The sequence below is a fragment of the Ascaphus truei genome, chromosome 8 (assembly GCF_040206685.1).
Source record: "Ascaphus truei isolate aAscTru1 chromosome 8, aAscTru1.hap1, whole genome shotgun sequence".
NCBI classification, from domain to species: Eukaryota; Metazoa; Chordata; class Amphibia; order Anura; family Ascaphidae; genus Ascaphus; species Ascaphus truei.
This window is the reverse complement of record NC_134490.1, coordinates 10,503,843-10,575,931: the sequence shown is the minus strand read 5'-3', so window position 1 is coordinate 10,575,931 and position 72,089 is coordinate 10,503,843. Positions and strand designations below refer to the sequence as shown.

The window sequence follows — 72,089 nt, the reverse complement described above, 5'->3', positions numbered from 1 at the left end:
CTAATCTCACCCGTGCAACTGCTGATTACAGCTGATCAGTGACACTTCCGCATCTGAGCACACAGACGGAGTGAGCGGTTCCTGAGATTATCAGCCCCTTTGATGCAGCGATCTGAAAGCAATTTACTGATATGCCTGTTATTTCTGCTACATTGTAAGTAGCCTCTGTTACGTGCGCAATAATTTTATTCATAAACGTACTTCACCATATTGGTATCTTTTTCATGTATTGGTACATCTTGTTGTGGAATTCGAATATGGGACTTGTTCACGTATTTATCCTTCAGGTGTTGTATATCCATGCACCTGTGTCTCTGATTTGCGCCTTTTGTGTTTTATTGTTCTTTGTATTTTCTTTGGGGTGGTTTGCACCAATTACATTGTGGCAGCACTCATAGACATCATTGCAACACTATTTTAAATCAGTTTTGCGCACCTTATACTTTTCCTTTTATATATATATATATATATATATATATATATATATATATATATATATATATATATATATATATATATATACATGTAGAGGTATCAGTACCGTGTTAGCCGAGCTTCAACATATCAAAAATAAATAGATGATATCATTCTGTGGCTAACGAAATGCTTTTATTTGTGCGAGCTTTCGAGATACACTGATCTCTTCTTCCGGCGATGTTACATTGAATGAAGCAAGCAAAAGGTATACTATAAACAGTGTCTCTTGGAATGTTATCTGTGCTGGTCCTTTCCCCGGTGTGGATGTGTTTTATGGCTAGAGGTGTCAAAAGGTTCCTGAAAGCAAGTGATGAAAGAGTGTGTATGTGTATCAGTGTGAATAAAAATGAATGGAGAGCCCACAGTATATAAAGTGCTTTACAAAAGGTGTGTGTGGAGTGGGAGTGGAGATAAATGGTGTGAGTGGGTGTGGAAATGTGAGAGTTTGTAGCAGTATATGTATATATATACACATTTCAAAATGTAATAAAGAACTCCACACCCACTTTAGTCATTGTAAATATACCTAATTTTAGAGTGGCAATTTTTTGTACTGTAGGTCGAAAGGGAACTAAGCACAGTGGCATGTTTAATAGGTTAAACATAGCGGACACAATAAAAAAATAGTATAGTTAAATCATTTATTACACTTCCCTTTCAGCCCCATTTCTCCCTCCTGCCTTTTGCCTCCAACCTCCTTGAACGTCTCGTATTCTCTCGATTGCTACACTTTCTCAACACCTATTCTCTCCTAGACCCTCTACAATCTGGCTTCCGCACTGCTGCCATCCGCCGACTGAAACTTAACATGGCAAAAACAGAGCTCCTTATACTTCCTCCCAAACCTGGCCCTACTTCCTCCTTCCACATTGCTATTGGAAATACGATCATTCACCCAGTAGCCCAAGCACGCTGCCTAGGGGTTACACTTGATTCCTCTCTCTCATTCTCCTCTCATATTCAAAACGTTTCTAAAACTTGTCGCTTTTTCCTCCGCAATATCACAAAGATACGCCCTTTCCTCTGTTACTCAACTGCTAAAACTTTGACTCAGGCCCTCATTCTCTCACGTCTCGATTACTGTAACCTCCTGCTGTCCGGCCTTCCTACCTCTCACCTGTCTCCCCTACAATCTATCCTAAACGCTGCTGCCAGAATCACTCTACTTTTTCCTAAATCTGTCTCCGCATCTCCCCTCCTGAAATCCCTCTCCTGGCTTCCGATTAAATCACGTATCTCACACTCAATTCTCCTGCTCACTTTTAAAGCTTTACATTCTTCTGCCCCTCCTTACATCTCAGCCTTAATTTCTCGCTATGCACCATCCCGACTCTTGCGTTCTTCTCAAGGATGTCTTCTTTCTGCCCCCTTTGTATCTAAAGCTCTCTCCCGCCTTAAACCTTTCTCACTTTCTGCCCCACACCTCTGGAATGCCCTTCCCCTCAATACCCGACTAGCCCCCTCGCTATCCACCTTTAAGACTCACCTGAAGACACATCTGCTTAAAGAAGCATATGAGTAGCACTGGATAATCATGGACACATGACACATAAAGCTTGGCCCCTGCAGACGCAATTACTAGTATTCCCTCCTACTGTCTCTGTACGTTCTCCCTACCTACCAATTAGATTGTAAGCTCCTCGGAGCAGGGACTCCTTCCTTAATGTTACTTTTACAGTATGTCTGAAGCACTTATTCCCATGATCTGTTATTTATATTATTTGTTATTTATATGATATGTATTACTACTGTGAAGCGCTATGTACATTTATGGCGCTATATAAATAAAGACATACAATACAATACAATTTAATCTGTTGAACAAGACACTTTCCTTGTAGGGACAGCACATTTAAGTGTTAATTTATGCCCAAACAAGAAGTGATCTGAAACGGATTTAGGGCTTGGCTATAACCTTAAGGAATGTAGGTTAGTATGACAGCAGATCGGTAAAATATACCAGTGATTTGGCTCTTTGTTACATTTTTAGGGCCAATGTTGGTCCCAGGAGCTAGAGGTATATGTGCACTTCACTTCTATGCAGACTACTTTATCACATCATTGTATCCATTCATATACTTTTATTTCACTTTGTTAGTGTGTTTACCTGTACTTTATTTATAACAATAAGCATAAGAATGATACCAGCTGAATTGTTCTATGGGAAATCCTGTTCTACATCAGGGTCATTGAGACCACTGATGATAAACATGAATAACACACAAGCAAAAATAAAAGAAGCCCAAAAGCTCTCGTAACATAAAACCTTTACATATAAATTCAGATAAAAACAAATTATTTGACATTTAAAAAATATATTTGATCTGTTCTGCTTTCAGGCCCATGTTTGTACAATTAACTGCTGCTCTCCGTGTTATGTTATAGCTATTGACCTCACATTTAATCCTGATTGGCCATTACTTTTAGGATTGTTGGTTTTTGCCCACTCTTTGTTTCCTCTTTTTCCATTATATACTGTATGAGACACATACGTCTTGTTTCAGGGAATCTGTATGTGTTGGGGTGAAGGTTGTGTTTGGAAGGAGGGATGTTATGTGTTACAGGCATGTGTGTGAATTGATTAATGTTAACATGCTTTCTCTAAAATCCTTCACTGCCAAATGAGCAGCAACATGCTGTATTGTTTTGCAAAACATTGCTGTCCGCTCAAGCTCTTACTGTTATGAATATAGACTTTACCTAACTCCAAAAAGGCCAAGTTAAAAACCACATTTCTTGTTAGTGCTTATTATATTTTACTTGAGTTCGATGTGAATTTGGACTCCTCATGTAGAAATCTTTTGTTTGGTGAATGCATTTTCATTCCTACAACTCACATGAAAACATTTAATGATTTGGTCTGAAAAGATTTATATGTTCATCAGATCTGTATATAACAGAGAGCCCTCTGTTGTAATCTTGTAGTAACGTAGCATTCTCTGCAGTGCTACTGGCTCTACTGTACCTTTCCTTTAAATCAGTGGAAATACATTTGAAAAAATGTACAGCACAAATCAGACAGTAATTGGTTTAATAAGTTTATTTTAATATGTGTAATCAGACATTTTAAAAGAGTTTGTAATTGCTGATCTCTTAAGAAGTAATGTAAAGAGAGTTAACAGAATGTTTAGTCCTTTCAGTCAACACACAAGATGGATTCTGATGGTTTACTTCTTGTCTCCACCTCCACCTCCGTGACCTCCACCTCCACCACTGCTTTGACAGCCGTGACCTCCACTACTTTGACCTCCACCTCCACCTCCGTGACCTCCACCTCCATGACCTCCACTGCTTTGACCTCCACCTCCACCTCCGTGACCACCACTGCTTTGACAGCCGTGACCTCCACTGCTTTGACCTCCACCTCCGTGACCTCCACCTCCACCTCCGTGACCTCCACTGCTTTCACCTCCACCTCCACCTCCGTGACCTCCACTGCTTTGACCTCCACCTCCACCTCCATGACCTCCACCTCCATGACCTCCACCGCCGCTACCCCCATGACCTTGATGGCAAGGTTCTGATGAGAAATAGAAGTATAATTTGAAGGAATGGCTGAGATACTTGACTACTTCTAAATGATGGAAATGTCAGTAAAAATCATATCGTACAAAGGCAGCTTATTTAATACAGAAACGCCAAACATTGAGGGACTTTTATTAATTCTACACTAAAAGAAGGGACACAGAAGCGCACAGAAAATATTCAACTCCCATGTACTGGAATATTGGTAATCCATAAATGAAGATACAGGTGACCCTACAGATCTGACAGGTCTCATTTATTCAAAATTAGTCTCATTTGAAGTCGGTCTCACTGATTTTTAGTATCAGGAGACCCATAAACTTCCAATGAGTTTCACCGATGTAAATCTGTATTATTCCTTTAAAATTCCCTTCTGATCCTAAACTCCCCATATTTTAAAGACCACAATCTATGGAATTTTACATCATTGAACATATTTTCCATGTATTTCCATGTTAACAGTATGATAATAATCCAGGCCAATCTTTCTACAGATCTTACTCTGATTTCAGACACCCAGTTTTGCCCATCTCTTTCTAACAAAATCATGAAAAAGTTTTAGAACAAAAACAAAACACCAGTGAGGGTGCCCACCCTTATTGTATACAAGTTATTATTCCAGTTTTTGTTTTAAAAAGATGAATTTTTGGGAAAAGGCAAAACCCTCTCATACAATTACAGACAAGGAGAAGGCAGTGATGTGCAGGAGATTGCTGGTTCAAATGAGCAGTGTTTAACTTAATCAACTTTATACATAAAAAGCATCATCATGGTCTCTACAGCCATTCTTTCCTTTCCGTTGTATGCTCCAGGTTTAAATGACTGTTGTTCCCCATATAGTAATAAGTGTATTGATGCATTGTTTAATACTTTATTGGGAGTACAGGAAAGAGAAAAAACACAAACAGTGTGACTGTGCATATTGCTGCATAATGAATTACAGGCCCTCCCGTAAATAACAGGATTAAGATCTGATTGACCGTGCAGATTTTCTTACCTGGGCATTTTGGGGCAGGGCATGCGTCCTTGCATGATTTAGCTGGTGCACATGCTGAAATGAGAGAGAATGAATATCACTGAGACAGATAAGTGCAAATCTTGAATGGTTTTTATGGACCTCGTAAATACAACATGAATGTGTGATAGCTAATGGCCAATCATGCAAAAACTTTGAAAACCTACAGTAGATGAATTGGGTTCAACAAGTGCATTTTTTGCCAATAGGTTAACAATAGAAATGGTCATGCATTCATGTATCAGGGTGAGTGCATATCAGTGAGGGAGTTGAGGAGAGTAAAAGAAGCTACTTTTCACAATTCAGTGTTTTTTCCCCTCATGTTTTTCCCTTTTCCTTACTTCCAATCATCCTGCAGGTCTGAGTTGCATTAACATTTCAATATTTTAACAATCTGCTTCAAATGTAGGCACAATACCTTGGTTTACATGTTTCATATACTGTATGTGATGCACTTACAGTTTCTATTTCAGGAAAAAATATCTCTTTATGAGGATACATTTGGAACAGTTTAATTGACTTTCAAATGAACTTTATGTATCCCCCTGCTAAATAGAACAGCAGCGCCATAAAGAACTATGCACACATTAAAACTATCCTCTTTCCACTGTTGTTTAAGTTCCAATAGAACACATATATTTGCAATAACTATATACAGCTAAGAACATCTCTTTGTCATTCAGTCCAGCCTTTTGCATGTATAATAGAGGAACCAACTAGTAAATTCCATGTAACACTATTCACTATCATAAAGAACTACTTACGGTCAGAATCTTTGCATCCACCACCCTTTGATCCAGGCATGATTGTTCTTCTAGTTAAAATCTGCTGTAGGGATGGAGATCTAAGATGGTTCAGGTCTACCAGCAATGCCTGATGGTGCTGCTTTTATGCACAAAGTAAAACCATTCAATTATTGACAAGTGCTTTCAGGAACCAATGGGATCACTGTCCAAACATCTATAATTAAGTATTTAGGATTCAATGCATTTTTATTAAATTGTTTGCTTTAATCAAGGGCAGGGTGTTTCTCAATTTTGTATTTTTCTTTTACTCCAATAAAATAATAGGATTGCTGGTGTGTTTCATTGCTAGTCACTGTTGTGAGTATTTCCAGCATAATACGAGCATTATGAGCTGACTGGGATACTTAGGATATGTTCCCATACATGAGCATGAATGACAGCATAACTCCCTTCTTCAGGTTGACACATTGGAATTGCTTTGCAATGCATTGCTGGCAGCCAGGGGGTTAACTTGTTTTGTGGCATGACGCACCTGTATTCCTGTAATACCTGCACCTTCTTATTTAATAATCTACATTAAAAAATATATATATTAATATATATATATATACAAAACAGACAAATTGAATTGCGCCTCCCCCCACATCGCCACTATACAGCTACTGCAGTAGTTCCTCCGGGCCATAGGAATTTCCTACAGAAAGGTTTAATGCTTTGCCTGTAAACTGAGAAATTCCACTTCCTGGTTAATGACACGCACGGCTGCAGCGTTCCACTTCACACGCATGCACATAGGACACAAGGCCTGCATTGGGGATTATAATGCCTTCACTAATAATGGGACATTGAACTTGTAAAATCAAAGGTACAAACAAACAAGAGCCAGCACCACCTAGGCAAAAAAAAAACTCTATCAAACATTGAATTAGGTGAGGGTAACACCAAGGGTCCCTGTAAACCCTAAATATAGTCACAGTATTTAAATAAAGGTGACCCACACACAAACAACAAAACTACCTACAAAGCACTGTCTCTAATTCAATTTGTATATATCAGTAGAAAACAGCATATAAGGTAAACATCTACTGTCACAGTCCTGAAAGTTTACAAACAGTTACACGGAAATACTAGGTGACAATAAATCACTAACACACATAAAAGAGAGATATATACATGAAAAAAGCACCATGGAGTAATGAGTGAATAGGATACACAACACCTAATACCTAATATCAAGAAGGAGCAATACTTGTAAAAAGGGGGCTTATAAGAAGGGGGGGCAATGTTTCAAGTCCTATTGTCCTTTCTTCTGGTCCACTCCCACGCATCTAAACATAGTATTTCCCTTGTGTGTCCCTCCTTTTTGCAATTACCCTCTTTTTCAATTAGGCTATGTTTTCCCTTTTTGTACACCTTTTTGCATGATATTAAGTATTACGTGTTGTGTATTCTTTTCACTCATTACTCCACGGCGCTATCTTCATTTATACACTATATCTCTCTTTTATGTGTGTTAGTGATTTATTGTCACCCTGTATTTCCATGTAATTCTTTGTTACCTATCATGACTGTGACAGTAGTTTTTTTATACCTTATATACGATTTTCTATTGACATATAAAAATTGAAGTATAGACAGTACTTTGTCAGTAGTTTTCTTGTTTCTGTGCAGGTCACGTTAATTTAAATATTGTGACTTTATTTAAATATTGTAAACTAAAAGGGTTTTATTTTTTTTATTTTTTTTTGTAATATGGAGAGAATACATTACGGGGCTTAGAGAAAACATAATGTGATTAATATTTGTCATATTTAACCACATTTAAAATTGTAAAACTTAGTCAATAAAATTGCATACCTTTATTGCAGTCTACTGTGTCTTTGCATTATTTTTAATACTTGATTTTTTGGTTTTCTATTCAATAGTAACTTTATTAACCTTAGGTTTGCTTGGTGTACATACTGTATACAAAAATATTCCACACACACACACGGTCTCAGGCAGTGATAACTTTATTAACTTTTCAAACAGTTTTAACATATGACAACAAGACAACATTTCAAACTCAGTAAACGCATTTAAATACTGTACACTTTTAATTCCATGGGACTTTGCTGAATTACAGGGTGCCAACAACTGCAATGCTGTTCAAGTGTATTGTCTTTTTCTTGTGTTTTCTTGCGTTGAGTTTTTCTTCTAGTAGTGATCTTATATCTGATTCACTATTGGGCACTTTCTGTGATATCCTCCCACCATAATTTGAAACAATAACTTATATCACGATTAGTGTTAGTGATTTGCCAGCCTTCTACCTGTTAGTTTTAAGAACATTGAATTATTTTAGAGTTAGTATTAATGTTAGTGTCACCATCGTTTACTTTAGAGATTTATTGTATTATGTATGCTTATTATTTATTTGTTATTTATTAGTTAATAATTTTTTAGCTCTGCATACTCTATATTTCTGTATTTTTCTTTTTCCAATAGTATTATTAACATGTATTTATATTTATCCTCCGTTTTTATTTGTATATTGGTTTCTTTTGTTATTGTGTTTTTGTATATTATTAGTTCTTGTTTGTTGTTTCTTATAATGTTTATCCATTCTATTGGTATTAATACTATCCATTGCGGTTTTAATAGGCAGACTTCTCTCTGCAGTCTGCCCCAGAAGAAGTCTAAACTCAGACGAAACTAGTAGGGTGAGGGTTTCTTAGTAGATCTCCATATTTTGTGTTATATTCAGGATTTTGAACTGTCATTCTATTTGCTGCAAAGACTTATTTAAAGGCTATTGGGACTGTTATATCAATCTCGGAATTCAGCACTGTGGCTAATCTCACCGAGTGAACGGATCCTGCGGTATTCCTGTTTAGGGGAGTGACGTCACCATGGGAGGACCCACGCAACTGCTGATTACAGCTGAGCAGTGACGCTTCCGCTTCTGATCACACAGACGGAGTGAGCGGTTCCTGAGATTATCAGCCCCTTTCATGCAGCGATCTGAAAGCAATTTACTGATATGCCTGTTATTTCTGCTACATTGTAAGTATCCTCTGTTACGTGCGCAATAATTTTATTCATAAACGTACTTCACCATATCGGTATCTTTTTCATGTATTGGTACATCTTGTTGTGGAATTCGAATATGGGACTTGTTCACGTATTTATCCTTCAGGTGTTGTATATCCATGCACCTGTGTCTCTGATTTGCACCTTTTGTGTTTTATTGTTCTTTGTATTTTCTTTGGGGTGGTGTGCACCAATTACATTGTGGCAGCACTCATAGAGATCATTGCAACACTATTTTAAATCAGTTTTGCGCACATATACTTTTCCTTTTATATATATATATATATATATATATATATATATATATACATGTAGAGGTATCAGTACCGTGTTAGCCGAGCTTCAATATATCAAAAAATAAATAGATGATACCGTTCTGTGGCTAACGAAATGCTTTTATTTGTGCAAGCTTTCGAGATACACTGATCTCTTCTTCCGGCGATGTTACAATGAATGAAGCAAGCAAAAGGTATACTATAAACAGTGTCTCTTGGAATGTTATCTGTGCTGGTCCTTTCCCCGGTGTGGATGTGTTTATGGCTAGAGGTGTCAAAAGGTTCCTGAAAGCAAGTGTTGAAAGAGTGTGTATGTGTATCAGTGTGAATAAAAATGAATGGAGAGCCCACAGTATATACAGTGCTTTACAAAAGGTGTGTGTGGAGTGGGAGTGGATATAAATGGTGTGGGTGGGTGTGGAAATGTGAGAGTTTGTAGCACTATATGTATATATATATACACATTTCAAAATGTAATAAAGAACTCCACACCTACTTTAGTCATTGTAAATATACCTAATTTTAGAGTGGCAATTTTTTGTACTGTAGGTCGAAAGGGAACTAAGCACAGTGGCATGTTTAATAGGTTAAACATAGCGGACACAATAAAAAAATAGTATAGTTAAATCATTTATTACATTTCCCTTTCAGCCCCATTTAATCTGTTGAACAAGACACTTTCCTTGAAGGGACAGCACATTTAAGTGTTAATTTATGCCCAAACAAGTAGTGATCTGAAACTGATTTAGGGGTTGGCTATAACCTATAGGAATGCAGGTTTGTATGACAGCAGATCGGTAAAATATACCAGTGATTTGGCTCTTTGTTACATTTTTAGGGCTAATGTTGGTCCCAGGAGCTAGAGGTATATGTGCACTTCACTTCTATGCAGACTACTTTATCACATCACTGTATCCATTCATATACTTTTATTTCACTTTGTTCTTGTGTTTACCTGTACTTTATTTATAACAATAAGCATAAGAATGATACCAGCTGAATTGTTCTATGGGAAATCCTATTCTACATCAGGGTCATTGAGACCACTGATGATAAACATGAATAACACACAAGCAAAAACAAAAGAAGCCCAAGGCTCCGTAACATAAAACCCTTAAATATAAATTCAGATAAAAATAAATAATTGGACATTTAAAAAATATATTTGATCAGTTCTGCTTTCAGGCCCATGTTTGTACAATTAACTCCTGCTCTCCGTGTTATGTTATAGCTATTGACCTCACATTTAATCCTGATTGGCCATTACTTTTAGGATTGTTGGTTTTTGCCCACTCTTTGTTTCCTCTTTTTCCATTATATACTGTATGAGACACATACGTCTTGTTTCAGGGAATCTGTATGTGTTGGGGTGAAGGTTGTGTTTGGAAGGAGGGATGTTATGTGTTACAGGCATGTGTGTGAATTGATTAATGTTAACATGCTTTCTCTAAAATCCTTCACTGCCAAATGAGCAGCAACATGCTGTATTGTTTTGCAAAACATTGCTGTCCGCTCAAGCTCTTACTGTTATGAATATACAGTAGACTTTACCTAACTCCAAAAAGGCCAAGTTTAAAACCACCTTTCTTGTTAGTGCTTATTATATTTTACTTGAGTTCGATGTGAATTTGGACTCATCATGTAGAAATCTTTTGTTTGGCGAATGCATTTTCATTCCTACAACTCACATGAAAACATTTAATGACTTGGTCTGAAAAGATTTATATGTTCATCAGATCTGTATATAACAGAGAGCCCTCTGTTGTAATCTTGTAGTAACGTAGCATTCTCTGCAGTGCTACTGGCTCTACTGTACCTTTCCTTTAAATCAGTGGAAATACACTTAAAAAAATGTACAGCACAAATCAGACAGTAAATGGTTTAATAAGTTTATTTTAATATGTGTAAACAGACATTTTAAAAGAGTTTGTAATTGCTGATCTCTTAAGAAGTAATGTAAAGAGAGTTAACAGAATGTTTAGTCCTTTCAGTCAACACACAAGATGGATTCTGATGGTTTACTTCTTGTCTCCACCTCCACCTCCACCTCCGTGACCTCCACCTCCACCACTGCTTTGACAGCCGTGACCTCCACTACTTTGACCTCCACCTCCACCTCCGTGACCTCCACCTCCGTGACCTCCACTGCTTTGACCTCCACCTCCACCTCCGTGACCTCCACTGCTTTGACAGCCGTGACCTCCACTGCTTTGACCTCCACCTCCGTGACCTCCACCTCCACCTCCGTGACCTCCACTGCTTTGACCTCCACCTCCACCTCCGTGACCTCCACTGCTTTGACCTCCACCTCCACCTCCATGACCTCCACCGCCGCTACCCCCATGACCTTGATGGCAAGGTTCTGATGAGAAATAGAAGTATAATTTGAAGGAATGAGTGAGATACATGACTACTTCTAAATGATGGAAATGTCAGTAAAAATCATATCGTACAAAGGCAGCTTATTTAAAACAGAAACGCCAAACATTGAGGGACTTTTATTAATTCTACACTAAAAGAAGGGACACAGAAGCGCACAGAAAATATTCAACTCCCATGTACTGGAATATTGGTAATCCATAAATGAAGATACAGGTGACCCTACAGATCGGTCAGGTCTCATTTATTCAAAATCAGTCTCATTTGAAGTCGGTCTCACTGATTTTTAGTATCAAGAGACCCATAAACTTCCAATGAGTTTCACCGATGTAAATCTGTATTATTCCTTTAAAATTCCCTTCTGATCCTAAACTCCCCATATTTTAAAGACCACAATCTGTGGAATTTTACATCATTGAACATATTTTCCATGTATTTCCATCTTAACAGTATGATAATAATCTAGGCCAATCTTTCTACAGATCTTACTCTGATTTCAGACACCCAGTTTTGCCCATCTCTTTCTAACAAAAACATGAAAAAGTTTTAGAACAAAAACAAAACACCAGTGAGGGTGCCCACCCTTATTGTATACAAGTTATTATTTCAGTTTTTGTTTTAAAAAGACCAATTTTTGGGAAAAGGCAAAACCCTCTCATACAATTACAGACAAGGAGAAGGCAGTGATGTGTAGGAGATTGCTGGTTCAAATGAGCAGTGTTTAACTTAATCAACTTTATACATAACAAGCATCATCATGGTCTCTACAGTCATTCTTTCCTTTCCATTGTATGTTCCAGGTTTAAATGACTGTTGTTCCCCCTATAGTAATAAGTGTATTGATGCATTGTTTTATACTTTATTGGGAGTACAGGAAAGAGAAAAAACACAAACAGTGTGACTGTGCATATTGCTGCATAATGAATTACAGGCCCTCTCGTAAACAACAGGATTAAGATATGATTGACCGTGCAGATTTTCTTACCTGGGCATTTTGGGGCAGGGCATGCGTCCTTGCATGATTTAGCTGGTGCACATGCTGAAATGAGAGAGAATGAATATCACTGAGACAGATAAGTGCAAATCTTGAATGGTTTTTATGGACCTCGTAAATACAACATGAATGTGTGATAGCTAATGGCCAATCATGCAAAAGCGTTGAAAACCTACAGTAGATGAATTGGGTTCAACAAGTGCATTTTTTGCCAATAGGTTAACAATAGAAAAGGTCATGCATCCATGTATCAGGGTGAGTGCATATCAGTGAGGGAGTTGAGGAGAGTAAAAGAAGCTACTTTTCACAATTCAGTGTTTTTTCCCCTCATGGTTTTCCCTTTTCCTTACTTCCAATCACCCTGCAGATCTGAGTTGCATTAACATTTCAATATTTTAACAATCTGCTTCAAATGTAGGCACAGTACCTTGGTTTACATGTTTCATATACTGTATGTGATGCACTTACAGTTTCTATTTCAGGAAAAAATATCTCTTTATGAGGATACATTTGGAACAGTTTAATTGACTTTCAAATGACCTTTATGTATCTCTCTGCTAAATAGAACAGCAGCACCATAAAGAACTATGCACACATTAAAACTATCCTCTTTCCACTGTTGTTTAAGTTCCAATAGAATACATATATTTGCAATAACTATATACAGCTAATAACATCTCTGTGTCATTCAGTCCAGACTTTTGCATGTATAATAGAGGAACCAACTAGTAAATTCTATGTAACACTATTCGCTATCATAAGGAACTACTTACGGTCAGAATCTTTGCATCCACCACCCTTTGATCCAGGCATGATTGTTCTTCTAGTTATAATCTGCTGTAGGGATGGAGATCTAGGATGGTACACGTCTACCAGCAATGCCTGATGGTGCTGCTTTTATACACAAAGTGAAACCATTCAATCAATGACAAGTGCTTTCAGGAGCCAATGGGATCCCTGTCCAAACATCTACAGTATAATTAAGTATTTAGGATTCAATGCATTTTTATTCAATTGTTTGCTTTAATCAAAGGCAGGGTGTTTCTCAATTTTGTATTTTTCTTTTACTCCAATAAAATAATAGGATTGCTGGTGTGTTTATTGCTAGTCACTGTTGTGAGTATTTCCAGCATAATACGAGCATTATTAGCTGACTGGGATACTTAGGATATGTTCCCATACATGAGCTTGAATGACAGCATAACTCCCTTCTTCAGGTTTACATATTGGAATTGCTTTGCAATGCATTGCTGGCAGCCAGGGGGTTAACTTGTTTTGTGGCATGACGCACCTGTATTCCTGTATTACCTGCACCTTCTTATTTACTAATCTACTTTAAATAATATATAAATTAATATTTATATATATACAAAACAGACAAATTGAATTGCGCCTCCCCCCACATCGCCACTATACAGCTACTGCAGTAGCTCCTCCGGGCCATAGGAATTTCCCACAGAAAGGTTTAATGCTTTGCCTGTAAACTGAGAAATTCCACTTCCTGGTTAATGACACGCACGGCTGCAGCGTTCCACTTCACACGCATGCACATAGGACACAAGGCCTGCATTGGGGATTATAATGCCTTCACTAATAATGGGACATTGAACGTGTAAAATCAAAGGTACAAACAAACAAGAGCCAGCACCACCTAGGCAAAAAAAAAACTCTATCAAACATTGAATTAGGTGAGGGTAACACCAAGGGTCCCTGTAAACCCTAAATATAGTCACAGTATTTAAATAAAGGTGACCCACACACAAACAACAAAACTACCTACAAAGCACTGTCTCTAATTCAATTTGTATATATCAGTAGAAAACAGCATATAAGGTAAACACCTACTGTCACAGTCCTGAAAGTTAACAAACAGTTACACGGAAATACTAGGTGACAATAAATCACTAACACACATAAAAGAGAGATATATACATGAAAAAAGCACCATGGAGTAATGAGTGAATAGGATACACAACACCTAATACCTAATATCAAGAAGGAGCAATACTTCTAAAAAGGGGGCTTATAAGAAGGGGGGGCAATGTTTCAAGTCCTATTGTCCTTTCTTCTGGCCCACTCCCACGCATCTAAACATAGTATTTCCCTTGTGTGTCCCTCCTTTTTGCAATTACCCTCTTTTTCAATTAGGCTATGTTTGCACTTTTTGTACATCTTTTTGCATGATATTAAGTTTTACGTGTTGTGTATCCTATTCACTCATTACTCCACGGCGCTATCTTCATGTATACACTGTATCTCTCTTTTATGTGTGTTAGTGATTTATTGTCACCCTGTATTTCCATGTAATTCTTTGTTACCTATCATGACTGTGACAGTAGTTTTTTTATACCTTATATACGATTTTCTATTGACATATAAAAATTGAAGTATAGACAGTACTTTGTCAGTAGTTTTCTTGTTTGTGTGCAGGTCACGTTAATTTAAATATTGTGACTTTATTTAAATATTGTAAACTAAAAGGGTTTTATTTATTTTTATTTTTTTTGTAATATGGAGAGAATACATTACGGGGCTTAGAGAAAACATAATGTGATTAATATTTGTCATATTTAACCACATTTAAAATTGTAAAACTTAGTCAATAAAATTGCATACCTTTATTGCAGTCTACTGTGTCTTTGCATTATTTTTAATACTTGATTTTTTGGTTTTCTATTCAATAGTAACTTTATTAACCTTAGGTTTGCTTGGTGTACATACTGTATACAAAAATATTCCACACACACACACGGTCTCAGGCAGTGATAACTTTATTAACTTTTCAAACAGTTTTAACATATGACAACAAGACAACATTTCAAACTCAGTAAATGCTTTTTAAATACTGTACACTTTTAATTCCATGGGACTTTGCTGAATTACAGGGTGCCAACGACTGCAATGCTGTTCAAGTGTATTGTCTTTTTCTTGTGTTTTCTTGCGTTGTGTTTTTCTTCTAGTAGTGATCTTATATCTGATTCACTATTGGGCACTTTCTGTGATATCCTCCCACCATAATTTGAAACAATAACTTATATCACAATTAGTGTTAGTGATTTGCCAGCCTTCTACCTGTTAGTTTTAAGAACATTGAATTATTTTAGAGTTAGTATTAATGTTAGTGTCACCATCGTTTACTTTAGAGATTTTTTGTATTATGTATGCTTATTATTTATTTGTTATTTATTAGTTAATAATTTTTTAACTCTGCATACTCTATATTTCTGTATTTTTCTTTTTCCAATAGTATTATTAGCATGTATTTATATTTATCCTCCGTTTTTATTTGTATATTGGTTTCTTTTGTTATTGTGTTTTTGTATATTATTAGTTCTTGTTTGTTGTTTCTTATAATCTTTATCCATTCTATTGGTATTAATACTATCCATTGTGGTTTTAATAGGCAGACTTCTCTCTGCAGTCTGCCCCAGAAGAAGTCTAAACTCAGACGAAACTAGTAGGGTGAGGGTTTCTTAGTAGATCTCCCTATTTTGTGTTATATTCAGGATTTTGAACTGTCATTCTATTTGCTGCAAAGACTTATTTAAAGGCTATTGGGACTGTTATATCAATCTCGGAATTCAGCCCTGTGGCTAATCTCACCGAGTGAACGGAGCCAGTGGTATTCCTGTTTAGGGGAGTGACGTCACCATGGGAGGACCCGCGCAACTGCTGATTACAGCTGAGCAGTGACGCTTCCGCTTCTGATCACACAGACGGAGTGAGCGGTTCCTGAGATTATCAGCCCCTTTCATGCAGCGATCTGAAAGCAATTTACTGATATGCCTGTTATTTCTGCTACATTGTAAGTAGCCTCTGTTACGTGCGCAATAATTTTATTCATAAACGTACTTCACCATATTGGTATCTTTTTCATGTATTGGTACATTTGTTGTGGAATTCGAATATGGGACTTGTTCATGTATTTATCCTTCAGGTGTTGTATATCCATGCACCTGTGTCTCTGATTTGCGCCTTTTGTGTTTTATTGTTCTTTGTATTTTCTTTGGGGTGGTGTGCACCAATTACATTGTGGCAGCACTCATAGACATCATTGCAACACTATTTTAAATCAGTTTTGCGCACCATATACTTTTCCTTTTAAAAATATATCAAAAAATAAATAGATGATACCGTTCTGTGGCTAACTAAATGCTTTTATTTGTGCGAGCTTTCGAGATACACTGATCTCTTCTTCCGGCGATGTTACAATGAATGAAGCAAGCAAAAGGTATACTATAAACAGTGTCTCTTGGAATGTTATCTGTGCTGGTCCTTTCCCCGGTGTGGATGTGTTTTATGGCTAGAGGTGTCAAAAGGTTCCTTAAAGCAAGTGATGAAAGAGTGTGTATGTGTATCAGTGTGAATAAAAATGAATGGAGAGCCCACAGTATATACAGTGCTTTACAAAAGGTGTGTGTGGAGTGGGAGTGGATATAAATGGTGTGGGTGGGAGTGGAAATGTGAGAGTTTGTAGCACTATATGTATATATATATATACACATTTCAAAATGTAATAAAGAACTCCACACCTACTTTAGTCATTGTAAATATACCTAATTTTAGAGTGGCAATTTTTTGTACTGTAGGTCGAAAGGGAACTAAGCACAGTGGCATGTTTAATAGGTTAAACATAGCGGACACAATAAAAAAATAGTATAGTTAAATCATTTATTACATTTCCCTTTCAGCCACATTTAATCTGTTGAACAAGACACTTTCCTTGAAGGGACAGCACATTTAAGTGTTAATTTATGCCCAAACAAGTAGTGATCTGAAACGGATTTAGGGGTTGGCTATAACCTATAGGAATGCAGGTTTGTATGACAGCAGATCGGTAAAATATACCAGTGATTTGGCTCTTTGTTATATTTTTAGGGCTAATGTTGGTCCCAGGAGCTAGAGGTATATGTGCACTTCACTTCTATGCAGACTACTTTATCACATCACTGTATCCATTCATATACTTTTATTTCACTTTTTTAGTGTGTTTACCTGTACTTTATTTATAACAATAAGCATAAGAATGATACCAGCTGAATTGTTCTATGGGAAATCCTGTTCTACATCAGGGTCATTGAGACCACTGATGATAAACATGAATAACACACAAGCAAAAACAAAAGAAGCCCAAGGCTCCGTAACATAAAACCCTTAAATATAAATTCAGATAAAAATAAATAATTGGACATTTAAAAAATATATTTGATCAGTTCTGCTTTCAGGCCCATGTTTGTACAATTAACTCCTGCTCTCCGTGTTATGTTATAGCTATTGACCTCACATTTAATCCTGATTGGCCATTACTTTTAGGATTGTTGGTTTTTGCCCACTCTTTGTTTCCTCTTTTTCCATTATATACTGTATGAGACACATACGTCTTGTTTCAGGGAATCTGTATGTGTTGGGGTGAAGGTTGTGTTTGGAAGGAGGGATGTTATGTGTTACAGGCATGTGTGTGAATTGATTAATGTTAACATGCTTTCTCTAAAATCCTTCACTGCCAAATGAGCAGCAACATGCTGTATTGTTTTGCAAAACATTGCTGTCCGCTCAAGCTCTTACTGTTATGAATATACAGTAGACTTTACCTAACTCCAAAAAGGCCAAGTTTAAAACCACCTTTCTTGTTAGTGCTTATTATATTTTACTTGAGTTCGATGTGAATTTGGACTCATCATGTAGAAATCTTTTGTTTGGCGAATGCATTTTCATTCCTACAACTCACATGAAAACATTTAATGACTTGGTCTGAAAAGATTTATATGTTCATCAGATCTGTATATAACAGAGAGCCCTCTGTTGTAATCTTGTAGTAACGTAGCATTCTCTGCAGTGCTACTGGCTCTACTGTACCTTTCCTTTAAATCAGTGGAAATACACTTAAAAAAATGTACAGCACAAATCAGACAGTAAATGGTTTAATAAGTTTATTTTAATATGTGTAAACAGACATTTTAAAAGAGTTTGTAATTGCTGATCTCTTAAGAAGTAATGTAAAGAGAGTTAACAGAATGTTTAGTCCTTTCAGTCAACACACAAGATGGATTCTGATGGTTTACTTCTTGTCTCCACCTCCACCTCCACCTCCGTGACCTCCACCTCCACCACTGCTTTGACAGCCGTGACCTCCACTACTTTGACCTCCACCTCCACCTCCGTGACCTCCACCTCCGTGACCTCCACTGCTTTGACCTCCACCTCCACCTCCGTGACCTCCACTGCTTTGACAGCCGTGACCTCCACTGCTTTGACCTCCACCTCCGTGACCTCCACCTCCACCTCCGTGACCTCCACTGCTTTGACCTCCACCTCCACCTCCGTGACCTCCACTGCTTTGACCTCCACCTCCACCTCCATGACCTCCACCGCCGCTACCCCCATGACCTTGATGGCAAGGTTCTGATGAGAAATAGAAGTATAATTTGAAGGAATGAGTGAGATACATGACTACTTCTAAATGATGGAAATGTCAGTAAAAATCATATCGTACAAAGGCAGCTTATTTAAAACAGAAACGCCAAACATTGAGGGACTTTTATTAATTCTACACTAAAAGAAGGGACACAGAAGCGCACAGAAAATATTCAACTCCCATGTACTGGAATATTGGTAATCCATAAATGAAGATACAGGTGACCCTACAGATCGGTCAGGTCTCATTTATTCAAAATCAGTCTCATTTGAAGTCGGTCTCACTGATTTTTAGTATCAAGAGACCCATAAACTTCCAATGAGTTTCACCGATGTAAATCTGTATTATTCCTTTAAAATTCCCTTCTGATCCTAAACTCCCCATATTTTAAAGACCACAATCTGTGGAATTTTACATCATTGAACATATTTTCCATGTATTTCCATCTTAACAGTATGATAATAATCTAGGCCAATCTTTCTACAGATCTTACTCTGATTTCAGACACCCAGTTTTGCCCATCTCTTTCTAACAAAAACATGAAAAAGTTTTAGAACAAAAACAAAACACCAGTGAGGGTGCCCACCCTTATTGTATACAAGTTATTATTTCAGTTTTTGTTTTAAAAAGACCAATTTTTGGGAAAAGGCAAAACCCTCTCATACAATTACAGACAAGGAGAAGGCAGTGATGTGTAGGAGATTGCTGGTTCAAATGAGCAGTGTTTAACTTAATCAACTTTATACATAACAAGCATCATCATGGTCTCTACAGTCATTCTTTCCTTTCCATTGTATGTTCCAGGTTTAAATGACTGTTGTTCCCCCTATAGTAATAAGTGTATTGATGCATTGTTTTATACTTTATTGGGAGTACAGGAAAGAGAAAAAACACAAACAGTGTGACTGTGCATATTGCTGCATAATGAATTACAGGCCCTCTCGTAAACAACAGGATTAAGATATGATTGACCGTGCAGATTTTCTTACCTGGGCATTTTGGGGCAGGGCATGCGTCCTTGCATGATTTAGCTGGTGCACATGCTGAAATGAGAGAGAATGAATATCACTGAGACAGATAAGTGCAAATCTTGAATGGTTTTTATGGACCTCGTAAATACAACATGAATGTGTGATAGCTAATGGCCAATCATGCAAAAGCGTTGAAAACCTACAGTAGATGAATTGGGTTCAACAAGTGCATTTTTTGCCAATAGGTTAACAATAGAAAAGGTCATGCATCCATGTATCAGGGTGAGTGCATATCAGTGAGGGAGTTGAGGAGAGTAAAAGAAGCTACTTTTCACAATTCAGTGTTTTTTCCCCTCATGGTTTTCCCTTTTCCTTACTTCCAATCACCCTGCAGATCTGAGTTGCATTAACATTTCAATATTTTAACAATCTGCTTCAAATGTAGGCACAGTACCTTGGTTTACATGTTTCATATACTGTATGTGATGCACTTACAGTTTCTATTTCAGGAAAAAATATCTCTTTATGAGGATACATTTGGAACAGTTTAATTGACTTTCAAATGACCTTTATGTATCTCTCTGCTAAATAGAACAGCAGCACCATAAAGAACTATGCACACATTAAAACTATCCTCTTTCCACTGTTGTTTAAGTTCCAATAGAATACATATATTTGCAATAACTATATACAGCTAATAACATCTCTGTGTCATTCAGTCCAGACTTTTGCATGTATAATAGAGGAACCAACTAGTAAATTCTATGTAACACTATTCGCTATCATAAGGAACTACTTACGGTCAGAATCTTTGCATCCACCACCCTTTGATCCAGGCATGATTGTTCTTCTAGTTATAATCTGCTGTAGGGATGGAGATCTAGGATGGTACACGTCTACCAGCAATGCCTGATGGTGCTGCTTTTATACACAAAGTGAAACCATTCAATCAATGACAAGTGCTTTCAGGAGCCAATGGGATCCCTGTCCAAACATCTACAGTATAATTAAGTATTTAGGATTCAATGCATTTTTATTCAATTGTTTGCTTTAATCAAAGGCAGGGTGTTTCTCAATTTTGTATTTTTCTTTTACTCCAATAAAATAATAGGATTGCTGGTGTGTTTATTGCTAGTCACTGTTGTGAGTATTTCCAGCATAATACGAGCATTATTAGCTGACTGGGATACTTAGGATATGTTCCCATACATGAGCTTGAATGACAGCATAACTCCCTTCTTCAGGTTTACATATTGGAATTGCTTTGCAATGCATTGCTGGCAGCCAGGGGGTTAACTTGTTTTGTGGCATGACGCACCTGTATTCCTGTATTACCTGCACCTTCTTATTTACTAATCTACTTTAAATAATATATAAATTAATATTTATATATATACAAAACAGACAAATTGAATTGCGCCTCCCCCCACATCGCCACTATACAGCTACTGCAGTAGCTCCTCCGGGCCATAGGAATTTCCCACAGAAAGGTTTAATGCTTTGCCTGTAAACTGAGAAATTCCACTTCCTGGTTAATGACACGCACGGCTGCAGCGTTCCACTTCACACGCATGCACATAGGACACAAGGCCTGCATTGGGGATTATAATGCCTTCACTAATAATGGGACATTGAACGTGTAAAATCAAAGGTACAAACAAACAAGAGCCAGCACCACCTAGGCAAAAAAAAAACTCTATCAAACATTGAATTAGGTGAGGGTAACACCAAGGGTCCCTGTAAACCCTAAATATAGTCACAGTATTTAAATAAAGGTGACCCACACACAAACAACAAAACTACCTACAAAGCACTGTCTCTAATTCAATTTGTATATATCAGTAGAAAACAGCATATAAGGTAAACACCTACTGTCACAGTCCTGAAAGTTAACAAACAGTTACACGGAAATACTAGGTGACAATAAATCACTAACACACATAAAAGAGAGATATATACATGAAAAAAGCACCATGGAGTAATGAGTGAATAGGATACACAACACCTAATACCTAATATCAAGAAGGAGCAATACTTCTAAAAAGGGGGCTTATAAGAAGGGGGGGCAATGTTTCAAGTCCTATTGTCCTTTCTTCTGGCCCACTCCCACGCATCTAAACATAGTATTTCCCTTGTGTGTCCCTCCTTTTTGCAATTACCCTCTTTTTCAATTAGGCTATGTTTGCACTTTTTGTACATCTTTTTGCATGATATTAAGTTTTACGTGTTGTGTATCCTATTCACTCATTACTCCACGGCGCTATCTTCATGTATACACTGTATCTCTCTTTTATGTGTGTTAGTGATTTATTGTCACCCTGTATTTCCATGTAATTCTTTGTTACCTATCATGACTGTGACAGTAGTTTTTTTATACCTTATATACGATTTTCTATTGACATATAAAAATTGAAGTATAGACAGTACTTTGTCAGTAGTTTTCTTGTTTGTGTGCAGGTCACGTTAATTTAAATATTGTGACTTTATTTAAATATTGTAAACTAAAAGGGTTTTATTTATTTTTATTTTTTTTGTAATATGGAGAGAATACATTACGGGGCTTAGAGAAAACATAATGTGATTAATATTTGTCATATTTAACCACATTTAAAATTGTAAAACTTAGTCAATAAAATTGCATACCTTTATTGCAGTCTACTGTGTCTTTGCATTATTTTTAATACTTGATTTTTTGGTTTTCTATTCAATAGTAACTTTATTAACCTTAGGTTTGCTTGGTGTACATACTGTATACAAAAATATTCCACACACACACACGGTCTCAGGCAGTGATAACTTTATTAACTTTTCAAACAGTTTTAACATATGACAACAAGACAACATTTCAAACTCAGTAAATGCTTTTTAAATACTGTACACTTTTAATTCCATGGGACTTTGCTGAATTACAGGGTGCCAACGACTGCAATGCTGTTCAAGTGTATTGTCTTTTTCTTGTGTTTTCTTGCGTTGTGTTTTTCTTCTAGTAGTGATCTTATATCTGATTCACTATTGGGCACTTTCTGTGATATCCTCCCACCATAATTTGAAACAATAACTTATATCACAATTAGTGTTAGTGATTTGCCAGCCTTCTACCTGTTAGTTTTAAGAACATTGAATTATTTTAGAGTTAGTATTAATGTTAGTGTCACCATCGTTTACTTTAGAGATTTTTTGTATTATGTATGCTTATTATTTATTTGTTATTTATTAGTTAATAATTTTTTAACTCTGCATACTCTATATTTCTGTATTTTTCTTTTTCCAATAGTATTATTAGCATGTATTTATATTTATCCTCCGTTTTTATTTGTATATTGGTTTCTTTTGTTATTGTGTTTTTGTATATTATTAGTTCTTGTTTGTTGTTTCTTATAATCTTTATCCATTCTATTGGTATTAATACTATCCATTGCGGTTTTAATAGGCAGACTTCTCTCTGCAGTCTGCCCCAGAAGAAGTCTAAACTCAGACGAAACTAGTAGGGTGAGGGTTTCTTAGTAGATCTCCCTATTTTGTGTTATATTCAGGATTTTGAACTGTCATTCTATTTGCTGCAAAGACTTATTTAAAGGCTATTGGGACTGTTATATCAATCTCGGAATTCAGCCCTGTGGCTAATCTCACCGAGTGAACGGAGCCAGTGGTATTCCTGTTTAGGGGAGTGACGTCACCATGGGAGGACCCGCGCAACTGCTGATTACAGCTGAGCAGTGACGCTTCCGCTTCTGATCACACAGACGGAGTGAGCGGTTCCTGAGATTATCAGCCCCTTTCATGCAGCGATCTGAAAGCAATTTACTGATATGCCTGTTATTTCTGCTACATTGTAAGTAGCCTCTGTTACGTGCGCAATAATTTTATTCATAAACGTACTTCACCATATTGGTATCTTTTTCATGTATTGGTACATTTGTTGTGGAATTCGAATATGGGACTTGTTCATGTATTTATCCTTCAGGTGTTGTATATCCATGCACCTGTGTCTCTGATTTGCGCCTTTTGTGTTTTATTGTTCTTTGTATTTTCTTTGGGGTGGTGTGCACCAATTACATTGTGGCAGCACTCATAGACATCATTGCAACACTATTTTAAATCAGTTTTGCGCACCATATACTTTTCCTTTTAAAAATATATCAAAAAATAAATAGATGATACCGTTCTGTGGCTAACTAAATGCTTTTATTTGTGCGAGCTTTCGAGATACACTGATCTCTTCTTCCGGCGATGTTACAATGAATGAAGCAAGCAAAAGGTATACTATAAACAGTGTCTCTTGGAATGTTATCTGTGCTGGTCCTTTCCCCGGTGTGGATGTGTTTTATGGCTAGAGGTGTCAAAAGGTTCCTTAAAGCAAGTGATGAAAGAGTGTGTATGTGTATCAGTGTGAATAAAAATGAATGGAGAGCCCACAGTATATACAGTGCTTTACAAAAGGTGTGTGTGGAGTGGGAGTGGATATAAATGGTGTGGGTGGGAGTGGAAATGTGAGAGTTTGTAGCACTATATGTATATATATATATACACATTTCAAAATGTAATAAAGAACTCCACACCTACTTTAGTCATTGTAAATATACCTAATTTTAGAGTGGCAATTTTTTGTACTGTAGGTCGAAAGGGAACTAAGCACAGTGGCATGTTTAATAGGTTAAACATAGCGGACACAATAAAAAAATAGTATAGTTAAATCATTTATTACATTTCCCTTTCAGCCACATTTAATCTGTTGAACAAGACACTTTCCTTGAAGGGACAGCACATTTAAGTGTTAATTTATGCCCAAACAAGTAGTGATCTGAAACGGATTTAGGGGTTGGCTATAACCTATAGGAATGCAGGTTTGTATGACAGCAGATCGGTAAAATATACCAGTGATTTGGCTCTTTGTTATATTTTTAGGGCTAATGTTGGTCCCAGGAGCTAGAGGTATATGTGCACTTCACTTCTATGCAGACTACTTTATCACATCACTGTATCCATTCATATACTTTTATTTCACTTTTTTAGTGTGTTTACCTGTACTTTATTTATAACAATAAGCATAAGAATGATACCAGCTGAATTGTTCTATGGGAAATCCTGTTCTACATCAGGGTCATTGAGACCACTGATGATAAACATGAATAACACACAAGCAAAAACAAAAGAAGCCCAAAGGCTCCCGTAACATAAAACCCTTAAATATAAATTCAGATAAAAATAAATAATTGGACATTTAAAAAATATATTTGATCAGTTCTGCTTTCAGGCCCATGTTTGTACAATTAACTGCTGCTCTCCGTGTTATGTTATAGCTATTGACCTCACATTTAATCCTGATTGGCCATTACTTTTAGGATTGTTGGTTTTTGCCCACTCTTTGTTTCCTCTTTTTCCATTATATACTGTATGAGACACATACGTCTTGTTTCAGGGAATCTGTATGTGTTGGGGTGAAGGTTGTGTTTGGAAGGAGGGATGTTATGTGTTACAGGCATGTGTGTGAATTGATTAATGTTAACATGCTTTCTCTAAAATCCTTCACTGCCAAATGAGCAGCAACATGATGTATTGTTTTGAAAAACATTGCTGTCCGCTCAAGCTCTTACTGTTATGAATATAGACTTTACCTAACTCCAAAAAGGCCAAGTTAAAAACCACCTTTCTTGTTAGTGCTTATTATATTTTACTTGAGTTCGATGTGAATTTGGACTCATCATGTAGAAATCTTTTGTTTGGCGAATGCATTTTCATTCCTACAACTCACATGAAAACATTTAATGACTTGGTCTGAAAAGATTTATATGTTCATCAGATCTGTATATAACAGAGAGCCCTCTGTTGTAATCTTGTAGTAACGTAGCATTCTCTGCAGTGCTACTGGCTCTACTGTACCTTTCCTTTAAATCAGTGGAAATACACTTAAAAAAATGTACAGCACAAATCAGACAGTAAATGGTTTAATAAGTTTATTTTAATATGTGTAAACAGACATTTTAAAAGAGTTTGTAATTGCTGATCTCTTAAGAAGTAATGTAAAGAGAGTTAACAGAATGTTTAGTCCTTTCAGTCAACACACAAGATGGATTCTGATGGTTTACTTCTTATCTCCACCTCCACCTCCACCTCCGTGACCTCCACCTCCACCACTGCTTTGACAGCCGTGACCTCCACTACTTTGACCTCCACCTCCACCTCCACCTCCGTGACCTCCACCTCCGTGACCTCCACTGCTTTGACCACCGTGACCTCCACCTCCACCTCCGTGACCTCCACTGCTTTGACCTCCACCTCCACCTCCGTGACCTCCACTGCTTTGACAGCCGTGACCTCCACTGCTTTGACCTCCACCTCCGTTACCTCCACCTCCACCTCCGTGACCTCCACTGCTTTGACCTCCACCTCCACCTCCATGACCTCCACCTCCATGGCCTCCACCTCCATGGCCTCCACCGCCGCTACCCCCATGACCTTGATGGCAAGGTTCTGATGAGAAATAGAAGTATAATTTGAAGGAATGGCTGAGATACATGACTACTTCTAAATGATGGAAATGTCAGTAAAAATCATATCGTACAAAGGCAGCTTATTTAAAACAGAAACGCCAAACATTGAGGGACTTTTATTAATTCTACACTAAAAGAAGGGACACAGAAGCGCACAGAAAATATTCAACTCCCATGTACTGGAATATTGGTAATCCATAAATGAAGATACAGGTGACCCTACAGATCGGTCAGGTCTCATTTATTCAAAATCAGTCCCATTTGAAGTCGGTCTCACTGATTTTTAGTATCAGGAGACCCATAAACTTCCAATGAGTTTCACCGATGTAAATCTGTATTATTCCTTTAAAATTCCCTTCTGATCTTAAACTCCCCATATTTTAAAGACCACAATCTGTGGAATTTTACATCATTGAACATATTTTCCATGTATTTCCATCTTAACAGTATGATAATAATCTAGGCCAATCTTTCTACAGATCTTACTCTGATTTCAGACACCCAGTTTTGCCCATCTCTTTCTAACAAAAACATGAAAAAGTTTTAGAACAAAAACAAAACACCAGTGAGGGTGCCCACCCTTATTGTATACAAGTTATTATTTCAGTTTTTGTTTTAAAAAGACCAATTTTTGGGAAAAGGCAAAACCCTCTCATACAATTACAGACAAGGAGAAGGCAGTGATGTGAAGGAGATTGCTGGTTCAAATGAGCAGTGTTTAACTTAATCAACTTTATACATAACAAGCATCATCATGGTCTCTACAGTCATTCTTTCCTTTCCATTGTATGCTCCAGGTTTAAATGACTGTTGTTCCCCCTATAGTAATAAGTGTATTGATGCATTGTTTTATACTTTATTGGGAGTACAGAAAAGAGAAAAAACACAAACAGTGTGACTGTGCATATTGCTGCACAATGAATTACAGGCCCTCTCGTAAACAACAGGATTAAGATCTGATTGACAGTGCAGATTTTCTTACCTGGGCATTTTGGGGCAGGGCATGCGTCCTTGCATGATTTAGCTGGTGCACATGCTGAAATGAGAGAGAATGAATATCACTGAGACAGATAAGTGCAAATCTTGAATGGTTTTTATGGACCTCATAAATAAAACATGAATGTGTGATAGCTAATGGCTAATCATGCAAAAGCTTTGAAAACCTACAGTAGATGAATTGGGTTCAACAAGTGCATTTTTTGCCAATAGGTTAACAATAGAAATGGTCATGCCTCCATGTATTAGGGTGACTGCACATCAGTGAGGGAGTTGAGGAAAGTAAAAGAAGCTACTTTTCACAATTCAGTGTTTTTTCCCCTCATGTTTTTCCCTTTTCCTTACTTCCAATCATCCTGCAGGTCTGAGTTGCATTAACATTTCAATATTTTAACAATCTGCTTCAAATGTAGGCACAATACCTTGGTTTACATGTTTCATATACTGTATGTGATGCACTTACAGTTTCTATTTCAGGAAAAAATATCTCTTTATGAGGATACATTTGGAACAGTTTAATTGACTTTCAAATGACCTTTATGTATCTCTCTGCTAAATAGAACAGCAGCACCATAAAGAACTATGCACACATTAAAACTATCCTCTTTCCACTGTTTAAGTTCCAATAGAATACATATATTTGCAATAACTATATACATCTAATAACATCTCTGTGTCATTCAGTCCAGACTTTTGCATGTATAATAGAGGAACCAACTAGTAAATTCCATGTAACACTATTCGCTATCATAAGGAACTACTTACGGTCAGAATCTTTGCATCCACCACCCTTTGATCCAGGCATGATTGTTCTTCTAGTTATAATCTGCTGTAGGGATGGAGATCTAGGATGGTACAGGTCTACCAGCAATGCCTGATGGTGCTGCTTTTATACACAAAGTGAAACCATTCAATCAATGACAAGTGCTTTCAGGAGCCAATGGGATCCCTGTCCAAACATCTACAGTATAATTAAGTATTTAGGATTCAATGCATTTTTATTAAATTGTTTGCTTTAATCAAGGGCAGGGTGTTTCTCAATTTTGTATTTTTCTTTTACTCCAATAAAATAAAAGGATTGCTGGTGTGTTTATTGCTAGTCACTGTTGTGAGTATTTCCAGCATAATACGAGCATTATTAGCTGACTGGGATACTTAGGATATGTTCCCATACATGAGCTTGAATGACAGCATAACTCCCTTCTTCAGGTTGACACATTGGAATTGCTTTGCAATGCATTGCTGGCAGCCAGGGGGTTAATTTGTTTTGTGGCATGACGCACCTGTATTCCTGTATTACCTGCACCTTCTTATTTAATAATCTACTTTAAAAAATATATATATTAATATATATATATATACAAAACAGACAAATTGAATTGCGCCTCCCCCCACATCGCCACTATACAGCTACTGCAGTAGCTCCTCCGGGCCATAGGAATTTCCTACAGAAAGGTTTAATGCTTTGCCTGTAAACTGAGAAATTCCACTTCCTGGTTAATGACACGCACGGCTGCAGCGTTCCACTTCAAACGCATGCACATAGGACACAAGGCCTGCATTGGGGATTATAATGCCTTCACTAATAATGGGACATTGAACTTGTAAAATCAAAGGTACAAACAAACATAAGCCAGCACCACCTAGGCAAAAAAAAAACTCTATCAAACATTGAATTAGGTGAGGGTAACACCAAGGGTCCCTGTAAACCCTAAATATAGTCACAGTATTTAAATAAAGGTGACCCACACACAAACAACAAAACTACCTACAAAGCACTGTCTCTAATTCAATTTGTATATATCAGTAGAAAACAGCATATAAGGTAAACACCTACTGTCACAGTCCTGAAAGTTAACAAACAGTTACACGGAAATACTAGGTGACAATAAATCACTAACACACATAAAAGAGAGATATATACATGAAAAAAGCACCATGGAGTAATGAGTGAATAGGATACACAACACCTAATACCTAATATCAAGAAGGAGCAATACTTCTAAAAAGGGGGCTTATAAGAAGGGGGGGCAATGTTTCAAGTCCTATTGTCCTTTCTTCTGGCCCACTCCCACGCATCTAAACATAGTATTTCCCTTGTGTGTCCCTCCTTTTTGCAATTACCCTCTTTTTCAATTAGGCTATGTTTGCACTTTTTGTACATCTTTTTGCATGATATTAAGTTTTACGTGTTGTGTATCCTATTCACTCATTACTCCACGGCGCTATCTTCATGTATACACTGTATCTCTCTTTTATGTGTGTTAGTGATTTATTGTCACCCTGTATTTCCATGTAATTCTTTGTTACCTATCATGACTGTGACAGTAGTTTTTTTATACCTTATATACGATTTTCTATTGACATATAAAAATTGAAGTATAGACAGTACTTTGTCAGTAGTTTTCTTGTTTGTGTGCAGGTCACGTTAATTTAAATATTGTGACTTTATTTAAATATTGTAAACTAAAAGGGTTTTATTTATTTTTATTTTTTTTGTAATATGGAGAGAATACATTACGGGGCTTAGAGAAAACATAATGTGATTAATATTTGTCATATTTAACCACATTTAAAATTGTAAAACTTAGTCAATAAAATTGCATACCTTTATTGCAGTCTACTGTGTCTTTGCATTATTTTTAATACTTGATTTTTTGGTTTTCTATTCAATAGTAACTTTATTAACCTTAGGTTTGCTTGGTGTACATACTGTATACAAAAATATTCCACACACACACACGGTCTCAGGCAGTGATAACTTTATTAACTTTTCAAACAGTTTTAACATATGACAACAAGACAACATTTCAAACTCAGTAAATGCTTTTTAAATACTGTACACTTTTAATTCCATGGGACTTTGCTGAATTACAGGGTGCCAACGACTGCAATGCTGTTCAAGTGTATTGTCTTTTTCTTGTGTTTTCTTGCGTTGTGTTTTTCTTCTAGTAGTGATCTTATATCTGATTCACTATTGGGCACTTTCTGTGATATCCTCCCACCATAATTTGAAACAATAACTTATATCACAATTAGTGTTAGTGATTTGCCAGCCTTCTACCTGTTAGTTTTAAGAACATTGAATTATTTTAGAGTTAGTATTAATGTTAGTGTCACCATCGTTTACTTTAGAGATTTTTTGTATTATGTATGCTTATTATTTATTTGTTATTTATTAGTTAATAATTTTTTAACTCTGCATACTCTATATTTCTGTATTTTTCTTTTTCCAATAGTATTATTAGCATGTATTTATATTTATCCTCCGTTTTTATTTGTATATTGGTTTCTTTTGTTATTGTGTTTTTGTATATTATTAGTTCTTGTTTGTTGTTTCTTATAATCTTTATCCATTCTATTGGTATTAATACTATCCATTGTGGTTTTAATAGGCAGACTTCTCTCTGCAGTCTGCCCCAGAAGAAGTCTAAACTCAGACGAAACTAGTAGGGTGAGGGTTTCTTAGTAGATCTCCCTATTTTGTGTTATATTCAGGATTTTGAACTGTCATTCTATTTGCTGCAAAGACTTATTTAAAGGCTATTGGGACTGTTATATCAATCTCGGAATTCAGCCCTGTGGCTAATCTCACCGAGTGAACGGAGCCAGTGGTATTCCTGTTTAGGGGAGTGACGTCACCATGGGAGGACCCGCGCAACTGCTGATTACAGCTGAGCAGTGACGCTTCCGCTTCTGATCACACAGACGGAGTGAGCGGTTCCTGAGATTATCAGCCCCTTTCATGCAGCGATCTGAAAGCAATTTACTGATATGCCTGTTATTTCTGCTACATTGTAAGTAGCCTCTGTTACGTGCGCAATAATTTTATTCATAAACGTACTTCACCATATTGGTATCTTTTTCATGTATTGGTACATTTGTTGTGGAATTCGAATATGGGACTTGTTCATGTATTTATCCTTCAGGTGTTGTATATCCATGCACCTGTGTCTCTGATTTGCGCCTTTTGTGTTTTATTGTTCTTTGTATTTTCTTTGGGGTGGTGTGCACCAATTACATTGTGGCAGCACTCATAGACATCATTGCAACACTATTTTAAATCAGTTTTGCGCACCATATACTTTTCCTTTTAAAAATATATCAAAAAATAAATAGATGATACCGTTCTGTGGCTAACTAAATGCTTTTATTTGTGCGAGCTTTCGAGATACACTGATCTCTTCTTCCGGCGATGTTACAATGAATGAAGCAAGCAAAAGGTATACTATAAACAGTGTCTCTTGGAATGTTATCTGTGCTGGTCCTTTCCCCGGTGTGGATGTGTTTTATGGCTAGAGGTGTCAAAAGGTTCCTTAAAGCAAGTGATGAAAGAGTGTGTATGTGTATCAGTGTGAATAAAAATGAATGGAGAGCCCACAGTATATACAGTGCTTTACAAAAGGTGTGTGTGGAGTGGGAGTGGATATAAATGGTGTGGGTGGGAGTGGAAATGTGAGAGTTTGTAGCACTATATGTATATATATATACACATTTCAAAATGTAATAAAGAACTCCACACCTACTTTAGTCATTGTAAATATACCTAATTTTAGAGTGGCAATTTTTTGTACTGTAGGTCGAAAGGGAACTAAGCACAGTGGCATGTTTAATAGGTTAAACATAGCGGACACAATAAAAAAATAGTATAGTTAAATCATTTATTACATTTCCCTTTCAGCCACATTTAATCTGTTGAACAAGACACTTTCCTTGAAGGGACAGCACATTTAAGTGTTAATTTATGCCCAAACAAGTAGTGATCTGAAACGGATTTAGGGGTTGGCTATAACCTATAGGAATGCAGGTTTGTATGACAGCAGATCGGTAAAATATACCAGTGATTTGGCTCTTTGTTATATTTTTAGGGCTAATGTTGGTCCCAGGAGCTAGAGGTATATGTGCACTTCACTTCTATGCAGACTACTTTATCACATCACTGTATCCATTCATATACTTTTATTTCACTTTTTTAGTGTGTTTACCTGTACTTTATTTATAACAATAAGCATAAGAATGATACCAGCTGAATTGTTCTATGGGAAATCCTGTTCTACATCAGGGTCATTGAGACCACTGATGATAAACATGAATAACACACAAGCAAAAACAAAAGAAGCCCAAAGGCTCCCGTAACATAAAACCCTTAAATATAAATTCAGATAAAAATAAATAATTGGACATTTAAAAAATATATTTGATCAGTTCTGCTTTCAGGCCCATGTTTGTACAATTAACTGCTGCTCTCCGTGTTATGTTATAGCTATTGACCTCACATTTAATCCTGATTGGCCATTACTTTTAGGATTGTTGGTTTTTGCCCACTCTTTGTTTCCTCTTTTTCCATTATATACTGTATGAGACACATACGTCTTGTTTCAGGGAATCTGTATGTGTTGGGGTGAAGGTTGTGTTTGGAAGGAGGGATGGTATGTGTTACAGGCATGTGTGTGAATTGATTAATGTTAACATGCTTTCTCTAAAATCCTTCACTGCCAAATGAGCAGCAACATGATGTATTGTTTTGAAAAACATTGCTGTCCGCTCAAGCTCTTACTGTTATGAATATAGACTTTACCTAACTCCAAAAAGGCCAAGTTAAAAACCACCTTTCTTGTTAGTGCTTATTATATTTTACTTGAGTTCGATGTGAATTTGGACTCATCATGTAGAAATCTTTTGTTTGGCGAATGCATTTTCATTCCTACAACTCACATGAAAACATTTAATGACTTGGTCTGAAAAGATTTATATGTTCATCAGATCTGTATATAACAGAGAGCCCTCTGTTGTAATCTTGTAGTAACGTAGCATTCTCTGCAGTGCTACTGGCTCTACTGTACCTTTCCTTTAAATCAGTGGAAATACACTTAAAAAAATGTACAGCACAAATCAGACAGTAAATGGTTTAATAAGTTTATTTTAATATGTGTAAACAGACATTTTAAAAGAGTTTGTAATTGCTGATCTCTTAAGAAGTAATGTAAAGAGAGTTAACAGAATGTTTAGTCCTTTCAGTCAACACACAAGATGGATTCTGATGGTTTACTTCTTATCTCCACCTCCACCTCCACCTCCGTGACCTCCACCTCCACCACTGCTTTGACAGCCGTGACCTCCACTACTTTGACCTCCACCTCCACCTCCACCTCCGTGACCTCCACCTCCGTGACCTCCACTGCTTTGACCACCGTGACCTCCACCTCCACCTCCGTGACCTCCACTGCTTTGACCTCCACCTCCACCTCCGTGACCTCCACTGCTTTGACAGCCGTGACCTCCACTGTTTTGACCTCCACCTCCGTTACCTCCACCTCCACCTCCGTGACCTCCACTGCTTTGACCTCCACCTCCACCTCCATGACCTCCACCTCCATGGCCTCCACCGCCGCTACCCCCATGACCTTGATGGCAAGGTTCTGATGAGAAATAGAAGTATAATTTGAAGGAATGGCTGAGATACATGACTACTTCTAAATGATGGAAATGTCAGTAAAAATCATATCGTACAAAGGCAGCTTATTTAAAACAGAAACGCCAAACATTGAGGGACTTTTATTAATTCTACACTAAAAGAAGGGACACAGAAGCGCACAGAAAATATTCAACTCCCATGTACTGGAATATTGGTAATCCATAAATGAAGATACAGGTGACCCTACAGATCGGTCAGGTCTCATTTATTCAAAATCAGTCCCATTTGAAGTCGGTCTCACTGATTTTTAGTATCAGGAGACCCATAAACTTCCAATGAGTTTCACCGATGTAAATCTGTATTATTCCTTTAAAATTCCCTTCTGATCTTAAACTCCCCATATTTTAAAGACCACAATCTGTGGAATTTTACATCATTGAACATATTTTCCATGTATTTCCATCTTAACAGTATGATAATAATCTAGGCCAATCTTTCTACAGATCTTACTCTGATTTCAGACACCCAGTTTTGCCCATCTCTTTCTAACAAAAACATGAAAAAGTTTTAGAACAAAAACAAAACACCAGTGAGGGTGCCCACCCTTATTGTATACAAGTTATTATTTCAGTTTTTGTTTTAAAAAGACCAATTTTTGGGAAAAGGCAAAACCCTCTCATACAATTACAGACAAGGAGAAGGCAGTGATGTGTAGGAGATTGCTGGTTCAAATGAGCAGTGTTTAACTTAATCAACTTTATACATAACAAGCATCATCATGGTCTCTACAGTCATTCTTTCCTTTCCATTGTATGCTCCAGGTTTAAATGACTGTTGTTCCCCCTATAGTAATAAGTGTATTGATGCATTGTTTTATACTTTATTGGGAGTACAGAAAAGAGAAAAAACACAAACAGTGTGACTGTGCATATTGCTGCACAATGAATTACAGGCCCTCTCGTAAACAACAGGATTAAGATCTGATTGACCGTGCAGATTTTCTTACCTGGGCATTTTGGGGCAGGGCATGCGTCCTTGCATGATTTAGCTGGTGCACATGCTGAAATGAGAGAGAATGAATATCACTGAGACAGATAAGTGCAAATCTTGAATGGTTTTTATGGACCTCATAAATAAAACATGAATGTGTGATAGCTAATGGCTAATCATGCAAAAGCTTTGAAAACCTACAGTAGATGAATTGGGTTCAACAAGTGCATTTTTTGCCAATAGGTTAACAATAGAAATGGTCATGCCTCCATGTATTAGGGTGACTGCACATCAGTGAGGGAGTTGAGGAAAGTAAAAGAAGCTACTTTTCACAATTCAGTGTTTTTTCCCCTCATGTTTTTCCCTTTTCCTTACTTCCAATCATCCTGCAGGTCTGAGTTGCATTAACATTTCAATATTTTAACAATCTGCTTCAAATGTAGGCACAATACCTTGGTTTACATGTTTCATATACTGTATGTGATGCACTTACAGTTTCTATTTCAGGAAAAAATATCTCTTTATGAGGATACATTTGGAACAGTTTAATTGACTTTCAAATGACCTTTATGTATCTCTCTGCTAAATAGAACAGCAGCACCATAAAGAACTATGCACACATTAAAACTATCCTCTTTCCACTGTTTAAGTTCCAATAGAATACATATATTTGCAATAACTATATACATCTAATAACATCTCTGTGTCATTCAGTCCAGACTTTTGCATGTATAATAGAGGAACCAACTAGTAAATTCCATGTAACACTATTCGCTATCATAAGGAACTACTTACGGTCAGAATCTTTGCATCCACCACCCTTTGATCCAGGCATGATTGTTCTTCTAGTTATAATCTGCTGTAGGGATGGAGATCTAGGATGGTACAGGTCTACCAGCAATGCCTGATGGTGCTGCTTTTATACACAAAGTGAAACCATTCAATCAATGACAAGTGCTTTCAGGAGCCAATGGGATCCCTGTCCAAACATCTACAGTATAATTAAGTATTTAGGATTCAATGCATTTTTATTAAATTGTTTGCTTTAATCAAGGGCAGGGTGTTTCTCAATTTTGTATTTTTCTTTTACTCCAATAAAATAAAAGGATTGCTGGTGTGTTTATTGCTAGTCACTGTTGTGAGTATTTCCAGCATAATACGAGCATTATTAGCTGACTGGGATACTTAGGATATGTTCCCATACATGAGCTTGAATGACAGCATAACTCCCTTCTTCAGGTTGACACATTGGAATTGCTTTGCAATGCATTGCTGGCAGCCAGGGGGTTAATTTGTTTTGTGGCATGACGCACCTGTATTCCTGTATTACCTGCACCTTCTTATTTAATAATCTACTTTAAAAAATATATATATTAATATATATATATATACAAAACAGACAAATTGAATTGCGCCTCCCCCCACATCGCCACTATACAGCTACTGCAGTAGCTCCTCCGGGCCATAGGAATTTCCTACAGAAAGGTTTAATGCTTTGCCTGTAAACTGAGAAATTCCACTTCCTGGTTAATGACACGCACGGCTGCAGCGTTCCACTTCAAACGCATGCACATAGGACACAAGGCCTGCATTGGGGATTATAATGCCTTCACTAATAATGGGACATTGAACTTGTAAAATCAAAGGTACAAACAAACATAAGCCAGCACCACCTAGGCAAAAAAAAAACTCTATCAAACATTGAATTAGGTGAGGGTAACACCAAGGGTCCCTGTAAACCCTAAATATAGTCACAGTATTTAAATAGAGGTGACCCACACACAAACAACAAAACTACCTACAAAGCACTGTCTCTAATTCAATTTGTATATATCAGTAGAAAACAGCATATAAGGTAAACACCTACTGTCACAGTCCTGAAAGTTAACAAACAGTTACACGGAAATACTAGGTGACAATAAATCACTAACACACATAAAAGAGAGATATATACATGAAAAAAGCACCATGGAGTAATGAGTGAATAGGATACACAACACCTAATACCTAATATCAAGAAGGAGCAATACTTCTAAAAAGGGGGCTTATAAGAAGGGGGGGCAATGTTTCAAGTCCTATTGTCCTTTCTTCTGGCCCACTCCCACGCATCTAAACATAGTATTTCCCTTGTGTGTCCCTCCTTTTTGCAATTACCCTCTTTTTCAATTAGGCTATGTTTGCACTTTTTGTACATCTTTTTGCATGATATTAAGTTTTACGTGTTGTGTATCCTATTCACTCATTACTCCACGGCGCTATCTTCATGTATACACTGTATCTCTCTTTTATGTGTGTTAGTGAAATTTTGTCACCCTGTATTTCCATGTAATTCTTTGTTACCTATCATGACTGTGACAGTAGTTTTTTTATACCTTATATACGATTTTCTATTGACATATAAAAATTGAAGTATAGACAGTACTTTGTCAGTAGTTTTCTTGTTTGTGTGCAGGTCACGTTAATTTAAATATTGTGACTTTATTTAAATATTGTAAACTAAAAGGGTTTTATTTATTTTTATTTTTTTTGTAATATGGAGAGAATACATTACGGGGCTTAGAGAAAACATAATGTGATTAATATTTGTCATATTTAACCACATTTAAAATTGTAAAACTTAGTCAATAAAATTGCATACCTTTATTGCAGTCTACTGTGTCTTTGCATTATTTTTAATACTTGATTTTTTGGTTTTCTATTCAATAGTAACTTTATTAACCTTAGGTTTGCTTGGTGTACATACTGTATACAAAAATATTCCACACACACACACGGTCTCAGGCAGTGATAACTTTATTAACTTTTCAAACAGTTTTAACATATGACAACAAGACAACATTTCAAACTCAGTAAATGCTTTTTAAATACTGTACACTTTTAATTCCATGGGACTTTGCTGAATTACAGGGTGCCAACGACTGCAATGCTGTTCAAGTGTATTGTCTTTTTCTTGTGTTTTCTTGCGTTGTGTTTTTCTTCTAGTAGTGATCTTATATCTGATTCACTATTGGGCACTTTCTGTGATATCCTCCCACCATAATTTGAAACAATAACTTATATCACAATTAGTGTTAGTGATTTGCCAGCCTTCTACCTGTTAGTTTTAAGAACATTGAATTATTTTAGAGTTAGTATTAATGTTAGTGTCACCATCGTTTACTTTAGAGATTTTTTGTATTATGTATGCTTATTATTTATTTGTTATTTATTAGTTAATAATTTTTTAACTCTGCATACTCTATATTTCTGTATTTTTCTTTTTCCAATAGTATTATTAGCATGTATTTATATTTATCCTCCGTTTTTATTTGTATATTGGTTTCTTTTGTTATTGTGTTTTTGTATATTATTAGTTCTTGTTTGTTGTTTCTTATAATCTTTATCCATTCTATTGGTATTAATACTATCCATTGTGGTTTTAATAGGCAGACTTCTCTCTGCAGTCTGCCCCAGAAGAAGTCTAAACTCAGACGAAACTAGTAGGGTGAGGGTTTCTTAGTAGATCTCCCTATTTTGTGTTATATTCAGGATTTTGAACTGTCATTCTATTTGCTGCAAAGACTTATTTAAAGGCTATTGGGACTGTTATATCAATCTCGGAATTCAGCCCTGTGGCTAATCTCACCGAGTGAACGGAGCCAGTGGTATTCCTGTTTAGGGGAGTGACGTCACCATGGGAGGACCCGCGCAACTGCTGATTACAGCTGAGCAGTGACGCTTCCGCTTCTGATCACACAGACGGAGTGAGCGGTTCCTGAGATTATCAGCCCCTTTCATGCAGCGATCTGAAAGCAATTTACTGATATGCCTGTTATTTCTGCTACATTGTAAGTAGCCTCTGTTACGTGCGCAATAATTTTATTCATAAACGTACTTCACCATATTGGTATCTTTTTCATGTATTGGTACATTTGTTGTGGAATTCGAATATGGGACTTGTTCATGTATTTATCCTTCAGGTGTTGTATATCCATGCACCTGTGTCTCTGATTTGCGCCTTTTGTGTTTTATTGTTCTTTGTATTTTCTTTGGGGTGGTGTGCACCAATTACATTGTGGCAGCACTCATAGACATCATTGCAACACTATTTTAAATCAGTTTTGCGCACCATATACTTTTCCTTTTAAAAATATATCAAAAAATAAATAGATGATACCGTTCTGTGGCTAACTAAATGCTTTTATTTGTGCGAGCTTTCGAGATACACTGATCTCTTCTTCCGGCGATGTTACAATGAATGAAGCAAGCAAAAGGTATACTATAAACAGTGTCTCTTGGAATGTTATCTGTGCTGGTCCTTTCCCCGGTGTGGATGTGTTTTATGGCTAGAGGTGTCAAAAGGTTCCTTAAAGCAAGTGATGAAAGAGTGTGTATGTGTATCAGTGTGAATAAAAATGAATGGAGAGCCCACAGTATATACAGTGCTTTACAAAAGGTGTGTGTGGAGTGGGAGTGGATATAAATGGTGTGGGTGGGAGTGGAAATGTGAGAGTTTGTAGCACTATATGTATATATATATACACATTTCAAAATGTAATAAAGAACTCCACACCTACTTTAGTCATTGTAAATATACCTAATTTTAGAGTGGCATTTTTTTGTACTGTAGGTCGAAAGGGAACTAAGCACAGTGGCATGTTTAATAGGTTAAACATAGCGGACACAATAAAAAAATAGTATAGTTAAATCATTTATTACATTTCTCTTTCAGCCACATTTAATCTGTTGAACAAGACACTTTCCTTGAAGGGACAGCACATTTAAGTGTTAATTTATGCCCAAACAAGTAGTGATCTGAAACGGATTTAGGGGTTGGCTATAACCTATAGGAATGCAGGTTTGTATGACAGCAGATCGGTAAAATATACCAGTGATTTGGCTCTTTGTTATATTTTTAGGGCTAATGTTGGTCCCAGGAGCTAGAGGTATATGTGCACTTCACTTCTATGCAGACTACTTTATCACATCACTGTATCCATTCATATACTTTTATTTCACTTTTTTAGTGTGTTTACCTGTACTTTATTTATAACAATAAGCATAAGAATGATACCAGCTGAATTGTTCTATGGGAAATCCTGTTCTACATCAGGGTCATTGAGACCACTGATGATAAACATGAATAACACACAAGCAAAAACAAAAGAAGCCCAAAGGCTCCCGTAACATAAAACCCTTAAATATAAATTCAGATAAAAATAAATAATTGGACATTTAAAAAATATATTTGATCAGTTCTGCTTTCAGGCCCATGTTTGTACAATTAACTGCTGCTCTCCGTGTTATGTTATAGCTATTGACCTCACATTTAATCCTGATTGGCCATTACTTTTAGGATTGTTGGTTTTTGCCCACTCTTTGTTTCCTCTTTTTCCATTATATACTGTATGAGACACATACGTCTTGTTTCAGGGAATCTGTATGTGTTGGGGTGAAGGTTGTGTTTGGAAGGAGGGATGTTATGTGTTACAGGCATGTGTGTGAATTGATTAATGTTAACATGCTTTCTCTAAAATCCTTCACTGCCAAATGAGCAGCAACATGATGTATTGTTTTGAAAAACATTGCTGTCCGCTCAAGCTCTTACTGTTATGAATATAGACTTTACCTAACTCCAAAAAGGCCAAGTTAAAAACCACCTTTCTTGTTAGTGCTTATTATATTTTACTTGAGTTCGATGTGAATTTGGACTCATCATGTAGAAATCTTTTGTTTGGCGAATGCATTTTCATTCCTACAACTCACATGAAAACATTTAATGACTTGGTCTGAAAAGATTTATATGTTCATCAGATCTGTATATAACAGAGAGCCCTCTGTTGTAATCTTGTAGTAACGTAGCATTCTCTGCAGTGCTACTGGCTCTACTGTACCTTTCCTTTAAATCAGTGGAAATACACTTAAAAAAATGTACAGCACAAATCAGACAGTAAATGGTTTAATAAGTTTATTTTAATATGTGTAAACAGACATTTTAAAAGAGTTTGTAATTGCTGATCTCTTAAGAAGTAATGTAAAGAGAGTTAACAGAATGTTTAGTCCTTTCAGTCAACACACAAGATGGATTCTGATGGTTTACTTCTTATCTCCACCTCCACCTCCACCTCCGTGACCTCCACCTCCACCACTGCTTTGACAGCCGTGACCTCCACTACTTTGACCTCCACCTCCACCTCCACCTCCGTGACCTCCACCTCCGTGACCTCCACTGCTTTGACCACCGTGACCTCCACCTCCACCTCCGTGACCTCCACTGCTTTGACCTCCACCTCCACCTCCGTGACCTCCACTGCTTTGACAGCCGTGACCTCCACTGTTTTGACCTCCACCTCCGTTACCTCCACCTCCACCTCCGTGACCTCCACTGCTTTGACCTCCACCTCCACCTCCATGACCTCCACCTCCATGGCCTCCACCGCCGCTACCCCCATGACCTTGATGGCAAGGTTCTGATGAGAAATAGAAGTATAATTTGAAGGAATGGCTGAGATACATGACTACTTCTAAATGATGGAAATGTCAGTAAAAATCATATCGTACAAAGGCAGCTTATTTAAAACAGAAACGCCAAACATTGAGGGACTTTTATTAATTCTACACTAAAAGAAGGGACACAGAAGCGCACAGAAAATATTCAACTCCCATGTACTGGAATATTGGTAATCCATAAATGAAGATACAGGTGACCCTACAGATCGGTCAGGTCTCATTTATTCAAAATCAGTCCCATTTGAAGTCGGTCTCACTGATTTTTAGTATCAGGAGACCCATAAACTTCCAATGAGTTTCACCGATGTAAATCTGTATTATTCCTTTAAAATTCCCTTCTGATCTTAAACTCCCCATATTTTAAAGACCACAATCTGTGGAATTTTACATCATTGAACATATTTTCCATGTATTTCCATCTTAACAGTATGATAATAATCTAGGCCAATCTTTCTACAGATCTTACTCTGATTTCAGACACCCAGTTTTGCCCATCTCTTTCTAACAAAAACATGAAAAAGTTTTAGAACAAAAACAAAACACCAGTGAGGGTGCCCACCCTTATTGTATACAAGTTATTATTTCAGTTTTTGTTTTAAAAAGACCAATTTTTGGGAAAAGGCAAAACCCTCTCATACAATTACAGACAAGGAGAAGGCAGTGATGTGAAGGAGATTGCTGGTTCAAATGAGCAGTGTTTAACTTAATCAACTTTATACATAACAAGCATCATCATGGTCTCTACAGTCATTCTTTCCTTTCCATTGTATGCTCCAGGTTTAAATGACTGTTGTTCCCCCTATAGTAATAAGTGTATTGATGCATTGTTTTATACTTTATTGGGAGTACAGAAAAGAGAAAAAACACAAACAGTGTGACTGTGCATATTGCTGCACAATGAATTACAGGCCCTCTCGTAAACAACAGGATTAAGATCTGATTGACCGTGCAGATTTTCTTACCTGGGCATTTTGGGGCAGGGCATGCGTCCTTGCATGATTTAGCTGGTGCACATGCTGAAATGAGAGAGAATGAATATCACTGAGACAGATAAGTGCAAATCTTGAATGGTTGTTATGGACCTCATAAATAAAACATGAATGTGTGATAGCTAATGGCTAATCATGCAAAAGCTTTGAAAACCTACAGTAGATGAATTGGGTTCAACAAGTGCATTTTTTGCCAATAGGTTAACAATAGAAATGGTCATGCCTCCATGTATTAGGGTGACTGCACATCAGTGAGGGAGTTGAGGAAAGTAAAAGAAGCTACTTTTCACAATTCAGTGTTTTTTCCCCTCATGTTTTTCCCTTTTCCTTACTTCCAATCATCCTGCAGGTCTGAGTTGCATTAACATTTCAATATTTTAACAATCTGCTTCAAATGTAGGCACAATACCTTGGTTTACATGTTTCATATACTGTATGTGATGCACTTACAGTTTCTATTTCAGGAAAAAATATCTCTTTATGAGGATACATTTGGAACAGTTTAATTGACTTTCAAATGACCTTTATGTATCTCTCTGCTAAATAGAACAGCAGCACCATAAAGAACTATGCACACATTAAAACTATCCTCTTTCCACTGTTTAAGTTCCAATAGAATACATATATTTGCAATAACTATATACATCTAATAACATCTCTGTGTCATTCAGTCCAGACTTTTGCATGTATAATAGAGGAACCAACTAGTAAATTCCATGTAACACTATTCGCTATCATAAGGAACTACTTACGGTCAGAATCTTTGCATCCACCACCCTTTGATCCAGGCATGATTGTTCTTCTAGTTATAATCTGCTGTAGGGATGAAGATCTAGGATGGTACAGGTCTACCAGCAATGCCTGATGGTGCTGCTTTTATACACAAAGTGAAACCATTCAATCAATGACAAGTGCTTTCAGGAGCCAATGGGATCCCTGTCCAAACATCTACAGTATAATTAAGTATTTAGGATTCAATGCATTTTTATTAAATTGTTTGCTTTAATCAAGGGCAGGGTGTTTCTCAATTTTGTATTTTTCTTTTACTCCAATAAAATAAAAGGATTGCTGGTGTGTTTATTGCTAGTCACTGTTGTGAGTATTTCCAGCATAATACGAGCATTATTAGCTGACTGGGATACTTAGGATATGTTCCCATACATGAGCTTGAATGACAGCATAACTCCCTTCTTCAGGTTGACACATTGGAATTGCTTTGCAATGCATTGCTGGCAGCCAGGGGGTTAATTTGTTTTGTGGCATGACGCACCTGTATTCCTGTATTACCTGCACCTTCTTATTTAATAATCTACTTTAAAAAATATATATATTAATATATATATATATACAAAACAGACAAATTGAATTGCGCCTCCCCCCACATCGCCACTATACAGCTACTGCAGTAGCTCCTCCGGGCCATAGGAATTTCCTACAGAAAGGTTTAATGCTTTGCCTGTAAACTGAGAAATTCCACTTCCTGGTTAATGACACGCACGGCTGCAGCGTTCCACTTCAAACGCATGCACATAGGACACAAGGCCTGCATTGGGGATTATAATGCCTTCACTAATAATGGGACATTGAACTTGTAAAATCAAAGGTACAAACAAACATAAGCCAGCACCACCTAGGCAAAAAAAAAACTCTATCAAACATTGAATTAGGTGAGGGTAACACCAAGGGTCCCTGTAAACCCTAAATATAGTCACAGTATTTAAATAAAGGTGACCCACACACAAACAACAAAACTACCTACAAAGCACTGTCTCTAATTCAATTTGTATATATCAGTAGAAAACAGCATATAAGGTAAACACCTACTGTCACAGTCCTGAAAGTTAACAAACAGTTACACGGAAATACTAGGTGACAATAAATCACTAACACACATAAAAGAGAGATATATACATGAAAAAAGCACCATGGAGTAATGAGTGAATAGGATACACAACACCTAATACCTAATATCAAGAAGGAGCAATACTTCTAAAAAGGGGGCTTATAAGAAGGGGGGGCAATGTTTCAAGTCCTATTGGCCTTTCTTCTGGCCCACTCCCACGCATCTAAACATAGTATTTCCCTTGTGTGTCCCTCCTTTTTGCAATTACCCTCTTTTTCAATTAGGCTTTGTTTGCACTTTTTGTACACCTTTTTGCATGATATTAAGTTTTACGTGTTGTGTATCCTATTCACTCATTACTCCACGGCGCTATCTTCATGTATACACTGTATCTCTCTTTTATGTGTGTTAGTGATTTATTGTCACCCTGTATTTCCATGTAATTCTTTGTTACCTATCATGACTGTGACAGTAGTTTTTTTTATACCTTATATACGATTTTCTATTGACATATAAAAATTGAAGTATAGACAGTACTTTGTCAGTAGTTTTCTTGTTTGTGTGCAGGTCACGTTAATTTAAATATTGTGACTTTATTTAAATATTGTAAACTAAAAGGGTTTTATTTATTTTATTTTTTTTTGTAATATGGAGAGAATACATTACGGGGCTTAGAGAAAACATAATGTGATTAATATTTGTCATATTTAACCACATTTAAAATTGTAAAACTTAGTCAATAAAATTGCATACCTTTATTGCAGTCTACTGTGTCTTTGCATTATTTTTAATACTTGATTTTTGGGTTTTCTATTCAATAGTAACTTTATTAACCTTAGGTTTGCTTGGTGTACATACTGTATACAAAAATATTCCACACACACACACGGTCTCAGGCAGTGATAACTTTATTAACTTTTCAAACAGTTTTAACATATGACAACAAGACAACATTTCAAACTCAGTAAATGCTTTTTAAATACTGTACACTTTTAATTCCATGGGACTTTGCTGAATTACAGGGTGCCAACGACTGCAATGCTGTTCAAGTGTATTGTCTTTTTCTTGTGTTTTCTTGCGTTGTGTTTTTCTTCTAGTAGTGATCTTATATCTGATTCACTATTGGGCACTTTCTGTGATATCCTCCCACCATAATTTGAAACAATAACTTATATCACAATTAGTGTTAGTGATTTGCCAGCCTTCTACCTGTTAGTTTTAAGAACATTGAATTATTTTAGAGTTAGTATTAATGTTAGTGTCACCATCGTTTACTTTAGAGATTTTTTGTATTATGTATGCTTATTATTTATTTGTTATTTATTAGTTAATAATTTTTTAACTCTGCATACTCTATATTTCTGTATTTTTCTTTTTCCAATAGTATTATTAGCATGTATTTATATTTATCCTCCGTTTTTATTTGTATATTGGTTTCTTTTGTTATTGTGTTTTTGTATATTATTAGTTCTTGTTTGTTGTTTCTTATAATCTTTATCCATTCTATTGGTATTAATACTATCCATTGCGGTTTTAATAGGCAGACTTCTCTCTGCAGTCTGCCCCAGAAGAAGTCTAAACTCAGACGAAACTAGTAGGGTGAGGGTTTCTTAGTAGATCTCCCTATTTTGTGTTATATTCAGGATTTTGAACTGTCATTCTATTTGCTGCAAAGACTTATTTTAAGGCTATTGGGACTGTTATATCAATCTCGGAATTCAGCCCTGTGGCTAATCTCACCGAGTGAACGGAGCCAGTGGTATTCCTGTTTAGGGGAGTGACGTCACCATGGGAGGACCCGCGCAACTGCTGATTACAGCTGAGCAGTGACGCTTCCGCTTCTGAGCACACAGACGGAGTGAGCGGTTCCTGAGATTATCAGCCCCTTTCATGCAGCGATCTGAAAGCAATTTACTGATATGCCTGTTATTTCTGCTACATTGTAAGTATCCTCTGTTACGTGCGCAATAATTTTATTCATAAACGTACTTCACCATATTGGTATCTTTTTCATGTATTGGTACATTTGTTGTGGAATTCGAATATGGGACTTGTTCACATATTTATCCTTCAGGTGTTGTATATCCATGCACCTGTGTCTCTGATTTGCGCCTTTTGTGTTTTATTGTTCTTTGTATTTTCTTTGGGGTGGTGTGCACCAATTACATTGTGGCAGCACTCATAGACATCATTGCAACATTATTTTAAATCAGTTTTGCGCACATATACTTTTCCTTTTATATATATATATATATATATATATATATATATATATATATGTGTATATATATATATATATATATATATATATATATACATGTAGAGGTATCAGTACCGTGTTAGCCGAGCTTCATTATATCAAAAAATAAATAGATGATACCGTTCTGTGGCTAACTAAATGCTTTTATTTGTGCGAGCTTTCGAGATACACTGATCTCTTCTTCCGGCGATGTTACAATGAATGAAGCAAGCAAAAGGTATACTATAAACAGTGTCTCTTGGAATGTTATCTGTGCTGGTCCTTTCCCCGGTGTGGATGTGTTTTATGGCTAGAGGTGTCAAAAGGTTCCTGAAAGCAAGTGATGAAAGAGTGTGTATGTGTATCAGTGTGAATAAAAATGAATGGAGAGCCCACAGTATATACAGTGCTTTACAAAAGGTGTGTGTGGAGTGGGAGTGGATATAAATGGTGTGGGTGGGTGTGGAAATGTGAGAGTTTGTAGCACTATATGTATATATATATATATACACATTTCAAAATGTAATAAAGAACTCCACACCTACTTTAGTCATTGTAAATATACCTAATTTTAGAGTGGCAATTTTTTGTACTGTAGGTCGAAAGGGAACTAAGCACAGTGGCATGTTTAATAGGTTAAACATAGCGGACACAATAAAAAAATAGTATAGTTAAATCATTTATTACATTTCCCTTTCAGCCCCATTTAATCTGTTGAACAAGACACTTTCCTTGAAGGGACAGCACATTTAAGTGTTAATTTATGCCCAAACAAGTAGTGATCTGAAACTGATTTAGGGGTTGGCTATAACCTATAGGAATGCAGGTTTGTATGACAGCAGATCGGTAAAATATACCAGTGATTTGGCTCTTTGTTACATTTTTAGGGCTAATGTTGGTCCCAGGAGCTAGAGGTATATGTGCACTTCACTTCTATGCAGACTACTTTATCACATCATTGTATCCATTTATATACTTTTATTTCACTTTGTTAGTGTGTTTACCTGTACTTTATTTATAACAATAAGCATAAGAATGATACCAGCTGAATTGTTCTATGGGAAATCCTGTTCTACATCAGGGTCATTGAGACCACTGATGATAAACATGAATAACACACAAGCAAAAACAAAAGAAGCCCAAAGGCTCCCGTAACATAAAACTCTTACATATAAATTCAGATAAAAATAAATAATTGGACATTTAAAAAATATATTTGATCAGTTCTGCTTTCAGGCCCATGTTTGTACAATTAACTGCTGCTCTCCGTGTTATGTTATAGCTATTGACCTCACATTTAATCCTGATTGGCCATTACTTTTAGGATTGTTGGTTTTTGCCCACTCTTTGTTTCCTCTTTTTCCATTATATACTGTATGAGACACATACGTCTTGTTTCAGGGAATCTGTATGTGTTGGGGTGAAGGTTGTGTTTGGAAGGAGGGATGTTATGTGTTACAGGCATGTGTGTGAATTGATTAATGTTAACATGCTTTCTCTAAAATCCTTCACTGCCAAATGAGCAGCAACATGCTGTATTGTTTTGCAAAACATTGCTGTCCGCTCAAGCTCTTACTGTTATGAATATAGACTTTACCTAACTCCAAAAAGGCCAAGTTAAAAACCACCTTTCTTGTTAGTGCTTATTATATTTTACTTGAGTTCGATGTGAATTTGGACTCATCGTGTAGAAATCTTTTGTTTGGCGAATGAATTTTCATTCCTACAACTCACATGAAAACATTTAATGACTTGGTCTGAAAAGATTTATATGTTCATCAGATCTGTATATAACAGAGAGCCCTCTGTTGTAATCTTGTAGTAACGTAGCATTCTCTGCAGTGCTACTGGCTCTACTGTACCTTTCCTTTAAATCAGTGGAAATACACTTAAAAAAAATGTACAGCACAAATCAGACAGTAAATGGTTTAATAAGTTTATTTTAATATGTGTAAACAGACATTTTAAAAGCGTTTGTAATTGCTGATCTCTTAAGAAGTAATGTAAAGAGAGTTAACAGAATGTTTAGTCCTTTCAGTCAACACACAAGATGGATTCTGATGGTTTACTTCTTGTCTCCACCTCCACCTCCACCTCCACCTCCACCTCCGTGACCTCCACCTCCACCACTGCTTTGACAGCCGTGACCTCCACTACTTTGACCTCCACCTCCACCTCCGTGACCTCCACCTCCGTGACCTCCACTGCTTTGACCACCGTGACCTCCACCTCCGTGACCTCCACTGCTTTGACCTCCACCTCCACCTCCGTGACCTCCACTGCTTTGACAGCCGTGACCTCCACTGCTTTGACCTCCACCTCCGTGACCTCCACCTCCACCTCCGTGACCTCCACTGCTTTGACCTCCACCTCCACCTCCGTGACCTCCACTGCTTTGACCTCCACCTCCACCTCCATGACCTCCACCTCCATGACCTCCACCACCGCTACCCCCATGACCTTGATGGCAAGGTTCTGATGAGAAATAGAAGTATAATTTGAAGGAATGGCTGAGATACTTGACTACTTCTAAATTATGGAAATGTCAGTAAAAATCATATTGTACAAAGGCAGCTTATTTAAAACAGAAACGCCAAACATTGAGGGACTTTTATTAATTCTACACTAAAAGAAGGGACACAGAAGCGCACAGAAAATATTCAACTCCCATGTACTGGAATATTGGTAATCCATAAATGAAGATACAGGTGACCCTACAGATCTGTCAGGTCTCATTTATTCAAAATCAGTCTCATTTAAAGTTGGTCTCACTGATTTTTAGTATCAGGAGACCCATAAACTTCCAATGAGTTTCACCGATGTAAATCTGTATTATTCCTTTAAAATTCCCTTCTGATCCTAAACTCCCCATATTTTAAAGACCACAATCTGTGGAATTTTACATCATTGAACATATTTTCCATGTATTTCCATCTTAACAGTATGATAATATTCTAGGCCAATCTTTCTACAGATCTTACTCTGATTTCAGACACCCAGTTTTGCCCATCTCTTTCTAACAAAAACATGAAAAAGTTTTAGAACAAAAACAAAACACCAGTGAGGATGCCCACCCTTATTGTATACAAGTTATTATTTCAGTTTTTGTTTTAAAAAGACCAATTTTTGGGAAAAGGCAAAACCCTCTCATACAATTATAGACAAGGAGAAGGCAGTGATGTGAAGGAGATTGCTGGTTCAAATGAGCAGTGTTTAACTTAATCAACTTTATACATAACAAGCATCATCATGGTCTCTACAGTCATTCTTTCCTTTCCATTGTATGCTCCAGGTTTAAATGACTGTTGTTCCCCCTATAGTAATAAGTGTATTGATGCATTGTTGTATAATTTATTGGGAGTACAGAAAATATAAAAAACACAAACAGTGTGACTGTGCATATTGCTGCACAATGAATTACAGGCCCTCTCGTAAACAACAGGATTAAGATCTGATTGACCGTGCAGATTTTCTTACCTGGGCATTTTGGGGCAGGGCATGCGTCCTTGCATGATTTAGCTGGTGCACATGCTGAAATGAGAGAGAATGAATATCACTGAGACAGATAAGTGCAAATCTTGAATGGTTTTTATGGACCTCGTAAATACAACATGAATGTGTGATAGCTAATGGCCAATCATGCAAAAGCTTTGAAAACCTACAGTAGATGAATTGGGTTCAACAAGTGCATTTTTTGCCAATAGGTTAACAATAGAAATGGTCATGACTCCATGTATTAGGGTGAGTGCATATCAGTGAGGGAGTTGAGGAGAGTAAAAGAAGCTACTTTTCACAATTCAGTGTTTTTTCCCCTCATGTTTTTCCCTTTTCCTTACTTCCAATCATCCTGCAGGTCTGAGTTGCATTAACATTTCAATATTTTAACAATCTGCTTCAAATGTAGGCACAATACCTTGGTTTACATGTTTCATATACTGTATGTGATGCACTTACAGTTTCTATTTCAGGAAAAAATATCTCTTTATGAGGATACATTTGGAACAGTTTAATTGACTTTCAAATGACCTTTATGTATCTCTCTGCTAAATAGAACAGCAGCACCATAAAGAACTATGCACACATTAAAACTATCCTCTTTCCACTGTTTAAGTTCCAATAGAATACATATATTTGCAATAACTATATACAGCTAATAACATCTCTGTGTCATTCAGTCCAGACTTTTGCATGTATAATAGAGGAACCAACTAGTAAATTCCATGTAACACTATTCGCTATTATAAGGAACTACTTACGGTCAGAATCTTTGCATCCACCACCCTTTGATCCAGGCATGATTATTCTTCTAGTTATAATCTGCTGTAGGGATGGAGATCTAGGATGGTACAGGTCTACCAGCAATGCCTGATGGTTCTGCTTATATATACAAAGTGAAACCATTCAATCAATGACAAGTGCTTTCAGGAGCCAATGGGATCCCTGTCCAAACATCTACAGTATAATTAAGTATTTAGGATTCAATGCATTTTTATTAAATTGTTTGCTTTAATCAAGGGCAGGGTGTTTCTCAATTTTGTATTTTTCTTTTACTCCAATAAAATAATAGGATTGCTGGTGTGTTTATTGCTAGTCACTGTTGTGAGTATTTCCAGCATAATACGAGCATTATTAGCTGACTGGGATACTTAGGATATGTTCCCATACATGAGCTTGAATGACAGCATAACTCCCTTCTTCAGGTTTACACATTGGAATTGCTTTGCAATGCATTGCTGGCAGCCAGGGGGTTAACTTGTTTTGTGGCATGACGCACCTGTATTCCTGTATTACCTGCACCTTCTTATTTAATAATCTACTTTAAAAAATATATATATTAATATATATATATATACAAAACAGACAAATTGAATTGCGCCTCCCCCCACATCGCCACTATACAGCTACTGCAGTAGCTCCTCCGGGCCATAGGAATTTCCTACAGAAAGGTTTAATGCTTTGCCTGTAAACTGAGAAATTCCACTTCCTGGTTAATGACACGCACGGCTGCAGCGTTCCACTTCACACGCATGCACATAGGACACAAGGCCTGCATTGGGGATTATAATGCCTTCACTAATAATGGGACATTGAACTTGTAAAATGAAAGGTACAAACAAACAAGAGCCAGCACCTTCTAGGCAAAAAAAACCTCTATCAAACACTGAATTAGGTGAGGGTAACACCAAGGGTCCCTGTAAACCCTAAATATTGTCACAGTATTTAAATAAAGGTGACCCACACACAAACAACAAAACTACCTACAAAGCACTGTCTCTAATTCAATTTGTATATATCAGTAGAAAACAGCATATAAGGTAAACATCTACTGTCACAGTCCTGAAAGTTAACAAACAGTTACACGGAAATACTAGGTGACAATAAATCACTAACACACATAAAAGAGAGATATATATATGAAAAAAGCACCATGGAGTAATGAGTGAATAGGATACACAACACCTAATACCTAATATCAAGAAGGAGCAATACTTCTAAAAAGGGGGCTTATAAGAAGGGGGGGCAATGTTTCAAGTCCTATTGTCCTTTCTTCAGGCCCACTCCCACACATCTAAACATAGTATTTCCCTTGTGTGTCCCTCCTTTTTGCAATTACCCTCTTTTCCAATTAGGCTATGTTTGCACTTTTTGTACACCTTTTTGCATGATATTAAGTATTACGTGTTGTGTATCCTATTCACTCATTACTCCACGGCGCTATCTTCATGTATACACTGTATCTCTCTTTTATGTGTGTTAGTGATTTATTGTCACCCTGTATTGCCATGTAATTCTTTGTTACCTATCATGACTGTGACAGTAGTTTTTTTATACCTTATGTAACGGTATTTCTGGCCCAGCCTGACCCACCCAATCTCACATTGGCCCCTGTGGTCTAACCGGCCTCCATTACAGTGTGGTAGTGTCTGGTGGTGCACCTGTTGGCAACAGGACTCCTGAGTCTCCCGCATGATGGTGTGTGGGGAGGACCCGTCCAGACAGGCAGCTGAGGTAGTGTGCTGAGTCTCACCTAGTTCCAGTGCAGCGCCTCCACCTCATCAGGGTCCCTGCGTCCGCAAGGGGATGATCCTGTTGAGGAACTCCTCCGTGGTGCTCCTCTCTGTACACTCACTCCACACATGTACACGAGAGGGTTTGTGAATGAGAACATCTTTATTGGTGATGTGGGCTAGCTGCCCCTTGCAGTAGAGTCTTAGCCACTCATTCTGTAGTCAGTGCCTCCCTTTAAAAGGTGTCTCTCTCCTTAGATAGGGATTCCCTATCCCCGCAGGGATCACTGCCCTGTGCCAGGTCCCTGGACACAGTCTCCTCTGGGTCACTACAACATAACCCCCAGTCTCTTAGGCTAGTACTTGAACTTGGATGCAGATCTCTGACAGAACTCCTGCAGAGCTCCTGCAGAACTCTGGCTGAACTGAACGTAGATCTGTGCAGAACTAACTTTAGGCTCAGTGCTGTGCCTTATGTATACTCTGGAAGCTGACACACCTCTGACATCACTAACCATGGAGTCAGAGCATGTGACCACTCCCATCCATACACAGGGCACTCCACCAGGGTGTGAGGGCAAACCTCCATAATTACTGCTGGCATGCCCACAACTTACCAGGCCTTACTGTCAGCAGGAGAGATGACTGTAGCCATTTTACATGTCCGCTACATTCTCCCCCTGGTGAATCCCATCGTTCTCGCTGGGACCTAAATTTGTATACCCCTTTTCCAGGAAGCACTGAAATACAACACATAATTGGTTAACTTTTCATACAAATCTTCATGGTGTATAACAAAATGAATACAGTACATTCCGCCAAGCCCGCCCCGACCAGCAGCCACGAACCCGCGTAATGTATCAGTACCTCCTAAAAATAGTGATTCGGGTCAGGCTTCTTGACCTCTCTCCCGCCCATATCTATGACCGTGACGTGATAATGCCTAGGCAGTCCCCTCTTAGGCCTATATGTCACCCTGTGCTTATAGATATTTCGGCCAATGCCCCATACCCGCACTAAGTGCTCTATGCGCTCCTCAGCCTTCTTTCCTATCACGGAACTCCCTCTCCCCACTAGGTGCATTTCTATGGCCTCCCTAAGCCACCTATCCCAGTTGTCCTCTATCTCATCCATGAGAGGCTCAGGGACATACGGGTACTTCAACCCGTGGGAAGATTTATACCGAGCCATTATGGTTCTCTCGGCCCTACTAATTCTAGTCAGGTCAGCCTTACCTGCCCTCCCAGGCAACACCCATGATAGGGGCTCATCAGGATCCACGGGGTCTGATAGTATGCTAGGACCCATAGGCTCTATTTCCCTATTCTCAATCTGCAGCCATCGCTCCTGCAGCTCTCTGTCCCTCTGTTCTGGGGTAAACTCTCCCACAGCCCACCAGTAGTCCACTACATCCTCTCGCCGGATGAGGAACCGAGTGCGGTCCATCCAGGCGGAGTACCCTTCAAATAATGGGGCCCACCAACGGCTCTCCTTAAATCTATCTAACCTCCCTGACTCCCTATCATCGTCTATGGAAAATATCCCCGATGACCGTGCGGATCGTGGCAGGAACCATCTGGACGACCCCGGGGCCCTTATCGCTGGCTCGGGCGCTGTCGTGACCACTCTCAATTCTCCCCCTCCCCGAGACTCACCCTCCGTAGCGCCACTGCGCTGTCTTTCCCCAGTACGTCTCCCTTCTCCCCCTGATGATATGTCCACGGACTCCAGACTAGGCGGGGAACCCGGGGACCGTGTGATTGGGGCAGGGGTTTTAGCTAGGGCGGGGTATTGGGCGGATGGGCAAGGAATGGGACCCCACGGGGTTACGACCCGTTCCTGGCTGTCCGTAGACTGGTCCAATGAGGACACCTCACCCTCCTCAGTCCTTGGATCGCCCCTCCAACTCCTGGGCCTTGTAGGTGATCGGGGACCTTCCTCCGATCGCCGAAGCGTCGCTGCACTCTTCCTTGGGGTTCCGCTGTCGCCACCGGAAGTGATGTCCTCCCCGGAACCGGAAACACCGTCATCGCGGGTTGGACCCCCATTCAGGATCTCTTCCTCAATGACGACATCCGGAAGCTCCGCCGTCGTCCTCACCAGAAGTGATGCCGTCTCTCCACGTGCGCCTGCGGCCTGGCATGGCCTCTCCGCTCCTACACCGTCTGCTGGGGCAAGGTAAGTGAAGGGACTCCTCTTACCCGTCCGCAGGGGTGCCGGCGTCTCTCGTCCGTCGCCGCCACGTTCTGAGGCGGAGGGACTCCGTCTCTCGGCTCGCCGATCTGCGGGGGACGTCCTGTCTTTCTGACAGCTGCTAGTACCACGGGGTGTCGTCCTCCCCGGTTCTATCCTGGGCCTCGCTGTTACCTCCGCAAGTTCCCGGAGATCCTCGTCCGAGTATTCTCCCTTCTCGGTGCGGTCTGGAGGTGACCCGACTGCTGCGGTTGCGGCCGACCCAGCCGACTTGACCGGCTCCAGTCCCCTTTCTCCGGGACTCGCACGTTCTATCCACAGTGCGCCAGGGGACTCGGCGGTTCGCTTAGCCTGGTCCCCCGGGGGGTCAGCCGATTGTATCGGAATAAACGTTGGCATAGGCCATAAGTATAGTGTCCCGCAAATGGGGCAACGTGCCGCCGTGTTGACCGTGCCTCCGGGCAGCCCGCATTGTAGGCAGAGCCCGACCACCGTCTCAGTGTTAGCCACCCTTACTACCAGTAGCCCGCCGGGTACTGAGTAGGGCTGAGTAGAGACCATAGTTCCCACAGCGGAGGGGCAGGCCATTCTTTTGGTAGGGACCACTTTCAGTGTGGGTCTCTCCAGGTCAGTGGTTCCTCGCAACTGACCGGTAGAAGCTTCTGGGCCAGCCACTTCCTGCCTCGGCTCCTCCTTTCGCTGACATAGCTGGAACCCGCCCCCAGGGGTTGCAATTATGGGCGGGTCCCACAAGGGAATATCATGCCCCTTAATTAAGGCCGCGCCTCTCTCAGTCCTGGTGGGCGCGGTCTGTATTTTCGCGCCAGTTTCCTCCTCAGAGCTGGATTCTTTTCCCGCGGCTAGTTCCCGCCTTCTCCTTGCAGCAGCTTTGCGTGCAAAATATCCCTCTTTCTTGCAAATTGTTTCCGCGGCCGGAACTACTTTTTGTAGTGGCGCCGTCTGGATATCAGTCCCTGGGCCCGGTGGGTGCATTCCCACAGGCCATAGTTGAAAGTCACTCCCCCTGGTGGAAATCAGTGGAGGGTCCCATAGACTAAGCGGTTGACTCAGCACCGGGGCTGAGTTAGTTACTGTCCATGCAGGCGCAGCCATAGCTTTCGCGCCATGCCCCCCATCAGGGCGGGGCTCTGCTGTTCGCGCCATTTCCGGCCAGCTCTTTGCAAGTTCTGCATCGGCCATTTCTCCTGTGACTGTCCCATGCGGTTTCCCTAGCAAGTGGGAACCGCCATTTTGGTTGGCTTTTAAGCCCAAAAAGTCATTTTGTTTGCTCTCCTTGCGGGGTTCTCCCCCAATTATTACAATTTCCTCACACTCTACAAGGGTGGCCCCTCGGTGTCCCAGACAGGATAAAAACGGGGCAGCCACGGCCTTCGCTCCGCTCCAGAGCAGACTGGTTAACGATAACTCGGCGACAGTTTGCTCTTCAGTGGGGTGCACGCCTCGGGTGCCCTCCCCATCAGCCTCTGGTCGCCATTTTGGGTTCTCCGCACCACGCGGATCCTCCATTCTTTGGGTTGTCACACTCTCGTACCAATTATCGTACATGGGGCTCCGCTCTGCGGGGCAGCCTCCACATCAGTACAATAAAGAGTTGCTCAGATGCACCACCACATGTGTACCTGAACTAGGCTGGACTCATGTTGCACTACCTCAGGCTAGGCTCACTCTCTCAGTGTCTGCTGTGACTCCTTCCTCCCAGTCTGTGCTCCCTACGGTAAGTGTCTGGAATGGGCTAGGTACTCTGGCTCTGCCATGCAGTACTTGGGGCGTCTACCTCTCTTGGTCAGCCTAGCGCAGACCCTCTCCAGGATTCCTGACCAAGTTACAGGCTATCCCTTCTGGCGTCCTACCAACTAGCACTGCCTCAAGGTGACTCGGTCAGCTATAGCCCGGCTCCAGACCCCTCACTCCTTTCAGGCCCCTAGGTCGTCCCTGCGAACTGACAATATCCCGTCAGCCCCCTGACCACCCCTAGGTCCGTCCCTACGCAGCACAGAGTGGCAGCAGACTCTATCCCTGTTTCCCAGTGTGCCTAGCTAGAGCCTGTCCTGATGACAGATCTGATCTCAGCAGCTCGCCTCCAAATGTAACGGTATTTCTGGCCCGGCCTGACCCACCCAATCTCACATTGGCCCCTGTGGTCTAACCGGCCCCCATTACAGTGTGGTAGTGTCTGGTGGTGCACCTGTTGGCAACAGGACTCCTGAGTCTCCCGCATGATGGTGTGTGGGGAGGACCCGTCCAGACAGGCAGCTGAGGTAGTGTGCTGAGTCTCACCTAGTTCCAGTGCAGCGCCTCCACCTCATCAGGGTCCCTGCGTCTTCTAGTAGTGATCTTATATCTGATTCACTATTGGGCACTTTCTGTGATATCCTCCCACCATAATTTGAAACAATAACTTATATCACGATTAGTGTTAGTGATTTGCCAGCCTTCTACCTGTTAGTTTTAAGAACATAGAATTATTTTAGAGTTAGTATTAATGTTAGTGTCACCATCGTTTACTTTAGAGATTTATTGTATTATGTATGCTTATTATTTATTTGTTATTTATTAGTTAATAATTTTTTAACTCTGCATACTCTATATTTCTGTATTTTTCTTTTTCCAATAGTATTATTAGCATGTATTTATATTTATCCTCCGTTTTTATTTGTATATTGGTTTCTTTTGTTATTGTGTTTTTGTATATTATTAGTTCTTGTTTGTTGTTTCTTATAATGTTTATCCATTCTATTGGTATTAATACTATCCATTGCGGTTTTAATAGGCAGACTTCTCTCTGCAGTCTGCCCCAGAAGAAGTCTAAACTCAGACGAAACTAGTAGGGTGAGGGTTTCTTAGTAGATCTCCATATTTTGTGTTATATTCAGGATTTTGAACTGTCATTCTATTTGCTGCAAAGACTTATTTAAAGGCTATTGGGACTGTTATATCAATCTCGGAATTCAGCCCTGTGGCTAATCTCACCGAGTGAACGGAGCCAGTGGTATTCCTGTTTAGGGGAGTGACGTCACCATGGGAGGACCCACGCAACTGCTGATTACAGCTGATCAGTGACGCTTCCGCTTCTGATCACACAGACGGAGTGAGCGGTTCCTGAGATTATCAGCCCCTTTCATGCAGCGATCTGAAAGCAATTTACTGATATGCCTGTTATTTCTGCTACATTGTAAGTAGCCTCTGTTACGTGCGCAATCATTTTATTCATAAACGTACTTCACCATATTGGTATCTTTTTCATGTATTGGTACATTTGTTGTGGAATTCGAATATGGGACTTGTTCACGTATTTATCCTTCAGGTGTTGTATATCCATGCACCTGTGTCTCTGATTTGCACCTTTTGTGTTTTATTGTTCTTTGTATTTTCTTTGGGGTGGTGTGCACCAATTACATTGTGGCAGCACTCATAGAGATCATTGCAACACTATTTTAAATCAGTTTTGCGCACCATATACTTTTCCTTTTATATATATATATATATATATATATATATACATGTAGAGGTATCAGTACCGTGTTAGCCGAGCTTCAATATATCAAAAAATAAATAGATGATACCGTTCTGTGGCTAACGAAATGCTTTAATTTGTGCAAGCTTTCGAGATACACTGATCTCTTCTTCTGGCGATGTTACAATGAATGAAGCAAGCAAAAGGTATACTATAAACAGTGTCTCTTGGAATGTTATCTGTGCTGGTCCTTTCCCCGGTGTGGATGTGTTTTATGGCTAGAGGTGTCAAAAGGTTCCTGAAAGCAAGTGATGAAAGAGTGTGTATGTGTATCAGTGTGAATAAAAATGAATGGAGAGCCCACAGTATATACAGTGCTTTACAAAAGGTGTGTGTGGAGTGGGAGTGGATATAAATGGTGTGGGTGGGTGTGGAAATGTGAGAGTTTGTAGCACTATATGTATATATATTGTGACATAGTCCAAAGATGTTAGGCAGCTTTCTGCCCCGTTTTAGGTCAGAAAGTGCAGGAATAGTTAAAAATGATCCATTCCACAGCTTCCCATTAACTCAGACTGCTGGATGGAAAATCCAGACCACAGATTACAATGGCTCTAGTTCTCCCTCACCTGCTCTTCTAATCACATGCACAGGTACTTACTGTAGAGCAGAGAGGTTTTGCATTTCACTCTCTCTCCTTAGAGCCTGGAGGCTGGGGGTATCGCTGCTCCCCTGCATCCAGTGTCGGGGTTGACGGCCCCTCCAAGTATCACAGTACCAGAGGATTTGCCTGGACACGGGACCGAGTTCCCACCACGAACAGATAAGACCAAACAAATGTTTACTGCTGTTGCTAAAGACTGTGCTGTATCTAAGTGACCCTAAATGAGAGGGCATTGTTTTAAGCTGGGGGACCAGGTTAGTTGGCCAGCAGCTGTTAGAGAGACTGATTCTGATGTGTAGTTAGATCCCTGAAAGGGATAGGATTTTGTTTATATCATTTGGTTTTCTTTTTACTTGAAATAACAGTGTGGGAAATACTGTAACACTGAAATATGTGAACTGCTGAATGAAAGTATCTGAGTACCTCTAACCTTCACATGTTAAAGCTGCAGTACCTTACTTGGATGAAAATAAAGCAGGCAGAAGCCTGAGTTAAGCAGCATAATACTTTGCATGATCCTGTTTGTTGTATAATTAACCCTAGAAGACTGTGTCGGGAAGAACCCAGACAGACGTCAGCGCTACAAAAGAGGGGCGTTTGTCACATATGGTGGAGAATGCGGGCAGACACTAAAAAAGTCTGTGGGTTTGCAAATAAATGCGGGGGTTTAAAATGGCCGCCGAGCTGAACTAAAGTACAGATGCTATGAGTGAAGTCTGTCCCACTGTGTATATCAGTTGTGCTTCTAGCATACACAGAGAATGTGCGAAGTGTGGATGCAATAGCACCCTGAACCCAAACAGAAAACCAAAATGTTTTGCTGAAAAAGAAGAAAAGAAAAAAAAAAATTGCATCTAGCAAGTGCTTTTTGTAAAGCTAATGCCTTTTGCTGAAGTGAGTGAATTTGCAGCTAGCAAGTGCTGTATGCAAGTTGCTGAAGTGAGTGAAATTGCAGCTAGCAAATTGTCCCTGCCGGGTTTCTAAAATGGCCGACGTGAAATGTTTGTTTTGTAATGTACATAATCATGAAAAACAGTGTCCCTTCAGGCCATACGATGATGATGATGATGATGACGACTCGTATGTGGCCCCTGGAGGAGAGTCGTACCCACAGATGAATTTAGTATGCTGGGCCTGTCATAAAGTAGGTCACATGGAAGATGTGTGCCCCAAAATTTTCAAAGACAAACAGCTGCAAAAGCAAGCAACGCCCTATGAGTGCAAGCAAGATGTGGAAGCTGATACCAGTGAGCGTGTACCCAGTACCACTGATATCTCTGGAGCTAATAAAGCAAAAAGAAAGAAGAAGAAAAAGAAAACTGTTCCTCAAGTCACAGGGGAAGTGACCGAGCCACTTGAACCTGCGCTGTCAGGACATGCGTCAGAAAGGCGCCGAGATGTGCTGCAGACCGGAGTGACCGGCAGAATTGTCACGGGAACAGTGGCAAAGGAAAAGGAGGAGCAAAGGGAAGCTGAATCCTTGAACCAGGATAAAGAGGCTTTGGTTTCTGCACTCCAAGCTGCCCGCCATAATTATGAAGTCCTGTGGCAGGATTTGGTGAAGGAGCGAGAATGGAGCAAGAAGGAGCGAGAATGTTTGATGGAAGAGCGAGAATCGAACACCGAATTACAGAGGTGTATACTTCCAGCTTTACAGGAGTACGAGGCTTTGAAGAAAACAGAGTCTCTCTTACGGAGTGAGCTGGAAGAGGTGACGACTAGGCTGGAAAAGGCCAACACCGTAATGGCTATCCTAAAACAGAAATACGGGAAGGCTCTACAAGAGGTTCACGCGCTTAGCACAGAGGTGCAAAACTCACGCCTGGAGGGCCACGGTCTGAACACAGAGCTGGGAATGTTGAAGCAAACCCATGAGATTGCCCTGAGTGAGTTAGAGACTGTAAAGCAAGAAAATGAGACTCTGAAATTGGAAAATTCAGATTTGACTGACCAAGCAGAAAAAGTAAAGAAACAGTTGACTCAGGAAAAATTAGAAGTGCAGGAAGCACTACAGAATGCATTGATGCACACTCAGAGCCAGCACCAGGAAGAAATGGACGCTCTGAGAACAGAATTGCGACATATATGCACAAAACAGAATTCTCTCGTGGAGGAACTTAACGTTTTGAAAAAGGAGAAAAGCATTAGAATAATTCAGAAGCACTGCAAAGCTCTTATCCAAGGAAGAAGGGAAAGAGAAAATTATCGGCGTAAACGCGCCGCAACTATCATCCTACAGGCTGCCTACAGAGGGATGAAAATTCGTCAGTTTAATCGCCGGAATAAAGCAGCCTGTGTACTTCAATCATTCTACCGTGCCCGCATGGTACGAAACAGGTTCCTCATTATGAAAGGAGCAACTATAAAGATCCAGTCTCTGACTAGGATGACACAGAACAGGATTCACTATCAAACCCTGAGAAATGCGTCACTGGTTATACAGCGGTATTTCCGCCTTAATAAATGTAGGCCTCAGGAAAGAGAGGCTCAACACTACATGCCTGCCAGCTGCAAAGGTAAAATGCCACAGGGTACAGCCGGAGTTAGTGAGCGCCCCATCAAGGTAATCAGTGCTTCATCTTCTAAATACCATATAATTGCCCCAGAGGGGAAATCCCAAATCTCTGAGAGTGATGGTCTTGAGAAAATACATGGCAGTAAGAAGTACCATAAAGGTTCAAAGGTTGCAAAGCAAAAGCGACGAAGGTCAACGCTGGCCTTGAATTTTTCCGGATCTCGCCACTCTGGGCCACAATATAAAGACAAAGACTATCCGGCCCCAGAGTTCTGTCAGAAGCTAAAGAAACAGTCCAGTCATTTGCAGGTTGCAGCAGCCTATGAAATAAAGTCAGGAAATGTAATGAACTGGAAATCAAAGAAAAAAAAAAAAAAAAAAATGTGTTTGGGGAATTGACCGATATTTTTTTTTGTTATTACACGTGTGGACTATGTCACGGACACTTAACTATGCAAATAAGCTATTGTAGTTAAGGTATATTAGGCCTCTAGAATAAGCATTTTGTCAATATTACAATGTTATATTGGTTCTCTGTGTTGAAAATGTAGCTAAACTACAAATTAATATACAGGGTTGATGGCCCTTTTTGTTGGTAAATATATGAGATTCATATTCTAGAGTAGAAAAACCCAGGGAGGTAATAGAAATTGTCTGGTTTTGTGAATATATTTAGCATATCCTGGGTTGTAAGAATGTGTGCTAGACATTTATTTTTCAAAATAGTTCCCTAATATAGAGCAACAAAATATGTTTGCCAAGTATAGTCTCTTATGACAAAAACTATTGTCCATAATTGCCGTGGAAAAAAAAGTTAATATTCGTGTCATGTGAATACTTAATGTTGTACTGAGGAGTTAGCTCAAGTATTTCAGGTAGGACGCTCACCCCAGTGAGGTCCATGGCCGCTCACCCCAGTAGGTGTGAGCTGGGGAGGGGGATATGTGACATAGTCCAAAGATGTTAGGCAGCTTTCTGCCCCGTTTTAGGTCAGAAAGTGCAGGAATAGTTAAAAATGATCCATTCCACAGCTTCCCATTAACTCAGACTGCTGGATGGAAAATCCAGACCACAGATTACAATGGCTCTAGTTCTCCCTCACCTGCTCTTCTAATCACATGCACAGGTACTTAGAGCAGAGAGGTTTTGCATTTCACTCTCTCTCCTTAGAGCCTGGAGGCTGGGGGTATCGCTGCTCCCCTGCATCCAGTGTCGGGGTTGACGGCCCCTCCAAGTATCACAGTACCAGAGGATTTGCCTGGACACGGGAACGAGTTCCCACCACGAACAGATAAGACCAAACAAATGTTTACTGCTGTTGCTAAAGACTGTGCTGTATCTAAGTGACCCTAAATGAGAGGGCATTGTTTTAAGCTGGGGGACCAGGTTAGTTGGCCAGCAGCTGTTAGAGAGACTGATTCTGATGTGTAGTTAGATCCCTGAAAGGGATAGGATTTTGTTTATATCATTTGGTTTTCTTTTTACTTGAAATAACAGTGTGGGAAATACTGTAACACTGAAATATGTGAACTGCTGAATGAAAGTATCTGAGTACCTCTAACCTTCACATGTTAAAGCTGCAGTACCTTACTTGGATGAAAATAAAGCAGGCAGAAGCCTGAGTTAAGCAGCATAATACTTTGCATGATCCTGTTTGTTGTATAATTAACCCTAGAAGACTGTGTCGGGAAGAACCCAGACAGACGTCAGCGCTACAAAAGAGGGGCGTTTGTCACATATGGTGGAGAATGCGGGCAGACACTAAAAAAGTCTGTGGGTTTGCAAATAAATGCGGGGGTTTAAAATGGCCGCCGAGCTGAACTAAAGTACAGATGCTATGAGTGAAGTCTGTCCCACTGTGTATATCAGTTGTGCTTCTAGCATACACAGAGAATGTGCGAAGTGTGGATGCAATAGCACCCTGAACCCAAACAGAAAACCAAAATGTTTTGCTGAAAAAGAAGAAAAAAAAAAAATTGCATCTAGCAAGTGCTGTTTGTAAAGCTAATGCCTTTTGCTGAAGTGAGTGAATTTGCAGCTAGCAAGTGCTGTATGCAAGTTGCTGAAGTGAGTGAAATTGCAGCTAGCAAATTGTCCCTGCCGGGTTTCTAAAATGGCCGATGTGAAATGTTTGTTTTGTAATGTACATAATCATGAAAAACAGTGTCCCTTCAGGCCATACGATGATGATGATGATGATGACGACTCGTATGTGGCCCCTGGAGGAGAGTCGTACCCACAGATGAATTTAGTATGCTGGGCCTGTCATAAAGTAGGTCACATGGAAGATGTGTGCCCCAAAATTTTCAAAGACAAACAGCTGCAAAAGCAAGCAACGCCCTATGAGTGCAAGCAAGATGTGGAAGCTGATACCAGTGAGCGTGTGCCCAGTACCACTGATATCTCTGGAGCTAATAAAGCAAAAAGAAAGAAGAAGAAAAAGAAAACTGTTCCTCAAGTCACAGGGGAAGTGACCGAGCCACTTGAACCTGCGCTGTCAGGACATGCGTCAGAAAGGCGCCGAGATGTGCTGCAGACCGGAGTGACCGGCAGAATTGTCACGGGAACAGTGGCAAAGGAAAAGGAGGAGCAAAGGGAAGCTGAATCCTTGAACCAGGATAAAGAGGCTTTGGTTTCTGCACTCCAAGCTGCCCGCCATAATTATGAAGTCCTGTGGCAGGATTTGGTGAAGGAGCGAGAATGGAGCAAGAAGGAGCGAGAATGTTGGATGGAAGAGCGAGAATCGAACACCGAATTACAGAGGTGTATACTTCCAGCTTTACAGGAGTACGAGGCTTTGAAGAAAACAGAGTCTCTCTTACGGAGTGAGCTGGAAGAGGTGACGACTAGGCTGGAAAAGGCCAACACCGTAATGGCTATCCTAAAACAGAAATACGGGAAGGCTCTACAAGAGGTTCACGCGCTCAGCACAGAGGTGCAAAACTCACGCCTGGAGGGCCACGGTCTGAACACAGAGCTGGGAATGTTGAAGCAAACCCATGAGATTGCCCTGAGTGAGTTAGAGACTGTAAAGCAAGAAAATGAGACTCTGAAATTGGAAAATTCAGATTTGACTGACCAAGCAGAAAAAGTAAAGAAACAGTTGACTCAGGAAAAATTAGAAGTGCAGGAAGCACTACAGAATGCATTGATGCACACTCAGAGCCAGCACCAGGAAGAAATGGACGCTCTGAGAACAGAATTGCGACATATATGCACAAAACAGAATTCTCTCGTGGAGGAACTTAACGTTTTGAAAAAGGAGAAAAGCATTAGAATAATTCAGAAGCACTGCAAAGCTCTTATCCAAGGAAGAAGGGAAAGAGAAAATTATCGGCGTAAACGCGCCGCAACTATCATCCTACAGGCTGCCTACAGAGGGATGAAAATTCGTCAGTTTAATCGCCGGAATAAAGCAGCCTGTGTACTTCAATCATTCTACCGTGCCCGCATGGTACGAAACAGGTTCCTCATTATGAAAGGAGCAACTATAAAGATCCAGTCTCTGACTAGGATGACACAGAACAGGATTCACTATCAAACCCTGAGAAATGCGTCACTGGTTATACAGCGGTATTTCCGCCTTAATAAATGTAGGCCTCAGGAAAGAGAGGCTCAACACTACATGCCTGCCAGCTGCAAAGGTAAAATGCCACAGGGTACAGCCGGAGTTAGTGAGCGCCCCATCAAGGTAATCAGTGCTTCATCTTCTAAATACCATATAATTGCCCCAGAGGGGAAATCCCAAATCTCTGAGAGTGATGGTCTTGAGAAAATACATGGCAGTAAGAAGTACCATAAAGGTTCAAAGGTTGCAAAGCAAAAGCGACGAAGGTCAACGCTGGCCTTGAATTTTTCCGGATCTCGCCACTCTGGGCCACAATATAAAGACAAAGACTATCCGGCCCCAGAGTTCTGTCAGAAGCTAAAGAAACAGTCCAGTCATTTGCAGGTTGCAGCAGCCTATGAAATAAAGTCAGGAAATGTAATGAACTGGAAATCAAAGAAAAAAAAAAAAAAAAATGTGTTTGGGGAATTGACCGATATTTTTTTTTGTTATTACACGTGTGGACTATGTCACGGACACTTAACTATGCAAATAAGCTATTGTAGTTAAGGTATATTAGGCCTCTAGAATAAGCATTTTGTCAATATTACAATGTTATATTGGTTCTCTGTGTTGAAAATGTAGCTAAACTACAAATTAATATACAGGGTTGATGGCCCTTTTTGTTGGTAAATATATGAGATTCATATTCTAGAGTAGAAAAACCCAGGGAGGTAATAGAAATTGTCTGGTTTTGTGAATATATTTAGCATATCCTGGGTTGTAAGAATGTGTGCTAGACATTTATTTTTCAAAATAGTTCCCTAATATAGAGCAACAAAATATGTTTGCCAAGTATAGTCTCTTATGACAAAAACTATTGTCCATAATTGCCGTGGAAAAAAAAGTTAATATTCGTGTCATGTGAATACTTAATGTTGTACTGAGGAGTTAGCTCAAGTATTTCAGGTAGGACGCTCACCCCAGTGAGGTCCATGGCCGCTCACCCCAGTAGGTGTGAGCTGGGGAGGGGGATATGTGACATAGTCCAAAGATGTTAGGCAGCTTTCTGCCCCGTTTTAGGTCAGAAAGTGCAGGAATAGTTAAAAATGATCCATTCCACAGCTTCCCATTAACTCAGACTGCTGGATGGAAAATCCAGACCACAGATTACAATGGCTCTAGTTCTCCCTCACCTGCTCTTCTAATCACATGCACAGGTACTTAGAGCAGAGAGGTTTTGCATTTCACTCTCTCTCCTTAGAGCCTGGAGGCTGGGGGTATCGCTGCTCCCCTGCATCCAGTGTCGGGGTTGACGGCCCCTCCAAGTATCACAGTACCAGAGGATTTGCCTGGACACGGGACCGAGTTCCCACCACGAACAGATAAGACCAAACAAATGTTTACTGCTGTTGCTAAAGACTGTGCTGTATCTAAGTGACCCTAAATGAGAGGGCATTGTTTTAAGCTGGGGGACCAGGTTAGTTGGCCAGCAGCTGTTAGAGAGACTGATTCTGATGTGTAGTTAGATCCCTGAAAGGGATAGGATTTTGTTTATATCATTTGGTTTTCTTTTTACTTGAAATAACAGTGTGGGAAATACTGTAACACTGAAATATGTGAACTGCTGAATGAAAGTATCTGAGTACCTCTAACCTTCACATGTTAAAGCTGCAGTACCTTACTTGGATGAAAATAAAGCAGGCAGAAGCCTGAGTTAAGCAGCATAATACTTTGCATGATCCTGTTTGTTGTATAATTAACCCTAGAAGACTGTGTCGGGAAGAACCCAGACAGACGTCAGCGCTACAAAAGAGGGGCGTTTGTCACAATATATATACACATTTCAAAATGTAATAAAGAACTCCACACCTACTTTAGTCATTGTAAATATACCTAATTTTAGAGTGGCAATTTTTTGTACTGTAGGTCGAAAGGGAACTAAGCACAGTGGCATGTTTAATAGGTTAAACATAGCGGACACAATAAAAAAATAGTATAGTTAAATCATTTATTACATTTCCCTTTCAGCCCCATTTAATCTGTTGAACAAGACACTTTCCTTGAAGGGACAGCACATTTAAGTGTTAATTTATGCCCAAACAAGTAGTGATCTGAAACGGATTTAGGGGTTGGCTATAACCTATAGGAATGCAGGTTTGTATGACAGCAGATCGGTAAAATATACCAGTGATTTGGCTCTTTGTTACATTTTTAGGGCTAATGTTGGTCCCAGGAGCTAGAGGTATATGTGCACTTCACTTCTATGCAGACTACTTTATCAAATCATTGTATCCATTTATATACTTTTATTTCACTTTGTTATTGTGTTTACCTGTACTTTATTTATAACAATAAGCATAAGAATGATACCAGCTGAATTGTTCTATGGGAAATCCTGTTCTACATCAGGGTCATTGAGACCACTGATGATAAACATGAATAACACACAAGCAAAAACAAAAAAAGCCCAAAGGCTCCCGTAACATAAAACCCTTAAATATAAATTCAGATAAAAATAATTAATTGGACATTTAAAAAATATATTTGATCAGTTCTGCTTTCAGGCCCATGTTTGTACAATTAACTGCTGCTCTCCGTGTTATGTTATAGCTATTGACCTCACATTTAATCCTGATTGGCCATTACTTTTAGGATTGTTGGTTTTTGCCCACTCTTTGTTTCCTCTTTTTCCATTATATACTGTATGAGACACATACGTCTTGTTTCAGGGAATCTGTATGTGTTGGGGTGAAGGTTGTGTTTGGAAGGAGGGATGTTATGTGTTACAGGCATGTGTGTGAATTGATTAATGTTAACATGCTTTCTCTAAAATCCTTCACTGCCAAATGAGCAGCAACATGCTGTATTGTTTTGCAAAACTTTGCTGTCCGCTCAAGCTCTTACTGTTATGAATATAGACTTTACCTAACTCCAAAAAGGCCAAGTTAAAAACCACCTTTCTTGTTAGTGCTTATTATATTTTACTTGAGTTCGATGTGAATTTGGACTCATCATGTAGAAATCTTTTGTTTGGCGAATGCATTTTCATTCCTACAACTCACATGAAAACATTTAATGACTTGGTCTGAAAAGATTTATATGTTCATCAGATCTGTATATAACAGAGAGCCCTCTGTTGTAATCTTGTAGTAACGTAGCATTCTCTGCAGTGCTACTGGCTCTACTGTACCTTTCCTTTAAATCAGTGGAAATACACTTAAAAAAATGTACAGCACAAATCAGACAGTAAATGGGTTAATAAGTTTATTTTTATATGTGTAAACAGACATTTTAAAAGCGTTTGTAATTGCTGATCTCTTAAGAAGTAATGTAAAGAGAGTTAACAGAATGTTTAGTCCTTTCAGTCAACACACAAGATGGATTCTGATGGTTTACTTCTTGTCTCCACCTCCACCTCCACCTCCGTGACCTCCACCTCCACCACTGCTTTGACAGCCGTGACCTCCACTACTTTGACCTCCACCTCCACCTCCGTGACCTCCACCTCCGTGACCTCCACTGCTTTGACCACCGTGACCTCCACCTCCACCTCCACCTCCGTGACCTCCACTGCTTTGACCTCCACCTCCGTGACCTCCACTGCTTTGACAGCCGTGACCTCCACTGCTTTGACCTCCACCTCCGTGACCTCCACCTCCACCTCCGTGACCTCCACTACTTTGACCTCCACCTCCACCTCCGTGACCTCCACTGCTTTGACCTCCACCTCCACCTCCATGACCTCCACCTCCATGACCTCCACCGCCGCTACCCCCATGACCTTGATGGCAAGGTTCTGATGAGAAATAGAAGTATAATTTGAAGGAATGGCTGAGATACTTGACTACTTCTAAATGATGGAAATGTCAGTAAAAATCATATCGTACAAAGGCAGCTTATTTAAAACAGAAACGCCAAACATTGAGGGACTTTTATTAATTCTACACTAAAAGAAGGGACACAGAAGCGCACAGAAAATATTCAACTCCCATGTACTGGAATATTGGTAATCCATAAATGAAGATACAGGTGACCCTACAGATCGGTCAGGTCTCATTTATTCAAAATCAGTCTCATTTGAAGTCGGTCTCACTGATTTTTAGTATCAGGAGACCCATAAACTTCCAATGAGTTTCACCGATGTAAATCTGTATTATTCCTTTAAAATTCCCTTCTGATCCTAAACTCCCCATATTTTAAAGACCACAATCTGTGGAATTTTACATCATTGAACATATTTTCCATGTATATCCATCTTAACAGTATGATAATAATCTAGGCCAATCTTTCTACAGATCTTACTCTGATTTCAGACACCCAGTTTTGCCCATCTCTTTCTAACAAAAACATGAAAAAGTTTTAGAACAAAAACAAAACACCAGTGAGGGTGCCCACCCTTATTGTATACAAGTTATTATTTCAGTTTTTGTTTTAAAAAGACCAATTTTTGGGAAAAGGCAAAACCCTCTCATACAATTACAGACAAGGAGAAAGCAGTGATGTGAAGGAGATTGCTGGTTCAAATGAGCAGTGTTTAACTTAATCAACTTTATACATAACAAGCATCATCATGGTCTCTACAGTCATTCTTTCCTTTCCATTGTATGCTCCAGGTTTAAATGACTGTTGTTCCCCCTATAGTAATAAGTGTATTGATGCATTGTTTTATACTTTATTGGGAGTACAGAAAAGAGAAAAAACACAAACAGTGTGACTGTGCATATTGCTGCATAATGAATTACAGGCCCTCTCGTAAACAACAGGATTAAGATATGATTGACCGTGCAGATTTTCTTACCTGGGCATTTTGGGGCAGGGCATGTGTCCTTGCATGATTTAGCTGGTGCACATGCTGAAATGAGAGAGAATGAATATCACTGAGACAGATAAGTGCAAATCTTGAATGGTTTTTATGGACCTCGTAAATACAACATGAATGTGTGATTGCTAATGGCCAATCATGCAAAAGCTTTGAAAACCTACAGTAGATGAATTGGGTTCAACAAGTGCATTTTTTGCCAATAGGTTAACAATAGAAATGGTCATGCATCCATGTATCAGGGTGAGTGCATATCAGTGAGGGAGTTGAGGAGAGTAAAAGAAGCTACTTTTCACAATTCAGTGTTTTTTCCCCTCATGTTTTTCCCTTTTCCTTACTTCCAATCATCCTGCAGGTCTGAGTTGCATTAACATTTCAATATTTTAACAATCTGCTTCAAATGTAGGCACAATACCTTGGTTTACATGTTTCATATACTGTATGTGATGCACTTACAGTTTCTATTTCAGAAAAAAATATCTCTTTATGAGGATACATTTGGAACAGTTTAATTGACTTTCAAATGACCTTTATGTATCTCTCTGCTAAATAGAACAGCAGCACCATAAAGAACTATGCACACATTAAAACTATCCTCTTTCCACTGTTTAAGTTCCAATAGAATACATATATTTGCAATAACTTTATACAGCTAATAACATCTCTGTGTCATTCAGTCCAGACTTTTGCATGTATAATAGAGGAACCAACTAGTAAATTCCATGTAACACTATTCGCTATCATAAGGAACTACTTACGGTCAGAATCTTTGCATCCACCACCCTTTGATCCAGGCATGATTGTTCTTCTAGTTATAATCTGCTGTAGGGATGGAGATCTAGGATGGTACAGGTCTACCAGCAAAGCCTGATGGTGCTGCTTTTATACACAAAGTGAAACCATTCAATCAATGACAAGTGCTTTCAGGAGCCAATGGGATCCCTGTCCAAACATCTACAGTATAATTAAGTATTTAGGATTCAATGCATTTTTATTAAATTGTTTGCTTTAATCAAGGGCAGGGTGTTTCTCAATTTTGTATTTTTCTTTTACTCCAATAAAATAATAGGATTGCTGGTGTGTTATTGCTAGTCACTGTTGTGCGTATTTCCAGCATAATACGAGCATTATTAGCTGACTGGGATACTTAGGATATGTTCCCATACATGAGCTTGAATGACAGCATAACTCCCTTCTTCAGGTTTACACATTGGAATTGCTTTGCAATGCATTGCTGGCAGCCAGGGGGTTAACTTGTTTTGTGGCATGACGCACCTGTATTCCTGTATTACCTGCACCTTCTTATTTAATAATCTACTTTAAAAAATATATATATTAATATATATATATATACAAAACAGACAAATTGAATTGCGCCTCCCCCACATCGCCACTATACAGCTACTGCAGTAGCTCCTCCGGGCCATAGGAATTTCCTACAGAAAGGTTTAATGCTTTGCCTGTAAACTGAGAAATTCCACTTCCTGGTTAATGACACGCACGGCTGCAGCGTTCCACTTCACACGCATGCACATAGGACACAAGGCCTGCATTGGGGATTATAATGCCTTCACTAATAATGGGACATTGAACTTGTAAAATCAAAGGTACAAACAAACAAGAGCCAGCACCACCTAGGCAAAAAAAAAACTCTATCAAACACTGAATTAGGTGAGGGTAACACCAAGGGTCCCTGTAAACCCTAAATATAGTCACAGTATTTAAATAAAGGTGACCCACACACAAACAACAAAACTACCTACAAAGCACTGTCTCTAATTCAATTTGTATATATCAGTAGAAAACAGCATATAAGGTAAACACCTACTGTCACAGTCCTGAAAGTTAACAAACAGTTACACGGAAATACTAGGTGACAATAAATCACTAACACACATAAAAGAGAGATATATACATGAAAAAAGCACCATGGAGTAATGAGTGAATAGGATACACAACACCTAATACCTAATATCAAGAAGGAGCAATACTTGTAAAAAGGGGGCTTATAAGAAGGGGGGGCAATGTTTCAAGTCCTATTGTCCTTTCTTCTGGCCCACTCCCACGCATCTAACCATAGTATTTCCCTTGTGTGTCCCTCCTTTTTGCAATTACCCTCTTTTTCAATTAGGCTATGTTTGCACTTTTTGTACACCTTTTTGCATGATATTAAGTATTACGTGTTGTGTATCCTATTCACTCATTACTCCACGGGGCTATCTTCATGTATACACTGTATCTCTCTTTTATGTGTGTTAGTGATTTATTGTCACCCTGTATTTCCATGTAATTCTTTGTTACCTATCAAGACTGTGACAGTAGTTTTTTTATACCTTATATACGATTTTCTATTGACATATAAAAATTGAAGTATAGACAGTACTTTGTCAGTAGTTTTCTTGTTTGTGTGCAGGTCACGTTAATTTAAATATTGTGACTTTATTTAAATATTGTAAACTAAAAGGGTTTTATTTATTTTATTTTTTTTTGTAATATGGAGAGAATACATTACGGGGCTTAGAGAAAACATAATGTGATTAATAT

The 72,089-nt window shown here is 38.9% G+C and overlaps 1 protein-coding gene across 7 annotated transcripts; it reads right to left on the bottom strand.

Moving 5' to 3' along the window:
* Positions 1-40,906: 40,906 nt before the first annotated feature.
* On the bottom strand, positions 40,907-70,400 carry LOC142501125 (uncharacterized). 7 transcript variants are annotated; one of them, XR_012803422.1, is made up of 5 exons: positions 70,304-70,400; positions 69,525-69,578; positions 68,313-68,522; positions 48,587-48,691; positions 40,907-41,030 (listed from the first exon to the last, which is right to left on the bottom strand). XR_012803422.1 is itself a non-coding variant. In XM_075610513.1 (4 exons), the coding sequence occupies exons 1-4, from the start codon at positions 70,341-70,343 to the stop codon at positions 48,387-48,389; spliced, it is 609 nt and encodes a 202-aa protein (XP_075466628.1). In that variant the 5' UTR covers positions 70,344-70,394; the 3' UTR covers positions 48,252-48,386. The 7 variants fall into 7 exon arrangements, 5 of the variants coding, with proteins under 5 accessions (XP_075466628.1, XP_075466632.1, XP_075466633.1 ...); XR_012803423.1 differs by having other exon boundaries at positions 40,939-41,000; positions 48,545-48,691; XM_075610513.1 differs by lacking the exon at positions 40,907-41,030 and having other exon boundaries at positions 48,252-48,691; positions 70,304-70,394.
* Between the last annotated feature and the right edge of the window lie 1,689 nt (positions 70,401-72,089).

What these genes read in the sequence shown, in the direction of transcription:
- LOC142501125 (XM_075610513.1), bottom strand. Translation starts at nt 70,343, where the DNA reads ATGCCTGGATCAAAGGGTGGTGGATGCAAAGATTCTGACC. An exon ending in TGGATGCAAAGATTCTGACC is followed by an intron (nt 69,579 to 70,303) that starts GTAAGTAGTTCC and finishes CTCTCATTTCAG; the next exon opens with CATGTGCACCAGCTAAATCA. An exon ending in AAGCAGTGGAGGTCACGGAG is followed by an intron (nt 48,692 to 68,312) that starts GTGGAGGTCAAA and finishes ACGGAGGTGGAG; the next exon opens with GTGGAGGTCAAAGCAGTGGA.